Source organism: Diabrotica virgifera, chromosome 4 (assembly GCF_917563875.1).
Source record: "Diabrotica virgifera virgifera chromosome 4, PGI_DIABVI_V3a".
Lineage (NCBI taxonomy): Eukaryota > Metazoa > Arthropoda > Insecta > Coleoptera > Chrysomelidae > Diabrotica > Diabrotica virgifera.
Window position 1 is genome coordinate 6,999,970 of NC_065446.1, and position 72,089 is coordinate 7,072,058.

The 72,089-nt window shown below is 32.0% G+C and overlaps 2 protein-coding genes and 1 long non-coding RNA gene across 5 annotated transcripts in view; 1 reads left to right on the plus strand and 2 right to left on the minus strand.

The window, feature by feature from the left end:
- Positions 1-1,046, minus strand: part of LOC126882893 (activated Cdc42 kinase Ack) — an 88,374-nt gene extending 87,328 nt beyond the window's left edge. The window contains exons 1-2 of the mRNA XM_050647958.1: positions 730-1,046; positions 475-640 (exon numbers count right to left, since the gene is read on the minus strand). Of these exons, the coding sequence (XP_050503915.1) occupies positions 475-634 (160 nt within the window). The 5' untranslated portion in view covers positions 635-640; positions 730-1,046. The remainder of the gene's footprint in view (positions 1-474; positions 641-729) is intronic.
- A 10,394-nt stretch (positions 1,047-11,440) lies between these two features.
- LOC126882894 (arrestin domain-containing protein 3-like) lies at positions 11,441-53,705 on the minus strand. 3 transcript variants are annotated; one of them, XM_050647963.1, is made up of 10 exons: positions 53,586-53,688; positions 53,482-53,545; positions 53,274-53,404; positions 50,585-50,737; positions 44,604-44,824; positions 31,987-32,169; positions 26,144-26,332; positions 18,766-19,093; positions 15,663-15,731; positions 11,441-13,387 (listed from the first exon to the last, which is right to left on the minus strand). In XM_050647963.1, exons 3-10 carry the CDS (start codon positions 53,383-53,385, stop codon positions 13,350-13,352), a joined length of 1,293 nt encoding a protein of 430 aa, XP_050503920.1. In that variant the 5' UTR covers positions 53,386-53,404; positions 53,482-53,545; positions 53,586-53,688; the 3' UTR covers positions 11,441-13,349. The 3 variants fall into 3 exon arrangements, with proteins under 3 accessions (XP_050503920.1, XP_050503919.1, XP_050503921.1); XM_050647962.1 differs by having other exon boundaries at positions 53,482-53,705; XM_050647964.1 differs by having other exon boundaries at positions 53,502-53,681.
- On the plus strand, positions 36,083-38,113 carry LOC126882907 (uncharacterized). Its single transcript, XR_007697425.1, has 2 exons — positions 36,083-36,516; positions 37,511-38,113. It is a non-coding gene; the product is annotated as an uncharacterized LOC126882907 (long non-coding RNA).
- Positions 53,706-72,089: the final 18,384 nt, after the last annotated feature.

The following is a 72,089-nucleotide window of genomic DNA, read 5'->3' on the forward strand; positions in this document are numbered from 1 at the left end:
GCTGAGATAAAAAATAAAAACATAAAAAGCCTAATTAGGCTCTAGGGGGGTCACGTGACCACCTAGGGGGCTAAAAATTTCAGAAAGTGAGTTCCTCTATATGTGCTAAAAAGTGGCCTATATGGAATTTAGATTGGGTTGGGGGCACTTTTCACCATCTTACCCGGCTAGGCCCTTTAATCTTAAATGGTCTTGTATGCATAATTTTTTATCAATAAAATATATAAAGAACAATTTTATTAAAATTATTAGTTGTAAAATGATATTTCTCTTTGTTTTTGGGCATAATAGGAGCTCGCTCCTCTGCCCTTATTTGATTTATAATAATAATAATAATAATAATAAATAGATGGAAGAATGCTGATCCAAAATTAAGACCTATAAAGTAACAGCCGAAAATTATGATTTGGGGTCAAAACACACCCCGGCCAGTCCGATGAAGGTCAAGCTTGCAAATAATTTTGGACAAATTACCTGGCTTGCTAAGTCCAATATTTTCCAGATCATCAGCAGTTACAAAATCAAAATGTTCCAACCTTGATATCTGCAAATCATCTCTAATAGGAACCAAAAACTGGCTCAGTTGAACTTCAGATAATATATGCCCCAACCAGTCCAATCCTTCTTCAGACATTTTTCACTGTAATGTGAAAATTAAATAATGCATTAATAGACTGAAAATTACATCACATGAGTGAAAGTAATTTAAAACAATGTATAAAATAGTACCTGAGTTTTCTTGTTTCATGTGAGTTCAAATTCACACGGTATCAAGTTTTCATTTTCAAAAAGGTGTAAGTGGTAGATGAGAAACAGGATATCCACAGGAAATGCAGATTATTTTAATAGTATAATACCTTTTCTTCAAGGTGAAAATGACTAAAGCTACAGATGCACAATATCCTTGTACAAAACCATTTAATTTTATCTTAAGCTGTTATTTTTCTCATTTCACGTGTAATTGAATGATTGTTTATTAAAAATATCGAAAAATTATCAAGTTTTCGTCTTTAAACAAACACAACAAAGTTACTATTTGACACTACTGACAGCTGACAGTGACAGCGATTGGTACAGGTGGGGATAATATTAAATTAATTGAAATTTTAAATAATTAAATTGTTCATAAATATTACAAATATTTTCTGGGAGATATTGCTATATTTTTGAAACTTAATATGAGAAACAGCATAACAGGACAATCTGTAATAGATGCTTATTCAATTTTCAATATTTCTTTTTAACATGAATAAGAAATCTAAAAGCTGCTAGAAATAATTTAAAGAATAATAGATATTGATAAAATTGAATTGTAGATTTCAGTTTTACAATTAATTACTGTTTAATTCTGTGCAAGAGCGCACATTTTATTTTTATTTGCCACAAGTTAGGCGACTTACATAACACCACAAATTTATTTTTATTTGTAGTAGGGGAGATGGGGACAATGAGAGCCAGTGGGTATGGTGTATTCCACGAACATACGACTGTTTTGGATTATCGCGACAACGAATATTTTAGTGTGCAACATAAGAAGTACGAAAGTATTTTGCTCTAATAATTACTCCAATAAACAACAATATAATTTGCAATTTACTTGCGTTCTTCATATTTTGCACAGTGAAATATTCGTTGTTTCGATAATCCAAGAGGGTAGTACATTTGTGGAATGGACAGGGCCGGATTTACATGTTGAACCCGACTAGGCATTAATATTTCTGGCGCCCCACGCCTTGATCCCCTCCCCCCAATCTTCTCATAACCAACCAACTTTTGGTTTTTGCTGCTGATTATTTTAATAAAAACCTATACCCATACCCTAGTGTTCTTTGCATTATTAACAATATTCTATGGATATAAAACAGAAGTTTGCTAAGGATTGAAAATAATAAATGCAAAATTACCGTAATTAATGTTTTCTAAGGTTTTAATAATAATAGTTAACAGTGATCATATAACTTCAAATAATACACAGAGAGTCCATCGCCATAAACTTTCAAATTTAATGCTCTGCAAGAAAGTGGTCAAAGTCGGATAAAAATTGTATCAAGCCTAAAAAGTTGCCTTGATCAAACAGTCCTAAATGTTCATGGCTACCTCGAAAAGCTAATCCTTTTGTGGATAGAAATTTTACAGCGGCAACAACCAGAGATATGTCTAGAATAGATCTGGCTAGGGATATGCTAAACAATGCATCGGGATGTAACGTCGATATCAAGTACGGTAGTCTAGCTATCTTTGTCTGTCGTGCGAGTGTGAGCGTATCTACCAAGAGGTGGGAGTAATCGAACGACAGTTACACAGAGGCGGCAGCCATCACATGCTAGAGAGAGAAAGCTAAGCGCCAGTAGAGAGAGATAGATAGACCACCGACCCGAACTGCTCCGCGTTAGGGCGACGTCCCATGTATCCGATTTCCGACGATACGTTGATCCGAATGTATTCTCATTGGTCAGAATCGAATCAGAATATTTTCGCGCCGAATTTCATCCGAAAGTTTTAACTACGCATCCGACATCGGATAAAGTTTTGTAATTGTAACGTAACCTCATTTTATTTCTGTGCATTCAATTTATTGAAACATGGATTTGAATCGAAGACGTTATGTTCGTAAAGTTAATAAAACCCAATATAGAAGATATTGGGTTCGTGAAATATTTAAACAAAGAAAGTCAGGGGCTTTTAATAATTTATTGCAGGAAATGGAGCTAAATGATGTTGATAAATATTTCAACTCTTCCATAGTTTCTTGCATCTCCTCCATTGTTTCTTCAACGTTATCCATAATAACATGATACTATAAATAATATAATAAATAATATTTACAGTATCATGCATAATAACAATTACAAATTAGAACAATATTGCAATACTAACCAAACCAAACAAATAACAAATGTCAAACAATAAACAAAAAATTGACATTTGACCATGGGCAGTTGACAGTTTATACGGATTTTCGTATCCGATAATCGTAACCATGTGACAGCTGCTAAACTAGCTACTACGAAAAGAGACGATTTTCGTATGTCGGATATCGGATACATGGGACTTCGCCCTTACGCTATTTTTCGGAGTTGGCCAAATCTATGTGTATAAGATCTTTGGCAACAACACGCTTAAGAACATTCCTCCAGTATTCAGTTTCCTTATTTAACTGATCAGCAAGACTTGAACTAACATGTCCTTTTATTTGACCTCTCAATTTTAATGTTCTCTGGTGTGACTTATGATAAGGAGAATTTTCGTAGTCTACCTACCACTCTTTGTGAAGCATTTTTCCAATCATTAAAACCGGTTGTAAATGCATTTGCGTTAGCAGGGCAACTGAACAATATGCACGGTACACAAAACACAGACCCTTTTCTCTGAAAAAATGACATCCAATTTCAATTTATTATTTCTACATTATTTTTAAGTTTACGAGAAAATAGCTTATCAGTTACATACCTGTCTTTTTTATCTGATGGATAGTGCCACTTTGATCTTTGATGATGTGTAAGTTGGTTGCCGGTTTTGTGATGCACCGTTTTGAGCCACATAATCACGGAACCCTTCAGGTATACTCCCGTTTGCAAGGTCACATTCAAATTTAAATGCCGCCAAAGAATAGTCGTTGTTATCAGAACCGACATTATCACCAACATCATAATCATCAACTACGTTACACTTCGCATCATCATCTAAATACATACAGTGTTTTCGTTTTCGTAGCTTGCTCGTTTTTGTCCTCTTCACTTACTGCTATTGCTCTATCTACATTTTCAACCACTAGTTTAGCTGATAAAACACTCGGCCGGCCTCGTCCTTCTCTTTTGCTCTCTTTTTTACTTTAGAAAAAAAATTTGTTAGTTTAGGAAGTTTTTCTTTATTCAATTGCCCGCTCTACCCTGCGAACAAAATCCGCCCGTTCCGCGCCCTAGGCCAGTGCCTTGTCGGCCTAGTGGTAAATCCGGCCGTGGGAATGGGGTATAACCATGGAGCCACCATATTGTTATGGATTTAAACGCCTTAACACGTTCGCTGCGTATATTTTTTCAAGTGCTAAAATAAGAGTTGGAAATTATGTGTGTTTTTCAATGTGTTTAGGTAGGTATATGGGAATGACATATTATGTCTACATAAAACAACGAAAAACTATTAAAAAGCGATTGTTTTTCATCGCTAAAAAAGCGATGAAAGTTTAGTGTTAAATTCATAGCCAATTAGGTAGAATAATGTATATTTTTACACACCATATATTTTACATACCAACAATCTTAACTACTAGGTATTTTTATATCTCATCCAATATTAATTTCAGTACGACCCTGTTTAGCTTCCATGTGCGTTTGTTTACGGTTGGGAATCTGTAAAATGAATTTAGAGTGGAATCCCCAGGGGAAAAGAAAAAGAAGTCATCCAGCACAAACTTGGAGAAGATCCATCATGGATGAGATAAGAGGTCAAGGGTCCTGCAATGAGGTGAAGGCCTTAGCGCAAAATAAATCTCGATGGCGCCTTTTCATTGAAAAGTTTCGACTAACCCTGTATACCAAAAATAAATATTTCGATATGTTAATAATTTTGGGCAATAGTGGACTATATTGTTCGTCCGCTATAACTTTTCCCATGCGCCACGATTCATTTTCAAACAAATTAAGTCAAAACATAAAGTGAAACGTACGCCGATGTGTGTAGTATACAGGGTGCTTCATTAATAATTGTCCATACAGTAACTGGAGAAACCTTAGCACAAAATACGAAGATTTAACCTAAAACACTTAAATAAAATGTGGTTTTTTACTGAGTTACAGGGTGTTTTATCTAAAAATTAAAAAAAAAATTTTGCTCAGCATTTTAAAACTACTCGACGTATCTTTTTCATACTTGGCAGAAAGTATAGGTATTGTACAAACTACTAAATTACGTTAAACAAACGTTTCTGGCTATTACCAGAGGCGTACGACGGGGGAAAGTGAATGGTTGAACCTTTCCAAATTCTACGCCACTGGCGGAATTGCTATTTTAGTTCAATTTTTGGATTCTCCAATACTTTCTATGAAAATAATATACTCTTCATTCGTATCGATAGTCATTAGTTTTCGAGATCTTTAAAGCTAAAAATGAAACGACACGGTTATTTTGATTAATGTATTGTGTCGTTTCATTTTTGATTTCAAATATCTCGAAAACTAATCATTTTATCGTTACGAATGAAGAGTATATTATTTACATAAAAAGTATTGGAAAATCAAAAAATTACACTAAAATAGCAATTTCATCAGTTGCGTAGAATTTGGGAAGGGTCAACCAGCCACTATCCCCTGTCGTACGCCTCTGGTAGTAGCTAGAAACGTTTATTTATCTTAATTTAGTAGGGTGTACAGTGCCTACACTTTCTGTCAAGTATGATAAGGACACGCCAAGTAGTTTTAAAGTACTGGGTACAAATAATTTTTAAATTTTAATCATATGAATCATATCATAAATTAATTAAAATAACTGTGCCGTTTCATATTTAACTTCAAATATCTCGAAAACTAATAACTTTATCGTTACCAATGAAGAGTATATTAGTTACGTACAAAGTATTGGAGAATCTAAAAATGGAACTAAAATAGTAATTCCTCCAGTGGCGTAGAATTTGAGAAGGGTCAACCATTCACTATCCCCTGTCGTACGCCTCTGGTAGTAGCTAGAAACGTTTGTTTATCACAATTTAGTAGATTGTACAGTATCTATACTTCCTGCCAAATATGAAAACGATACGTCGAATAGTTTTAAAATGCTGAGCAAAAATAATTTTTAAATTTTTAGATAAAACACCCTCTAACTCAGTAAGGAACCACATTTTATTTAAGTGTTTTAGGTTAAATCTTCGTATTTTGTGCTAAGATTTCTCCAGTTACTATATGGACAATTATTAATGAAACACCCTGTATAGTATACAGTATACAAAATGTATATACACATCGACGTTCGTTTCACTTTATGTTTTGACTTAATTTGTTTGAAAATGAATCGTGGCGCATGGGAAAAGTTATAGCGGACGAACAATATTAAAAATCGTTTGAATATGAATACATTTGCTGATAAATCTCTACAATTAAATAATTGTTCTAATATAAGTTTGTTCCACCTTGTTAAAATAGGTGGCCTGTGCATTCAAAAACATTTTTAGAGTACGGTCCTATCTATTCCCCAACTTTCACCTTACTAACAGCGTAGGCGCAAAATTTGCGACCAGTGCTTTTTAAATGCATTCATTTTTTTCGAATCCTGAGAAAACTAATACATATTTTTAAAAAATTTAAACGATAGTGAAACATTACATTATTACCGTGGGCCGAAAATCTCTTAGAATAAACAAAATGTTTCTTTTGAATAAAATACTTGAAATTAAAAATCCCACTAAATTTTTTCCTTTTTTTTCACCCCTGTAACTTATTAAAATAAACAAAAAAATTAGTGCATTTAAAAAGCATTACCGTAGCTCTTACGACAAATGAATACTTTAACTTCCTCACACTAATACCGCACCCTGTACGTAGTGTACGTGTTGTAGAAAATTGCCAAATTTTTTATAGGACAGCTTTCAAATCTACTTCGACAATAAAACAAAATATTCACAACAACAACACACTTAGAAGTTAATGTCGTTCGTTAGTTTGACAGACATGTTCCATCATCATGAGTGAATGAATCAACCTAGTTAATACTATTAAAAGCATTCGAAAATTTTAAATGCTAATCATACAAATAAAATAGTCGAATGCAAATCGGTGACAAAAAGGCTTTTATCCGACAATTTGCATACTGCAAATAGTTTTTGTTCGTTTCCGTTTGCCAATAAGTATATAATCCAGTTGCTAGTTGCAAAACTGTCGAGAGGTAATCAGTCGACTACCACGTTGAATACATGGATGTCCTGAAACGAGACAAATTGACGAAGGAGGGTTTAAATACAACCCTACATTAAATCCCTTGTTCAACAATATGCACGGCCGAAAATTAATCAATAGGGAATTTTAATGCAGTGAAATTCTTCATATACAGGGTGTCCAGAAACTCTACCGACAAACGAAGACAGGAGATTCCTCAGATAATTTTAAGACAATTTAACGAAATTCATCTAGTCCGAAAATGCTTCCTAAAGGAGCATAGAGCTATTTGAAGAAGGCGTCTGGAAATTAATGTTGTTCTGAAGCTATTTTTTCTATTTATTTATCTCTGGTAATTAGTTTTTCTTAAATATCTCCAGAACGCTTCTATATAGAAAAACGAAAATTGGTACACATATTTATCTTCCAGAGATTAATCGATTCCGTCGATTGCAAATTTCTAGTCCCGGTCATAGGCGTCCGTTTTGGGCAGGGCAACAGTTATATTATCGCATAACTTTTTTATTTTTGATTTTTAAGCATTTTTGATTTTTATTAAAATTATTAAGTTTAAGTCTGGATTATTAAAATGTAAGGTATTATAGTACCTACTAAGGTAACTGAATACAATATGCCCATGTTAAGGGAATTTTGTATTTATTGCTACAAAAATATATTTTTCATATATTTTTAACTATACCAATGTTTAGGTGTTTGAATATCGCTAGTTTTTTTTATTGTTTTGCAATTATTTTTTTTCATATCGAACTTTTTTTTTACACCCCTCAATCTGGGCATATTGCCAACCCTTGAAAGTAATATGCCCAGTCGAGTGAAGCTAATATGCGCATACCTAAAACACTAAAAGATGTGGAAATAAATATTAAATTACATCATATACTTACAAAATCTTATATTTATTGACATTATAAAAAACATTTAACCAAAAAAGATATTAAACAACCCTTTTTGTAAAAACTAAAATGTCAAAATAAAGAATTTTTAACTAAAATAACTTAAAATTAAGGAACATTATTGTGGGGTCCAGTACAATCAGGACAGGTAAAGGATTCCTTATCGAATTTTGTCAGCCCTACACATTCTTCATGAACGTACTGTACACATATAAAGCATAGTCGCATGTCTTTTATTTCAGCTTTGTCGCAAATTTTGCAAAACCATTTCGCTACGTCTTCTGATTTTTTGTTTTTCTTTACCAAAGAACCCGGTAGAGTTTGTTTCGTGCCTTTATTATTTATATCTATTCGTGAACCTGTGCTAGTGGTAGAAAATACATTTTTTTCACTATAGCTCTGCTATTTATTGCCTTCTTTCTATTTTGTGTACTTTTTTCTCAATTTTTGCCGGAGTCTCGAGCATATCCGTAAACGATGTGTCCAAAGTTTTGCCCTGGCAAGTTTTTATTTCTTCAATATTACTTTTTTCTTCTCGAAGATTGTTATTCTCTTTGTTATGAACCATTAAAATCATTTTTTTCAGAATTCATAAGGAAAGTTTCCTTTTTTTATGAAACTGATTTATTGCCAATTCAACTTCTTAGCCGCTGTCTTCTGATTCCGAAGTATAAGTGCCAGAACTCTCACTTGATGAAGTTTGTGTTTTAGACTTCTTTTTCATGTGAATTTGCGTCTTTTGGTATTCTCTATGGAGATCACTTCCGATGTCATATTCGTCGTCAGAGACCCCAAAAACCCATGAGTAGTGAATTTTGACTAATGTTTTAATGAATTTGCCAAAAACTCCACAAGATGTGGTACACAGTAGGTACCCTAGGTACCAAGTACTCCGTAGAGTACTTCCAATGTCATATTCGTCGTCAGCGACCTAAAAACCCCCCGAGTAATGATTTTTGGCTAATTTTTTAATGAATTTGCCGAAAACTCCCGAAAACGAGATAAATAGTAGGTACCCTGGGTACCTGGTACTCTGTAGATCACTTCCGATGTCATATTCGTCGTGAGCGACCCAAAAACCCCCGAGTAACTATTTTTGACTAATTTTTTTGCCGAAACTCCACAAGACGAGGTAAACAGTAGGTACTCTGGGCACCAGGTACAGCGGAGATCACTTCCGATGTCATATTCGTCGTCAGAGACCCCAAAAAATCCGAGTAATGATTTTTGATAAGACGAGGTACCCTGGAGATCACTTTTGACGTCATATTCGTTTTCAGCGACCCTAAAAACCCCCGAGTAATAAAATTGAACTCATTTCCGCCGATAATTGACGAGTTCTGAATTTTTTTGTATGCAGTTTTTCAATATTATATCATGCCTCCGGGTCACGAAGCTTCCTAGTGCATTCACAAATCGAATGCAAAAAGAATTATTAAGATCCGTCTTGTCCTTTTTTTTCAGAGGTTCAGTGCTTTATTGCTTCGACTATTAGTGGATTTGCATCTGAAGAATATTACCATAGTCCAGGGCGCATCTGTTTTGAGATAGATGTTGAGAGGTGACTCAAATTTTTTTGAAGAAATTGCTTGAAAATAACTCAAATAATAATATTTGAGTTATCCTCCCACTCAAAATGGTCCGGAACATTGTTTAAATAATCAAAATGCCAAAATATGAAGGAAAAATTCTAATTTTTTATTGGTTTTTTGATTATAACTTTAAAACTATTAATTTCTGAGAAAAGTTGTACTGACATAAAAGTTGATTAATTAAATTTCCTACAATATAGAATTGGTTAAAAATTTAAAAAATAGTCACCCTTGTTGCAAAATAGCAATCATTGCGAAAAAAACCAAATAAAATCAAGTAATTGCCTTTTACGTTTTTCAACCATTTATGCTACACTTAGGACCTTCATATTTTACCCAGAAAAACTATGATATAGTAAAACAACACTGTAAATTTCATTAAGATCGGTTTAATAGATTTTGCAATCCAGCTTTAGCAAAAAAAATTCATTTTTTTAAAATGTTGCAGGACTGAAAATAAAGCAGACAGCAAGTTGCATTTTTTTTTGCTTATAGAAGTGTACTGTACCTTTCATTTGCAATTTGCAAAATTAAAATCGATTAATTACCACGGCGTCAGGAAATTTTTTAAATAAACATTAATTTTTGGTGCTACGCGCAGGACAGCGGTGTTCGATTCACACAAGTTGATTTCCACCAAAATTTCTTCCAATCTTTATCTAATATATTATTTTGTTACTCTATATTTTGTTGTATTTTAATATTTTAATTCCACAAAATTCAAACTAATTTTATTATTGTTTGTGAAATATTGTTTAAACAATTGCATATGTTTAAAAATAATAAACTTTTATTCTCTAAGTTAAAATATAACGTGTGATCCAAAATTATTGTCACCATAGGTGGCTCTGAACGACAGAGATAGCTATACAGTGCATGTCTATTCTTAATTCAGGTATACTTTCCTATTTACGTCAACTTTGCAGTGTACGTCAACTTAACAAGAAAAGTTAGGTTATGTAGAGATATTGGTGGTGAACATACACAGCATCTTGCTTGATTTTATTTATTATTGTTATTTATAATTTTGTTAATTCTTTTTATTTTTGATTAAAGTTCTGTGTTAAAGGTTTTGACTGATTTTTTATGTTTTATAATGTTAATCAAAATTAATTGATAAACCAATGATATAAATTCAGCTTAAAACAAGACATACGTAATTTTTTGCACGGCTAGCTTTGATCCCAATAATTGTGGATCGCTCGTTATAAACAAAGAAAGTTTTTGCTAAAAAAAGAGTCTTATTTTAAAGGATAGAGTATGTGTTTTTATTTTGCAATAAACAAATTTATTTATTTATATCGAAATGTAATAAAAATTAAAATGTATCAATCATTATCTGAGGTCATTGGAAAGCCCAAACAGAGCAAACTATCCGCTGTCCTGCGCGTAGCACCAATAATTAATGTTTATTAAAAAAAATTCCTGACGCCGTGGTAGTTAATCGATTTTAATTTTGCAAATTGCAGATGAAAGGTACAGTACACTTCTATACGCAAAAAAAATTCAACTTGCTATCTGCTTTATTTTCAGTCCTATATTTTAAAATAATTAATTTTTTTTGCGAAAGCTGGATTGCAAAATTTATTTTGCAAAATCTATTAAACCGATCTTAATGAAATTTACAGTATTGTTTTACTGTATCATAAAGTTTTTCTGGGTAAAATATGAAGGTCCTAAGTGTAGCATAAATGGTTGAAAAACGTAAAATGCGAATACTTGTTTTTGTATGGTTTTTCGCAATTATTACTATTTTGCAACAAGGGTGACTATTTTTAAAATTTTTAACTAATTCTATATTGTAAGAAATTTAATTACGCAACTTTATGTCAGTACAACTTTTCTCGGAAATGAATACTTTTAAAGTTATAATTAAAAAACGATTTGCTTATTTAAACAATGTTCCGGACCTTTTTGAGAGGGAGGATAACTCAAATATTATTATTTGAGTTATTTTCAAGCAATTTCTGCAAAAAAATTGAGTCACCTCTCACGTCCAAATGTACTAATATTTTTACAGATGCGCCCTCGTCTAATAGTATTTTAAACATAGGTTTAATAAAACACTACATTAGATTAAGTCTTTATTATTAAACAAACGTAATACTTTGAGGATAATACAAAAACACAATGTAAATATTTTACTACAGTATGTATATAATTTAAGATATATAAAAAATATTGAGCTGAAACTACAGTATTCCATAATTGCGCGAACACACAAGTTTAAAGAAACGTAAAGTGGTAATTTAAGATTATTTTTTTTAAATGCTTTTGTCAATACAATAACTAATATAAATAAACATTCGCTTAAAAATATTCGCAACATCAACAATTCTTTTTTACTTAAAATAAGGGACAAAACATTGAATCCTTTTTACAGATAACAGTTATCAAAAACTTACAACAATTCGAAAGTTACTTCAAGAAGACGCTATAAAATTTGATGTTTTTTCCAAACAAACAATTACGTATTTTCGTCAATAAACTTGCCCCATTTAGTGGACTGAGGCTGTCTGGATCCATTATGCAACTTATATATTATGCTCGAATGTGACTACAACAGTCTAAAACATCCTGGCTTCTATCTAGGGGCATATAATGAGAGGTAGCAGATACTGGATAATATAATAGTTAATACTCAACAGAAAGATCCAAGGGAAAAAAAAAGGAATTGGCAGGAAGAAATATTTATGGCTCCGAAAACTTTGCCAATGGACTGGCTTATCAGCAGATGAATAATTGTTACATGCCGCGTAAGATCGGGAACAATATTGGCAAATTGTCATGGGAGCTACACACTTTAAGTACCATACCATAAATTTGGTATGGTACTCAAAGAAGAAGAAGATAACTAGCTATTTATTAATAGCGTTAACTTAACCCAACAGAAAAATGGACATTTAGGCAAACAGCACAAGAAATAAACGCGTCAATATATGCATAAAAGAAAAAGGTACAAGAATTAAAACGAATAACAATATTTAAGACGAGAGTGTATTTAAGACGAGCGAGGAGAATCATAAAATCAGTTCTTCTTGGCGTACTGAACCAGGAAGAACTCAAACGGCAGAGATGCAATGGATTGAATTGGAACTTTGCCGAGGTGGACGCGCTCTGTATTCAAGAGGGGTTTCGCCGGAACTGTATCCGCAGTGAGCGTTAGTGGCCTTCTCCGATCTGGAGACGATGCATGAGCGACTGTGTGTCGCTGTTTGATTCCGTGTAGTGTGATCGCTATTGTATATATTGTGTTGTGTATTGTATCATTCTAATATTGTTATTATGTTTTGATGACAATAATAAGTATAATGTTATTTTTCCTTTGCAGAAGATAGAATTATATTTTATTTATTTTGAACTATATATAAATATCCTAAATATATTTACTTTGTTTGTAACCAGTGTTTTACTGAGTCTGTCGTCTTAAAAGAGCTACACGTCACACAATATTCTCGAAGAATGAGTTAAATGCGTATTTTACTGAATGATCTAAAACAATGAAGACAAGTATTGTCTAAAAGTTTAAAAAATATGCTGGTATTTCCAGGGGGAGATGGTTTTAACATCATTAAAATGAAGAAGGTCCCAGATTTTGCAAAAAGACGCGAAGTAAATTAAAATTTTAAAGATTAAAGACCAGATTCAATAACTAATTTGATTTTGGTTATCAAAGCGTAAATGCACCTTCGCGTAAGATAAATCTAACAAAGTGGTTGCAATGGTGTCGATTTTTTACATCTTAGCTGCTAAATACAACCAGAAATCTATCTTGTATTTAATTTGTTCGGTTATCTGTAAATAAGCATTCAGTTTTTTTAATAAAAACAATCTACAAACTAATATCGATTACAAAAATATTGAACAAATAATTTTACATCTTAAATCCTATGAGTAAGTCATCGAACATTTAAAATAACTTAAAATATAAGGCAATTTTGTGTACCTGAGTCTTCACAATAGTCTCGGCAGCTCAAATCTTACTTTTGTGGGTTGATGCTATCGTAGGAAGGAGGAACTGTAATAATTAAACAAATTAAAATTGAATTGCAACAGATACCTATACTAAATTGACAATCAAGATGCAGTAGAAATAAACAAACCAAGACACGTTAAATGCTACTAGAAGCACTCCTAAATCATCAAGTATATCAAAGAAAAAAAAGTTGTTTTTGTATTTCGTTTGGCCCCTAAAATCGAGAAAAAATTCAAATTATAGCAGCCAGTTCAAAACGCGCCATTAATTCATTACATTTGATAAAAAATCTATCCTTAGAAAAACTCGAAATTGTCAGATTAAGATAAGGTCAGTTAAGTACATGCAAAGTAGTGCATATTTAAAAAATCTGACGATTTAAGTAAATAAGTGAGTCACAAAGTTTCACAAGAAAAACGCGAATATTTCGAGAAATAAACGTCAGATCGAAAAACTAAAAAATACGTACTCAACATTTTTCAAAAATCTATCGAATGATACCAAACACGACCCCCCACAGAGACTTTAAAACTTTAAATACAAACCCCGCGATATTTCGCGAAATCAACATCAGATCGAAAAATTGAAAAATACACGTATTCAATATTTTTGAAAAATTTATCGAATGGCACCAAACACGACCCCCACGGAAGTGGGGTGGGGGGTTACTTTAAAATCTTAAATAGAAGCCCCCATTTTTTATTGCAGATTTGGATTCCTTACGTAAAAATAAGTAACTTTTATTCGAGACATTTTTTCGATTTATGGATAGATGGCGCTATAATCGGAAAAAACGATAGTTGGAAATGGAAAATTAAATTAAAAAATGGAAAGTCCCCACTAAAATGGAAAACTTAACTTTTTTTGGTTTTAGGACCTAATCTTGACAACCCAATAGGTCTCCATAACGCTCGAGTGACTGCACATTTAGCGTACTTTCCTCCCCTACTATTATAAGTGCATAAGTGGATGGAGAATGTGAAAGAAAGCAATAAAAGGGTGGAATGCAATATTGTAATAGGTGTTAAGAAAAAAATTGTCGGTGAAGTGGTTGAAAGTCCCGATAGAAAGAAACATGGCGGTTAACACAGTTAGGGCTTGTTTTTCTTTGATTATTTCTAGGCCCTCGTACAGGTCCAATTTTAAGAAGTCTTTCTGTGGGATATTGTGAAGCAGTGAGACATCATCTGGGATATTCAGAGTATGATTTTTTTGTTTCAAATGTTGGGAGAAAGTTCTCTCTTTTGGTGTGTTCAAGAGAGCGAGAAGCAAGTGATCTACAGGTACTTCCTATATACGTAGCATCACAATCAGAGCATTGTAATTTGTAGACACCACTACGATTCATGTAGTTGACAATATCTTTTGAGTTAGATAGAGATTGTCCTAAGTTATTATAATATTTACAATATCCCCAGGTAGCCTATCTTGGTGGAAAGGTAAAGATGCAAAGTTGGTTTGGTTGTCAAATCCCCAGGGAACGCATCTTGTCTTAAGACCCTAAGCTGTCTTGTGAATGAGCTTGTTTATGATGTTTATATCATAACCGTTATTGAAGGCTATTTGACGAAGGATATTTAATTCTTTCTTGTAGTTGGATTGTGATAACGGGGTGGTTTCAAGACGGTGTATGTAACTATGAAAGGGAGCAAATTTGTGTGACAGGGGGTGGTTGGATGATAGTGGTATGACATGATTATCGGTCTGTGTCGGTTTTCTATAGATACTGAAATCGACGTGGTTGTTTAATCTGGTGATAGTGGGGTCGAGAAAATTAATTTATTGGGATGACTCTAGTTCCATGGTGGACTTAATATTGGGGTGGTGAATTTGATTGATTTTAGAAAGTAATAAATCAGCTGAGTTCGAGTTACCTGAAATGAAGATCAAACAATCGTCAACATATCGATACCAATCGAGAATTTCAGGATTTTTCATGATATGTACGGATTCTATATGATCCATGAAGATGTCAGCTAGGAGAAGAGATAGATAGAGATTGTTCCAGAGCTAAGTTGAAGAGTTGTGGTGAAAGTGCATCTCCCTGTTTTAGTCCAATGTTTATTTCGAATGTCTCCGAGTATTGTTGTCCAACTCTCATATTACATCGTAACCGTTCCATACACACCCATATCAAACTGACTAATTTTTTTGGAAAGCCAAGTTCCTTCATCGCTGTCCACAGTCTAGCCCTGCATATTCATCTAGCAAAACTATCAAATGCTTGTTTTGCTGTATTTTAAATGTATTCCTAATATTAACTGAATAATACTAAACTATCAACGAAAAAAGGCAACTAAAATTAATATTTACTTACGTTGTTCCGTTGGTGGAGCTGCAGGTGCCGAAGGATACCCAGATGCTTCTTGTGCTTTTCCCGAGTATTCTAAAATATAATTATGATATCAAATTTAATACTTTTTGATTCATAAGTGTTACAAAATACATCGAGACAGAACAACGACATAGTTGGCATTTGTATACAATTAAAACAGTATTAAATATATTTTTATGAAATATAATTTTAAAAACTACATATAGGAAAAGTCAAACAATAAGGAATGCACGTAATTTTCCCCTTGTTTCCATATTCTAAATTTGAAAAAATATATAGGGACTAATCAGATTTTTTTGACATGCCATTGCTATTACAGCGAGCATTTCATTGGCTAGAATTAGTGACGAGGTTATATATGACGTCATTATTATATTTGGAGAGATTGTAAATGGTAACTGACGTCTGTCACAATATTGGAGATTAAATATAATGTGAAATTATTGTTTTCTAATTATATTTTATTTATTTACTTTATATTTTTATTTATCCAATTTTGCCGGGAAGAAGATTTTACTATTGCTAACACGTGGGTTAGACTTACCCCGAGACGACTTTACACATGGAAATCACCTGCAGATACAGCCAACAATATCATCAGAAACCAGATAGACTTTATTCTCATTAACAAAAGGTTCAAGAACAGCTTGACTTCGGTGAAGACCTACCCAGGAGCAGACGTCTCATCGGACCACAACCCATTAGTGGGTCAGGTAGAACTCAAACTAAAGAAACTCATCAAAAGTAAACCTAAACAAAACCCGGATTATGACACTCTAAAAGACCCCGTAGTTCGTCAGAACGTAAGAGATGTAATGAGAGAAAAACTAGAAACCGCTAAACAAGAACATAGTGTAGAACAAAAATGGAGTTATATCAAAGACGTCGTGCTGAATGCGGGAAAACAACATCTGGGAAAGAAAACAAGAGTAAAAAATAAAGAATGGATGACTGATAACATTCTGCAGATGATGGATCAAAGGAGATTAATGAAGAACAGGGACGCGAAGAAATACCAAGAAATCAACCAAACAATTAAAAAAGAAATACGAAGAGTCAAGGAGACATGGATGCAAGAAAAATGTAAATTAATCGAGGAGCTCCAAGTGAAACACGATCATATAAATATTCACCGAAAGATTCGAGAAGCCACTGGTCAATACAAGAGGAGAAACACACACACCTCCTCATAAACAAAGACGGGAACCTGGCGACGACAGTTAAGGAGAAGCTGGTGACCTGGAAAATGTACATCGAAGAACTCTTCTGGGACTACCGAGGCAATAAACTGCATGACAGGGCCGTCAATACTAGAAAGCTAGGTGAAAGCGGCTTTAAAACAGTCTAAGCATGGTAAAGCCACAGGTCCGGACGAAATACCCGTCGAACTTATTAAGGTGATGAGTGAAGTAAGCACGAAGGAGTTAACGTTTGTAACAATACAAAAACGATCTGCGAAAACGTGCGAAGATTTCCGGACTATCAGCCTTATGAGTCATGCACTTAATATTTTTCTTAAAATCATACATGCCAGAATTTACAAGAAATGCGAGGAAAATGTCGGTGAAATGCAATTTGGATTCCGCGATTCCATGGGTACACGGGCACTTTTCACCTTACAAGTTCTGCTTCAGAGATGCCGCGATATTAGTTGTGATGTCTATGCTTGTTTTATTGACTACGCCAAGGCATTTGACCGTTGCCAGCACCAGAAGATGGTCACCGCCCTACAAAGAGTAGGATTAGATGAGAAGGACATTCGGATCATCATGAATTTATACTGGAACCAGCGTGCTCAAGTCAAGGTCGAAGACCAGTTGACCGACCAAGTGAAGATCATGCGAGGAGTAAGGCAGGGCTGTGTGCTCTCGCCGACTCTTTTCAATATATACTCTGAGGAAATTTTACTGAAGCCCTCACAAACCTAGAGATGGGAATCCGAGTGAACGGTGAATACATCAATAATATCCGCTACGCCGATGACACTGTATTACTAGCAACCAGCCTAAATGATCTACAGGCCCTACTAGACCGTGTGAGAACTGTGAACTGTGAACCTTAATATTAAGAAAACTAAATTCATGGTTGTCAGCCGTGTAAATTTAGATCCCGGAACACTAATGGCAGATAGCGAAGAGATCCAGAGAGTCGACAGATTCACTTACCTCGGAACTACCCTCAACTCACAATGGGACCACGCTCAAGAGATTAGATCCAGAATTGAAATGGCACGGTCTACATTTATCAAGCTGAGATCCTTGCTGTGCTGCAGTGATCTCAGTTTCGGAACAAAGATGCGGATAGTGAGGTGCTACGTTCTTCTGGTGCTACTGTATGGAGTTGAAGCCTGGACACTGACGCAAGCCACTGAAAAGCGGATTGAAGCCTTCGAGATGTGGATCTACAGGAGGATACTAAAAATATCTTATGTGGACCATGTCACCAACATTGAGGTCCTACAGTGCATGACAAAAGAAAAAGAAGTGCTTAATTTAGTAAAACAACGTAAGCTTGAGTTCCTTGGCCACGTGATGCGGAACGAAGAAAAATATCGAGTTCTTCAACTCGTCATGCAGGGCAAAGTATTTGGCAGGAGAGGACCGGGACGCCGTCGTATCTCGTGGTTGAAAAACCTCCGACAATGGTTTGGGATAACCTCCGCGGAGCTGTTTCGCAGAGCAGTCAACAAAACAATGATAGCCTTGATGATCGCCAACATCCGGGCCGGATAAAGCACTGAAGAAAAAGAACTTTATATTTTAACGACAGTTTGTTTTTGAATCAACTTCAGTTTCCCTTCCCTATCCTTGATTGGGTCTTGTTGTATGGTAGATTTAGTTAGGCGTTAATTTTAAGAAATACTGCTGGCTAAATGGGCACATCTGCCCGGGTCGATTTTTTTTAATTCATAAAAAAAATGTCATTTTTTAATTATTAATTACTTATAGTTAGAACAAGATTAGATCGGGCAACCCTTATTTTTTGTAATTGTTAACATGCTAAATTACATATCCAATAATTTTTATCCATTAAACAGATCGGTGCAAATCGACCTTATATCGGATCCTCTGCCATTATATCTTACCTTTTGTAGAAGGGGCCCCATAGGCACCAGACGGATAACCTTGTGGTGGATAAGCCCCAGGAGGTTGTGGGAATGGTTGGGTTGGAGCTGGAGGATAAGCGCCAGGAGGATATTGACTCGCAGGAGGATACTGTGGACCGCCGTTCCAACCGGCGCCGTTCGTTGGTGGAGGTTGATTAATTGGATAAGAAGGACCGATTGGATATGAAGTAGGATTAGGACTACCAAAGCCTCCGATGGGTGCTTGCTGGTTTATGTCGATATTTCCTACTTCTATGGAAGTTTCGATGACTAGATTACTGTGAACGTTCGGAAGTTTGGCAATGATCTAAAAATTAACATTTTTTATTATACATATAGGTATCAAATAATTCACCAACACAATTATTTCAACAAACGGTAGTACATTTTTATAATATATATTTTTTAGATTAAAGAATAGTTTTATACCTTTTGCAATGTTACAAAACGGTTTTGGAACTTAACGATAGTTTGGAATAAAGTACTTATGCAAAACGATTAAAATGTCGCCTGTCAAAATTTTAAATGTGTTTTAAATGTATTCATTTTTTTTCGAATCCTGAGAAAACTAATAAGAACTTTTGAAAAATTTAAACGCAGAATGAAAGATTACGCTCTGAAAGTCCCTGAAAACTTCTATAGTGTTTATAAGGATAATATGTCAAATAATTTTACAGTATCGGGTACAAATAATAGTTCTTAAAGTTTTAAATAAAGAATAAATTATATAAAAAAATACTACTTTAAAACTATTTGACATATCCGTGTCATACTTGGCATAAATTGCAGGTACTGTAGACCCTACTAAATTATGTTAATAATCGTTTCTGTCTACTACCAGAGGCGTAAAGTGAACAGAGACAGGGTAAAGTGAATTGTTGACCCTTCCCAAATTCTACGTCACTGACGGAACTGCTATTTCAGCATAAGTTTTGGATTGTCCAATACTTTCTATGTAAATAATATACTCTTCATTCGTAACGATCAAGTCATTAGTTTTCGAGCTATTTGAAGTTAAAAATGAAACGGTACAGTTATGTTGATTAATGTATTATGCCCCTTCGTTTTGAACTTCAAACATCTCGAAAACCAATGACTTTATCGATACGAATGAAGAGTATATTATTTACATAGAAAGTATTGAAGAATCGAAAAATTTGTAGAATTTTGAAAAACCAATGATTTTATCGATACGAATGAAGAGTGTCCAATATCAAACATTCAGAATTCATATTCGATATTGAACAGTATATTTTTATCACCCCGTACATCATATTAACCAATTTGTTATCATATTTAAACATGTGCGGGATATTTCATTTGTTTATTTGTCGTAATTTATAAACTATATTTTGGCAATGAACATTAAAATTAGCTGACTAATTAACTTTGTTGTCGTGTGGCCCGTGACCCAATTCATGTTGCCAACAAGAAATAATACAATTTAGAATCATTCTCAAGAATCAATTCAAGCTGTCAAGATGTAACTTCAAATAGAGTCTTCAACTAAACGCGTACCAGTAACAAGTCAGTATTCAAAGTTCTCCCGGGGTAATTACCCTAGTGTCGGTTCTATAAATAAATTCATTTATCGCTATTGGTGTTTACCTTATCTGAATAACAGCCTCCACTGAGCCCTAGGATTATACAAAGAGTATATTATTTAGATAGAAAGTATTGAAGAATCGAAAAATTTGTAGAATTTGGGAACTGTCACAAATTCACTCTCCCCCGTCGCCGTTGTAGGCCACTGGTAGCAGCAATAAACGTTTGTTTAACATAATTTAGTAGGGTGTACTGTATAATGTATAATCCCTCTGGGGCTCAGTGGAGAACGTTGTTCAGATGGAAACACCAATAGCGATAAAGGAATTTATTTATAGAACCGACACTAGGGTATTTTTACCCCGGGAGAACTTTTGAACACTGACTGGTTACTGGTACGCGCTTAGTTGAAGACTGTTGAAGACTCTATTTGAAGTTACATCTTGACAGCTTGAGTTGATTCTTGAGAATGATTCTAAATGTGTATTCTTTCTCAGCGGTGGCACTTAGTATTGGTGTCAAGCCACGCGCTGAGTATATTTACAAATATTGAGAACAAAGAAATATATTTGATCATCAAATTAAATAATGTTGCCCGAATTATTGTTTACAGTTTACAATTCGTGAACTAAATTAGAGACCCGTACATGTAACTATATAATAACAAATTGGTTCATGTCATATACGGGGTGATAAAAGTATACTGTTCAATATCGTATATGAATAATTAATGTTTGATATTGGACAGTAAAGTACCTACACTTGCTGCCAAGTATGACAAGGATATGTCCAATGGTTTCTAGACACTACAATAAAATGCAAAAAATTGAATTTTGCATCGCAGATTTAAAATGGGATTATCTCGAAAACGGTTGAGTTTAGTGAGACGAATGTAGTATACCTTTTTTAAGTAAAAATAATAGGCAATAAAAGTTTTGATCCCAAAATTATGTAGAGTGAGGGATACAAAAATTGAACGTATTAAATGAGCGCTGAAAGACGTATGTGGCGCCCTCTGGGTAATATATAATTTTTGGTGGGGAATTTTTATTCCTCGTCCCAAAAAACTCCCACTTACCAAATTTTGTGTTATTATCCCATGTCTGTTAGGAAATATTCAAAAATAAATAAAATAAAAGTTTTAACTTTGACACCCTGTATTTCGGTTATTATCAACTTTCGTACTAAGGTAAGTTAGCTTAAATCGACCTATTATTTTAATTTCAGGAATTTATGGTTAAGATATGGCTCATTCGTTACCAAACACCCTGTATATAAGAAATAAATGTTTTATCCGTGCATCTCAATTATCCGTGGCACGTCCGGTCCTGAGGATGGATAATCGGGGTTCTACTGTATATAGAAGTAACTGTGAATTAAATAAAAAAAAGTGGCTAACTTTGACTGTAATTAACCTAGGCAAAAAGTTTTTTTTTTAATTCGTTTAAAAATATCCGCTTTTTAAATCCCAAAGTAGATTTAGTCCACAGTCAATATTAAAAAAGTTATTTAAATTATTGAATGACAACCGACCAGTCAAACAAGTATGGGAAGCAAGAATTCAACACAAAGTTGGAAGAGGCAGACCAAGGAAAACATGGGATGACGTGATTGGAGACACACTTAAGAAGAGAGGAAAAACGTGGACGGAAGCAAAAATTTAGCAAGAAACAAAAAAATTGGGGAAAATTTTTACACGAAATTTAATTGTAAACTCTTAGGGGTAACACTGGGAGTAATTCTCGTACACCTTAAGGTAAAACGAGTAACTGATTGTGTATGTCCCTGTAAGTTGTATCCATATGGAAAACGTTTTTATTATTAATTTTACGAAAAAAAGTTATTCTTCATAAAAAGGTCTGCATGGTCCAAAACCTAAGATTCAACCATCAAATATGAAATTTTTGGAATATTATACGAGGTAGGTATGTCAAAAATCTTGAATTTCACTCAAGAGTAAAGTAGCTTTATTTTTCACAATATTGAAAATTATTGCTATTATGAAAAGTTGTTTGGGATTAAAAACTATATTCTAATATGCAATTACACACTTCTAATTGAATTTTTTGAAGATATTCTTCTTTAGCGGCGATTCGATTGAGGGTAAAATTGTACATAAATCTGCGCGCCTGCGCACACAGACAGTATGTAGTTCCTTGCTAATCTTTCAAGATAGGTATGTATGTATCTGTATCCGTGCAGATAAGTCATTAAAAGAATATATTAGTGTTTTTAGTAAATGTATTATTTATTATAATTCTTGTGTTTTTGGATTTGTGTTTCTCTGTAGTAAAATAATAAAATATTATGTAGGGGTCATTCCATTTCAAATCACTCAATTTTGGAGCAAAAAAAATTTTGGACTTCCGATTTGTTTGAAAATTGGTATATAGGTTCTGCGGGCCGTAAAAATAAGATATTTAAGGTCAAAAATCTTCTTCTTCTTTTTTTCTCAAAATGTTATTTTATGCGATTTTACAGTGATTTGGTGTTTATTTATACAAATTTGCATTTTCTATCGTAAAGTATCAATGAAAAATATAATATTTTAATAGAAGGGACTCAAAAATGTCATTATACGGCATTATAACAAGTTACTTTGATTCAAAACAAGCTTTTTATTAAATTTTATTGTGTAGAAAACGTTAAAATACCGTTTTTTTTACATTTTACTCCATTCCCAAAATACATTATAATCGATTTGGCTGAAAATTTGTCCACATATAGACAAAATGACTTTAAGCGGTGGGAAGGATTTGAATTATATTACAATACCAAAAGAGTTACATGCAATATTATAGTCAAAAATATAGGCGTCTACTGTAAGTACAATTAACTCGAAAATATCGACCTTACGACAAAAATTGTTAAAAATAAATTGTAATAATTGTAAATACGATTTATTTGGAACAATTTCAGTTCCTACCATTTTTGTCGAAAAGTTAAAAATGGCGGAGATATTGAGCCAAACAGGTTCTCCTTTAAAATCAAGATAACGGCTAACATACCGGAGGAATTCATTCGTGATTTTAAATTTAGGCTACTATTGACTCCCCTAAAGATCAGAAAAATAAAATTTTGGGCAGCTCAGCATTCAAGGTCAAATGCTATCCCGACTGGAGTAATATATACTTTTGAGTCTGATATTACTGCATGTAACTTTTTTGATATTGTAATATAATTCAAATCCTTCTAACCAGTTAAAATCCTATCTTTTTGCTATCTGTTAGCAAATTTTCAGCCAAATCTATGATGATGTATTTTGGTAATGGAGGAAAATGTAAAAAACGGTATTTTAACGTTTTTTACACTATAAAATTTGATCAAAAACTTGTTTTGATTCAAAATAACTTGTTATAATGCCATATAATGACATTTTGGAGTCCTTTCTATTAAAATATTGTTTTTCATTGATACTTTACGACAGAAAATGCAAATTTGTTTAAATAAACACCAACTCAGTGTAAAATCGTATAAAATAACATTTTGAGAAAAAAAAAAGAAGAAGATTTTTTGACCTTAAATATCTTATTTTTACGTCCCGCAGAAGCTATATACCAATTTTCAGACAAATCGGAGATCCAAAATTTTTTGCCTGAGTGATCTGACATGGAATGTACCGTAGGCATAACATTTTTACACTATTCGTCGCCGTGTTGTGTAATTATATCCGAAACTTACATGTCAATTGCAACGACCTCACTAGAGTAGTTGGTAGGGCGTTAGCTCCGAGATTGGAACGACGCGGGTTCGAGTCCTGGGCGATTCATATTTTTTTTTTATTTTTGGTTGTTTTATTAAAATTTTTTTGAAAGTGGTAGATAAGAAAGTTAGTTTAACTTTTAAATAAAATACAAATAACCTGTTATATTTACTTCGTTGAAATTACCTATATAATAGAAGAATATCTTCTTACGTGCGTACAAAGTACACACAGATTCTTTTTTTTAATTATGGATAACTAACATTATTTTCAGTTATTTCAATTCTGATAACTCTTTTATTATTAATTTTGCGAAAAAAGTGATTCGTAATAAAAAGTTCTGGATGGTCTAAAACCTAAAATATAACCATCTTATATCAAATTTTATCAATTTATACGAGGTATTAAAAAAAGATAAATTTAGATCAAAAGTAAAGTACCTTTATAATTCAGAATATTTCAATCAGAAGGATGTAATTACATACTGAAACATAGTTTTTAATTCTAAATAACTTTTCATAATAACAATTTTATATATTGTGAAAAATAAACGTATTTTACTCTTGAGCAAAATTGGAATTAAAAACTATATTCTAGTATGCAATTACATTCTTCTAATTGAAAAATTTTTTTTTTGAAAAATTATGGATAACTAACATTATTTTCAGTTATTTCAATTCAGATAACTCTTTCATTAATTTTACGAAAAAAAGTGATTCCTAATAAAAAGTTCTACATGGTCTAAAACCTAAAATACAACCATCTTATGTCAAATTTTATCAATTTTATTGGAGGTATGTCAAAAAATATGAATTTTGCTCAAGAGTAAAATACGTTTATTTTTCACAATATCTAAAATTGTTGTTATGAAAAGTTATTTAGACTTAAAAACTATGTTTCAGTATGTAATTACATCCTTCTAATTGAAATATTCTGAACTATAAAGGTACTTTACTTTTGATCTAAATTTATCTTTTTTGACATACCTCGTATAAATTGATAAAATTTGATATAAGATGGTTGTATTTTAGGTTTTAGACCATCCAGAACTTTTTATTACGAATCACTTTTTTTCTCGCAAAATTAATAATAAAAGAGTTATCAGAATTGAAATAACTGAAAATAATGTTAGTTATCCATAATTAAAAAAAAAATTCAATTGAAGGGTGTAACTGCATATTAGAATATAGTTTTTAATTCCAAACAACTTTTCATCATAACAATTTTCAATATTGTGAAAAATAAAGCTACTTTACTCTTGAGTGAAATTCAAACTTTTTGACATACCTCGTGTAACATTCATAAAATTTGATATCTGATGGTTGAATCTTGGGTTTTGGACCATGCAGCACTTTTTATAAAGAATAACTTTTTTTCGTAAAATTAATAATAAAAAAGTTTTCCATATGGATACAACTTACAGGGACATACTGTATATTTTTAAATTATTTAGACAAAAATAACTCTCCTTTAGTAAAATGTTTTTGGAATGGTAAAAATGACTTTTTAATGATTTTTTTAAATACATATGTTGAAAATATAAGTATTCTTCTTTCATGTAATTTTCACAGAATTGCAGTCATTATTATTTTATGAGCAATAAGATTGCAAAAAACTCTTTGGGATAAACAAATTGAATAAAATTTAAACTAATTGACGAATCGTCTTGGAATTTTTTGTGTATTATACGAACTATTTGACTCCACTTTTCAAGCAATATGAACATTTTAAGTTCATTTTCGTAAAAGTTGCAAAAGCAGCAAATGATCGGACAAAAATTAAAAAACTGCCATTTTACACCTTTGCTTATCTACTAAAAGATAAATACTCTAAATAAGATATTTAATATCCCTATTTTTACCTGTAGCAATTTAAACGAAAAAACTGCCATGTTGGACCTATATTTGTTAGTAACTAAAATTCTCGTCCGAACAACTGTGACGGGCATTTTTGTATTTACAATGTATTAGGTATATAGTAGCCAAACAACCTATTTTCAACCTGGTCAAGTGTCCCGACAAAAACCTTATTTCTTTGGACTAAATATGCGTTCATCATCGCTACATTTCAAATGATGACGGTCTTGTATGTTAGCGAATGCCAACTTACCTTGTACGTATAGTTTACTTTAAACAATTTGCATTGCGTAAAGTTCGGAACCGAAAAACTACTTGGTAACTGCACTGGTAATGTGAACGTATGTTCTCCATGGGCTCCTACTCCAACTTCGTTTATGTCTGCGGCTAAGTTCTCAACTGTTTTCACTTCCGCAGATGCCGTCTGCCTACAGGTAATTAACTGGAAGCAAAATATCATAATACAGTTAAGGTATTGCCAAGATATTGAACAACAGAAACAAATAAAACAACAGAAATATCATAAATGTTTGAAATCACAAAACACATATGATAAAAATACCAGGTTTTTTTGTAAAAGGTATATTTTAAAATACCCTAAATAAGGGTCACAATCATACACAACGTTTTCGGATTAAGAAATCTATCATCAGTGTTCTAAAAGCCAAAAATTGCATACCTGTGCCACCAAAATGTATTGGGTAAAAACCCTTTAAATGTAAACGATTATGTTGTTTTACATACTTATATAAAATTCAAGTGATGTTAAAGATATGTCTGGATGTTACCCAGGGCAACACAGGACTCTTCCCACGTAATTGGAATTTTTTTGGAGAAAACCTCACATATTGGATTTCAATGGCCAACTGACCAGGTTGGTCAGTGAGGTCAGTTGGTCCGGGTAACATGACCGGGTAGTATGACCCGTATGCACGTCAATGGTGAATATAAAATTTTTAGTCGTACGTCAAAAATTTCGCAATAACTTTGTCTTAAAACCTACCAAATTTAATTTGCATACCTCAACCGGTTTTAGAGCAATTAGTGGAGTCACTGAAGGTGGATATGAGCTATTACCTCCGATTTCGTTGAACCTGCATCGATTTTCATGAAAATTGGTGAGTAGTTAGAGAATACCTCAAGAAACAAAGGTGACATGATGCTAACTTGCGCTTTTGTCCTGGGGGTGGATGCTACCCCTTCTCGGGGGTGAAACTTATTTTAATTAAAATAATACCATAATTCGATAGAGGAACAAATTATAATTAAAATTTGTTATATAAAGTTATTAAAATAAATCAAAACTTTTTGAGTTATTAAACATCAAAGATTTTAATTTTTCGTGATAAAAATCCATGTTTTTAACGATTTTTCATAAATAACTCAAAAACTGTAAGTTTTTAGAAAAAAGTTATTCTTACCAGAATTGAAGCTAATAAAAAATGAAATAAACTAGTTACTAAGAAAACATTTTAGTTTTAATTTAAAGTGAGTTATAGGTAATTGAATGTATATTTTTTTCGGCGAGTCCCCAAAACCAAATATTCAATCTTAAATAACGGGAAAATTATGCATTTTATTACATAAAGTATTAAACATTTGTTAAAGTACTTAAAAATATCTATCAAATGAGTTCCCGAACAAGTTGATAGCGTTAAAAGTTTATGCAACAAAAATTTTTCAAAATTATTTATCTTTTAAAATTTTTTCCAAAATGTGTTTTTTTTTTAATAACTCCGTCACTTTTTACGATATAAGGTTCACGTAAAAACCATTTGAAAGCTAATTTCAAGGGATAATAAACCAAGTTAAATTTATCCTTTTAGCCCTCTTACTTTTTTAAAAATAAAAGGTTAAATAGTCCCGATTGCATGGTTGTCGCAGCAAAATTTAAGTTTTAAACGTTTATATCTGTTATTTTTTACCTTAGGGAAATAGTAAAAACGGTATAATATTTGGTACAGAAAAAACTAAAATTTGGTTAAATATCTTGTCTTACGTATATTGAGTATTTTTGGAGTTATTATCAAAAGAAAATGAAAATTACAATAATTTTAAAAATTCTGATTTCCTTAAATTATATCTTTTTTCAAAAATATGCATTCTAAACCGGTCAAAATTATTGAAATCATTACTTATGCTAATATAAAGAAATTATAGTAAGGATTACTATAAATTTTAATTTTGGTGGAAATGGCGTATGTTTTATTTTTCACTTTTTCCTAAAAAATTCGAAAGGATTCTATTATTTTCATCATAACTTTCTTAACTTTGATGCTATTAACTTCTCCTGGAGCTTATTTGATAGGTATTTCGAACTACTTTGATAAGTTCATTGCACGTATATTTTATAAAATGGATCGTTTTCCCGTTATTTAAGCTTGAATACTTAGATTTGAGTACTCGTCTAAAAAAATATACATTCAATTACCCCTAACTCACTTTCAATTAACATTGGTTTAGTTTTTAAGCGAAGAGTTTATTGGTTTTTCATTAGCTTCAATTTTGGTAATTAGAACTTTTTTGTAAAAACTTATAGTTTTTGAGTTATTTATGAAAAATCGGTTAAAAACATGGATTTTTCTCACGAAAAATGAAAATGTTTGATGTTTAATAACCCAAAAAGTTTTGATTTATTTTAATAACTTTATATAACAAATTTTGCTTAGAATTTGACCCTCTATCGATTTATGGTATTATTTTTAATAAAATAATTTTTACCCCTGAGAAGGGGTGGAATCGACCCCCAGGATAAAAGCGCAAGTTGGCATTATGTCACCTTTGTTCCTTGAGGTAAGCTCTAACTACTCACCAATTTTCATGAAAATCAATGGAGGTTCAACGAAATCGGAGGCGAAAACCTTCAGTGACTGCACTAAATAAATAAATGGTCAATTTGTAAGAAAAATTCAACATTCCGTATCTCGGAAACGAAGCATTGGCGTACATATGTTTATAAAGCAAACGGTCATTATTTTTTCATGCAGAATTACCCCTTAAAGTTTGTCGCGCTTATTTAGAAACACCCTGTATTAATAAAGAACATTGCTAGTTGTTAAAAAGTCACTTAACTTTTTTATTATCCAACATAAGCGAATGAATAAAAAACAGAATGTTAAGAAACCCCGGGGCTATAGTTGGGAATTAATTTTAATATTTTATAAAGGCTAGAATATTCCAGAGGGTGTTGTAAAAATTGAGAAAAAACCCAGTTTGATTGGTACACTCGGTATACAATGAAAATTTAAATGTCTAGCAACAATTTTCCTATAGCGATATTATTACAGAATAAGGCTATAAAATATTAAAAAAATTACTTAAATCGGACAACAGGTTTAGGAGATACGATACATAAAAAATGACCCATTTTTTGAGGTACCCGTTTTTCGTGCCGGTGAGTGTATAAAAGCACATAAGTTGAGCCAAACATAGTACATGGCCAAACATTTTCATAATTGCAAAACACTATATTATTCTGAATTTATTTGCGGTCCGCACAAAACTAGCTTACGGTCCGCTGACCGCCAATTGGTGACCCCTACTATAGTATGCGGTCAACCGTCGCGTTTATAAACGCATAAATAAGAAGAATTATTGATGACATGACACAAGATTAAAACTTATGGAGAAATGCAATTTGGGAAGCGAACCCCGCATCAGGACAAAGAGAATGATGACTGTTACTAAAAAATCGTATATAAAATACTTAAAAATACGTACACACATAACACATTGTAAACATAGACCGGGCGCATCTGTAAAAATATTAGTACATTTGGACGCTGAGAGGCGACTCAAATTTTATTGCAGAAATTGCTTGAAAATAACTCAAATAATAATATTTGAGTTATCCTCTCTCTCAAAAAGGTCCGGAACATTATTTAAATAATCAAAATGTCAAAAAATGAAGGAAAAATTCGATTTTTTTCTTCGTTTTTTGATTATAACTTTAAAAGTATTTATTTCCGAGAAAAGTTGTACTAATATAAAAGTTGCGTAATTAAATTTCCTACAACATAGAATTGGTTAAAAATTTAGAAAATAGTCACTCTTGTTGCAAAATAGCACTAATTGCGAAAAAACCATACAAAAACAAGTATTCGCATTTTACGTTTTTCAACCATTTATGCTATATTTAGGACCTTCATATTTCACCCAGAAAAACTTTATGATACAGTTAAACAATACTGTAAATTTCATTAAGATCGGTTCAATAGATTTTGCAAAATAAATTTTGCAATCCAGCTTTCGCAAAAAAATTCATTTTTTTCAAAATGTTACAGGACTAAAAATAAAGCAAATAGCAAGTTGAAATTTTTTTTGCGTATAGAAATGTAATGTACCTTTCACTTGCAATTTGAAAAACTAAAATTGATTAACTACCACGGCGTCAGGAATTTTTTTAAATAAACATTAGTTATTGGTGCTACGCGCAGGACAACGGATAGTTTGCTCTGATTGGGCATTCCAATGACCTTTGATAATGATTAATACATTTTAATTTTTATTACATTTCGATATAAATAAATAAATTTGTTTATTGCAAAATAAAAACACATACTCTATCCCTTGAAATAACACTTTTTTTAGCAAAAACTTTCTTTGTTCATATATTTTAACTTAGAGAATAAAAGTTTATTATTTTTAAACATATGCAATTGTTTACACAATATTTCACAAACAATAATAAAATAAGTTTGATTTTTGTGGAATTAAAATATTAAAATACAACAAAATATAGAGTAAGAAAATAATATATTAGATAAAGATTGGAAGACATTTTGGTGGAAATCTAATTGTGTGAATCGAACACCGCTGTCCTGCGCGTAGCAACAAAAATTAATGTTTATTTAAAAAATTCCTGACGCCGTTATAATTAATCGATTTTAATTTTGCAAATTGCAAATAAAGGGTACAGTACACTTCTATAAGCAAAAAAATTCAACTTGCTATCTGCTTTATTTTCAGTTCTGCAACATTTAAAAAAAATGATTTTTTTTTGCGAAAGCTAGATTGCAAAATTTATTTTGCAAAATCTATTAAATCGATCTTAATGAAATTTACATAGGTCTGGATCCCGCGTATGAAAAAAAAGTTGATTAATAGCAAGCTGAAAATTTGTTAATAGCTTAAGGGTGTCTAGTCCGATAAACTTTGATATATGGGAATACTGAAACAGGGGCAGTTTTAATTGTGGAACAGGTTAAAAATTTGGAACGGTCACACCACGAAAACGGTACATTTATTTTGTCCGACAGAATAGACTTAAACTCTCCTACCAGAGATTAAACTCTCATGCAAAAATCAGACTGTTATTTATCACCTGTCATAATTCCTGTCATTTGACATATTCTACATGTTCCACTCATTAAAACGACCATTTGGATATAAATAGCAGTCTGATTTTTGCATGAGAGTTTAATCTCTGTTCGGAGAGTTTAAGACTGTTCTCTCGGACAAAATAAATGTGCCGTTTTCGTGGTCTGACCGTTCCAAATTTTTAACTTGTTCCACAATTAAAACTGCCCCTGTTCCAGTGTTCCCATATATCAAAGTTTATCCGACTAGACACCCTTAAGCTATTAACAAATTTTCAGCTTGCTATTAATCAACTTTTTTTTCATACGCGGGATCCAGACCTAACAGTGTTGTTTTACTATATCATAAAGTTTTTCTGGGTAAAATATGAAGGTCCTAAGTGTAGCATAAATGGTTGAAAAACGTAAAATGCGAATACTTGTTTTTGTATGGTTTTTTTTCGCACTTATTGCTATTTTGCAACAAGTGTGACTATTTTTTAAATTTTTGACCAATTCTATATTGTAGGAAATTTAATTACGCAACTTTTATGTCGGTACAACCTTTCTCAGAAATTAATAGTTTTAAAGTTATAATCAAAAAACCAATAAAAAATTGAATTTTTCCTTCATATTTTGACATTTTGATTATTTAAACAATGTTCCGGACCATTTTGAGTGGGAGGATAACTTAAATATTATTATTTGATTTATTTGCAAGCAATTTCTGCAAAAAATTTGAGTCACCTCTCAACGTCCATCTCAAAACAGATGCGCCCTGGACTAACAACGTAATTACCTGTTTTAGTTTCAATTCCAGTCCTTCTACATTAGTATTGGACATATTAGAAAGTCTAACTGCAATATTCAAAACTTCTCCTAGTACAAGTGTCCTTTTTGGAATAGAAACGTCCATGCTGATTGGACCCTCCGCACAACAAAAGCAGCATATTGTTTTCTCATCTGAATAGTTTGTGGGTTGCTAAAAACATTTAAATTTTTAAAATAATAATTTCGCTGTAAAACAAAATCAAGAGAATCTTATATTTCAGTTCGTAAAAATTATTATTTAACCATGAAAAACAGAAGAAAAAACGGCGATTTTTTCACAAACTTCTTTCAAATTTCCGTCACTTTTCTTTTTTGAGGAATTTTTACTAACGGTGGTAAACTGTCACGTGAGAAACTTTCCTTTTTTTGCTTTTAAAGATCCCAATCCTGAGATTAACTGTACGCGATTGAAATAACTTTTTCCACCTACCTCTACCGAAAGTATACTTTTCCGGACCTGATTGTAGGGAGCAAAGTTGTACTTTTCCTCCCTAGGGAGGAAAAGTAAAAGTGACGTCATGGTATTTCATTCATGAAATATAACTTATTGGCGCCCTGTACAATATCTATTTTCTATTACGTAAGTATTTATACATTTCAACGTTTATTTAAAAACACTCTGTATTTTGCAGAATGGTAAAAAACAGTAAATTGTTATTCTGATTTAACAATGTTTACATTAATAATTTGACTTATATTTGACAGTTGACAGTTATATTATACCTACTTGTTAATTTTAGTTCTAATGAATTTTGTTGGTTAGTTACATAAATAAATGAAGGAAAAATGAAAAAATGACTTGTTATTTGAGGAAGGTGGAAAAACCATATGTATAACATGGGAGTAAAGCGCCTTTTCCTCCCTTGAATGATTACTGCCCTCCGCTACGCGTCGGGCAGTAAACTTCATTCTCGGGAGGAAAAGTAGCACTTTCCTCCCTTGTTATACAAATAGCTATTTTCGAGGCCTCGACTTTGGCGCCCTCTACAGTATGAATATAAACAAACATATAAATTTAAAAAAATTGTACTCTTTAAGACTTAAATATTAATATCTAAAAAGTTTCACGTTCATAAATAAACGGACTGAGAAAGACTTTCTTAAAAAATGCTTATTTTTGGCCTTCTAACGTGTACTAGTACCTTAAGTGAGTAGGCGCAAAATTTGCTTGCAATTCTTTTTAAATGGATTCATTTTTTCGAATCCTAAGAAAACTAATTAGTATTTTTGAAAAATTTAAACGCATAATAAAAGATTACATTATTAAAGTAGAAGTCAAACAATAAGCAATGCACGTAATCTTCCCCTTGTTGCCATATTCTAAATTTGAAAAAATATATAGGGAATAATCAGATTTTTTTGACATGCCATTCCTATTCCAGCGGGCATTTTATTGGCTAGAAGTAGTGACGATTATACAGGGTGTCCCGAAAATAATGGTCATAAATTATACCACACATTCTGGGGTCAAAAATAGTTCGGTTGAACCTAACTTACCTTAGTACAAATGTGCTCATAAAAAAAGTTACAGCTCTTTGAAGTTACAAAATGAAAATCGATTTTTTTCAATATATCGAAAACTCTCAGAGATTTTTTATTGAAAACGGACATGTATCATTCTTATGGCAGGACCACCTTAAAAGAAAATTATAGTGAAATTTGTCCACCCCATAAAAAATTTATGGGGATTTTGTTCCCTTAAACCCCCCCAAACTTTTGTGTACGTTCCAATTAATTAATTATTGTGGTACCATTAGTTGAACAAAACGTTTTTAAAACTTTTTTGCCTCTTATTATTTTTTCGATAAGCCAGTTTTTATCGAGATGCGGCGTCTTTTTTACTATATTTACATAAAAAAATTATGGCAGTTTTGTTCCTTTAAACCCCCCAAATGTTTGTGTACGTTCCAATTAAACTATTATTGTGGTACTATTAGTTACACACAGTGTTTTTAAAACTTTTTTGCCTCTTAGTCTTTTTTTGATAAGTCAACTTTTATCGAGATGTGGCTTCTTTTTCAAAATATACCAAAAAATTTAAGTTATAAATAAATTTTCAGATTATTAACAGGTGTCTATAATCATACTTAACCATATACAAATATGTGGTGGATTCGACAAATATTCAAAATATCTCGATAAACACTGGCTTATCAAAAAAGTACTAAGAGGCAAAAAAGTTTTAAAAATATTGTGTTTAACTAATGGTGCCACAATAATAATTTAATTGGAACGTACATAAAAGCTTGGGGGGTTTAAGGGAACAAAACCCCCATAAAATTTTTATGGGGTGCACAAATTTCACTATAATTTTTTTTTAAGATGTTACTGCGAAAAAAATTCCTCATGTCCATTATCAATAAAAAACCTCTAGGAGTTTTCGATATATGAAAAAAAAATCGATTTTCATTTTGTAACTTCAAAGGGCTGTAACTCTTTTTGTGTGCACTATTGTATATAGGTAAGTGAGGTTCAATCATCATATTTTTTACCCCAGAATCTGTGGTATAATTTATGACCAATCTTTTCGGGACACCCTGTATATAACGTCACTATTATATTTGGTCAGATGGTAAATGGTAACTGACGTCTGTCATAATATTGGAGGTTAACTATAATGTCAACTTATTGTTTTCAAATTATATTTTATTTATTTAGTCTATATTTTAACAACAGTTTATTTTTTTACCAACTTCACTTTCCCTGCCCTATCCTTGATTGGTCTTGTTGTATGGTAAGTTTAATTTTAAGAAATGTTGCTGGATAAATGGGCACAGCTCACAAAGGCCATAAAAGAAGAAGAAAAAAAATAAACAAACATCTTACATAACCTTATATCGGACAATGTCAGTTTGACACTTATAGTAAAGATAGTTTCACACTCTTAAAGACAAAGAGAAATAGTGTATACTGTGGCAGCTTTGGTAAATAAATATGTGTTTATATTTGGCAACAGCGCTGTCCTGCCAAACTTGACGTTAGCGAAAAAACTAATATATGAGGAAAAATTTGTTGAATTTGTTCGCCGTTAAGTTTGTATCAGTGGGTTATAATGACATTAAATTCATACCAAGTTCAAATCCCAAGGCTAAGATGGTTCCATAACCAAAACAACAGGAATTTTATTATTACTATTAACAGAATAAGAACAAATCATGCAATGTCACCAAGCTATAAATGTAAAATTGGTTTAGCTGATAATTCCTCATGCTTATGTGGTGAACTGGGAGACGTAACACACATTATACTTGATTGTCCATTAAATAGTGAAAGCACAGATAAATTTTATAGTGAAGTAATTAATAACAAAATTTGCTTGCCGATTAATTTAAACTGTATAATTTTCAATAAAAATTTTAATATACTGTATTGTTTATATAATCACACCAAGAGGTGCAAAATGAAATTGTAAATTGCTAACAATAGGTTTGTTCGTAGTACGATCCAAACGATCAGCAACCGTTGCCAACCATCAGACGCATGCGCAGTTAACCGTTGGCGCTGCGCAGTTAACAGTTAGAGTTCGCAGATTACGAACGCGCATGCCTCTGATGGTTGGCAACGGTTGCTGATCGTTCTACGAACAAACCTATTGCCTTCGTTAACAATTCTGCAAATCATTCCATTTTATAACACAAAACAAAACATTGCACACATTACCTTTTACCAAATTAATAATTTATCCACTATATAATCGTGAAGAAGGACGATTTTTTTTAATTAGAAAAATATGTATGTGTGTTTATATATGTGTATGTATGTATGTGTTTATACAGGGTGAGACACCAATAACGCGACGGAGGATTACAGCGAAATGGTAAAAGATTTGAAAAAAAATTTTAATTAGTGGTTTGTAAGTTAATAAAATCTACATTTTAAAATTATTTTGAAATATACAGGGTGTCCCAATAAATGGCGGCGTATCAAAGTTATATTTTTTCTTATGGAACACCCTGTATTTTATTGCATTTTTAATTGTTCGCAAAAAATAAGGTATAGTTTCATAAGACTTCCCTACACCTATTTACAGAGTGTTCTGAGTTATGTTGACTTCTCTTAGGCCCGTATTCATAGTCGGTACTCAAGTCAGCGTCGATGCTTAAGGTCGACCTTGAACAAATTTGTGTTTCATAAACCGTACTCAACGTGAAATGCGGTCTTAGGCCCGATTGTACATTGGCGGCTTAAGCTATGGCTTAGTTGAACCGGGTTCAATTTTGAGCGTCGGTTTAACTTCATTCGGGTTGTTCAATGCCGAGTTCAGTTAAGCCGAGGTTCATACAAATTTTGGTAAGGTTGGCAACGTAAGGCATGCGTATTCAAAGCAATTCCCGTCAATTCTCGACATAAATTTTCCCGCCATTTATGTATTATTATTTGGTTTTTGTCAATATAATTCTTTTATTACTGTTATTAGTTTAATCGGTATTTTCTATCGTTTAGTTTATCAGTTTAATCAATTTCCTACGTTAAATTTGTGAACAGACCATTTGAATAGGTATTATAAGTATTAGGATATTGCAATGTGTTTATTTTCTTTTTGTAAAAAACTGTTTTTATATAAGTGTTTTTTTCTACACTGGACGCAAAAAAGCCTTCCAATTTCACCTCTCAAAAAGAAATATTGGTATCTTTGGCCAAATAATAAAGCAGAATTGTACAAAATAGAATGAAACAAATAACCCCCAAAATTTTAAAGAATTTTATCAAAGCCATTGATTGTAGCAGATAGTAAGAAATTTTTATAAATATCTAATAGTTGTTGTATGTATTAGTTTAAATTTCTAAATTAACAAAGTATTCATGCATAAGATTTTCAACCTCCTCCTACGTTTGACAAATTGTACTTCTCATGATTCTCTAGACTATAGACAGTTAGATTTACTACATTTTGGCTAATGTTATTGCTACTTCTTCTTCTTTATGTAGTATGGGCAAAGGGTTATTAAAAAGCATTGCAATATTGTGTATCATTGATGTTCCAATTACAATTGAATGGGCCTTCCGAATAAAAGTGCCATGTGATTCGTTTTTAAGAAATCGAACAAAAACTGTTAAAATTATAATAATGGTAAATTTATACATTTTAAGGATTAGTAATTAATTACTTCAGCTTAGTACCATCTGTTTAATTTCAGTACTTAAATTACATCTCAACTGAACTAACTTTTCTTCGTCATTGATATTTTATGGACTTTACGGTCTTTAAATGTACCTATATTCTTCTTAATATATTCGTCATGCTTTGACTGGCTGATTGACATATAGTCCATGCCATTAAAAAGGATTAGTAATACAGTACAGTTATTTACAAACTGTATTAATAACTAACCCTTAAATGTGTAAATTTACCAATATTCCAATTTTAACAGTTTTTGTTCGATTTCTTAAAAACGAATCACATGGCACTTAACAATTGTTATTCGGTAGACCCATTCAACTGTGTCTATGCATTCTGCATTCTCATTGTGCCTCATTAAATAAAATTTCAGCTTGTGATGAAGGATTGCGTAAGGGTGTTATCAGGTTTTCTTGACTCCGTAACCACTATCACCAAAGAAGATACTAATTCAATCTTCACATTCTCTTCTCATAAATATTTAACTGTTTACAGCTATGATTTCAAATTCACTCAAAAATGTTAATATTTGCCTTATTCTAGGGAAGTAGGTAGGTAATTTAAATAATTTTAGAAGGTAAATTAGTTTGTAATTATTATTAAATAAAGTGATAATATGTACCTACATAAGCATGGTACAAATATAATTAATTTAAGATTTATTAATAAATTATGTACATCTAATTTAATAAATTAACAAAATCGTTTTCTACATTTGCTTCAAAATCATTCACAAGTTGCAAAAAGGAGCCTGTTGCTTAAAACCAGTGATATGGGCCCACTTCACTGCACAAAACCTTAATTTAAGGCAATAAAAACAATGTTCTTAGAAGATACAGCTTGGTTCTTGAAATGTCAATAACAAATTTGCCACTTGTTTTCGTTCTCGTTCTTACCTATCTGTTCGATTTTTTATTCTATGAGCAATACTAGTTTCATACAAATAGTGAACAGTGAACAGATATCCAAAATCTTTGCAACAATGCATAATGCATTATCCTTCCATTTTCAAAATGATTTTCTCTAGACCTACACTGTTTCTGTGTTCTCCTTCCTTCTAGAATATTTACCATTTCCAGAAAATCTTCATTATTAGTTAAATTTTCAATGAGGTTCATTTTTAAGGTGTAAATATTATGATTTCCGTTGACAAATGACAAAAATGTGAGGTTAAAAATGCTTGAACCAGCGCTAAACCGCCGAACATCGACCGCTCAGCTGAACCCGGGCTTAAACCGAGCTCAAGCTTAAACTTTGTATGTACAACGCACTTCTTGCCCTGAACTCGGTAATGGCGCTGAGCCGGAGTTGAACCTCGATTGTACAACCGGGCCTTAAAGAGCCAAAAAATGACACTAATGACAGCTGAGTCTCAAGTCGTCGATAGACCTACCTTAAGTATGCGTTTCTAACCTAACTTTGTTTGTTTATGTTTGAATCTCGATTGAATATTAATTTTTTCCAATTCAGTTCGACTTCCAATCCATATTTTTCGTTTTTCTAATTACAATAAAAAATGTATGAAGAAGTTGAAGAATTTTTAGAGTTTATTGATTGTGTTGAAGAAGAAAATCGCCCGGACAAATTCGTGATAAAATTATATCTAAAATCCAATGGAGTTTTAATATTGAATTTCATCAGAGCATTAACTTAACAACAAATATTGTATGCTACTTAGAGGAATATAACCAGTTTTATGAGGTTGCCCATTTTCCTAATGTACAGGTTCTCGAAGGGAGATTATGTATATTGTTTTTCAAGAACACTTATCAAGACATCTTAATATTTGATCCAAGTTCATTAGCAGATCCAAGAGCTAAACTGGAAAGTAATTTTGTGTCTTTCTCTTGTTCTACATTCAACTGGAATTTGTTTATTTATTCTGAGAATATATTATTGAATCCTTGTATTATGTTAGATACTTACATTCTTTTTATTTTATTTCTCAATATGTATTTTTATATTTTATTTTAAAATAAATGAGTATGAGTTTCCCTCCTTTTAAATAAGTGTTAAACCTTTCCTTACCAATTATAAAGTTAATTATGCATGTAAACAGCAATATATACCCTATTCCACGAACATACGCCTGTTTTGGATTACTTCGACAACGAATATTTTACTGTACAAAATAAGAAGAACGAAAGTAAATTGTAAATTGCAAATTACATTGTTGTTTATTGGAATAATTATTAGCGCCATTTACTTTCGTACTTCTTATGTTGCACAGTAAAATATTTGTTGTCGAAGTAATCCAAAACAGGTGTATGTTCGTGGAATGGCCCATACTATTTATGCAGATGACATTGTTGTCTTAATAAGAAAAAACTGAAGTTTGTTAGGAACTTGAAAGGTGAAGAAAGAAAATGCATGTCTACAAACGAAACCAGAACAAAATATATTGAAATGTGTGGAGAGATAAAATAGAATAAATTTGTCACACTAAAAACAGGAACAAAGGGATACACAATTCTGGACCTCTGAGGTAAACTACACTATGTCATTTCGAGCAACTGTGTTGCAACAAAGTTTAGAGCACTTAGAATGTTAATAAAGATCTGATATATCCCATAATTGGTTGAAAGTCAATATGACCATATTTTAATGATAATACATTACCAATTTGTATAATCCAACTAATAAAATAAGTGGATTAAAGGAACTTGTTTAAAATAACACCATGTCAACATAGTGTAGTTTACCTCCGAGGTGCAGAATTGAAAATTCCAGTATTTGGCATTTCAATTCAAGTGTTTGGGAGTGACAATAATTGATAAATATAGAAGAAGGAAGAAGAAATATAAAACATACTTCTAAAAGGAAGCATAGCTGAGGAATATCAGAGATTGCACTAACCTCAGCGTTGAACAGATATTTCATATTGCAAAAGATAGAGAACTGTTTAAAGAAGTGATTGCCAACCTTCGTTAGAAGACAGCACAATAAGAAGAACAGGAAGCAGAACAATGGTATAAGATTGAAGTCAAAAATGTATGTAGGGCAGCTATAATTCAAATATGTAGGTATATGAAACAGGCATTTGACCAGTGGCTTCGTATGATTGTGACAATTGGACAATAAATAAGAAAGATGAAAAGAAAGTAGACATCTAGAAAAGAAAAGTATTGTAAGAAATTTTTAGTGGATTTAGGCACCAGAGTTTTATTTGCTCAGTAAGAAATAAAGGAGATTTCCCAGTGTTTTCTCTATGTACATACTTTGAATAATATTTCATTAGTACCCATTACTCCCCACCAAGAATAAAGTAATATCACAGTATTTTGATATACTGGGGTAATATTCAAATATATACTTTTGTGCTGTTATTTGGGTAAGATTGTTAATATTTTATATAAATATTATTTTTGGTGCTTGGTACAAAATCCTTCTAATAATTTAAATTTATCTGACTCATTCATATTGACAAGGGACGATTTTATTGAAAGATAGTTCATTCGATTACATAAAATCAAATTTAACTTAAGAATATCCATCAGAAAAATCATAGCATGTGATTTGTCTTTAAAAATTTAAACATCAAATAAATTTAATTTCAAACTTAAATTGTGACTTATTCCCACGGAAATTGTAAATTGCATTTTATATTATGTTCCAATGTCATGGTTTGTTCGTTAGTTCTTTGTTTTGTAGTGTTAAGTCTGATGAAGTATATAAACAGAAGAAAGCTGACACCATTATAGGTTTGTTCTAGCAAACAGTCAAACTAGTCAGAAACCACCAGCAAACAGTTGGCCAGTGAGAAAACATAATAGTCACCAGTGCTATCCCCTCTACTCACGCTGGTCCACTATTCGCTGATGGTTTCAAACCGTTTGAAACTTATGCTAGAACAAACCTAATAAAACGGTAGGTACATACTATGAAACACCAAAGTTTTTCCTTCCTTTCAGTGAGAAATAAAGGGTATCTCCTAGTGTTTTCTCTATGTTCTTTGAATATTTGATTAGTACCCATTACTCCCCAACAAAAATAAAGTAATATCACACTATTTTGTCATTTTTAGTGGGGTAATATCAATATCCACAAATAGCATTGACATTTGGAATTTAAAACAGATTCATGTTTTCAATATCATACATTTAACTTGAATACCTACATTAATTCCAAAATAAAAATAGATACATAGGTATATTTATATTAACATAAGTATAAACAGAACATTATTTACATGTAGGTTAGGGCTTTTATTTACATAAAACCATTGTTTTAAAGATCCAAATTTACAATGCAATCATTTATCACAAACACAAATAATAATGAAAACTATAAGAGATTACGGATATACGATATACCGATTACCAATAACCTCTGAAATAATAGCACATTATTGAATTAGAAAAAATAAAAATGTTATCTTCCCACCCATATAATAAATTTTCTTTAACTTAAGCATTTAAATAATTTATTTTCAAAAAACAAATTATGTAAATAAAAATATTGCAAAGTCAAAGATAATTGACATGACAGATTCTGCATTTTATTTGGTGTCCTATGTCAATTTCAATGCTTGAGCACAACCTTACCCGAGAAAACCCGAAGTATCGTTTATGAAACAGAACGAAAACTTGAGTACGACGCTACCGTAAGTTCGACTTGGCTGAGCACGACCTCAAGTACGGGTTGAGTACCGACTATGAATACGGGGCTTAAAATGTAAAGTTTTAAAAGAAGGCTTATTCTCAAGTTATTTAAGAAATTATAAAAAAAAATACTTTTACATCTAAATAGTTGGATATTGGTTGAATGTATTCTATGATTCATTATTACACATTTATTTACAGGGTGTTCAATATTTACAGTTTCATTATTGGATTATTCAATGTGTCATATGATGCTTATTTTAAAAGGAACAACATGTATATTAATCATTAATTATATTAAACGAAGTCATCTCTTTCGAATGGTATATGGATGTCCTATACCTAGGTCTAATAGTTTTTGCGTAATTTACAATTATTTAAATTCTTAATCTGTAAATCGATTTTAAAAAAAAATGTATCTCATTGTATGACACCGTCATTTTATGACAGTACGGTCTGGTAATTATCAAAAATATAAACATACATGTATGATATTCAAATTTAATTGTTCCTAAAAATAAATAATCACGTTATCAACGAAAGAGTAGACATGGTACTTTGCATTGGGGAGTGTTTGCAAAATTGTATCTTACTTTCTAAAGTTTACGCTCAAAAGTAGGTATCCTGATAGAAGACACCCAAAAAAGGACGTTATTGAGAAATTTCGGAAAGTTAAATAAAAATAAACCAGTTATTTGTGATCACGTCAAGGAACTTGATGTCCTGCTTTCTGTTACGGAAAACCCAAATACTAGTAAAGAAAAAATTTCGAGTAAATCAGTCAAACGACTGTTAGAATACTTAAGAGAAACCACTATTATCCGTATAAAACTCAACTACACCAATATTAGACCGAACAGGACTATGATAAATATTTAACTTATCGTTTATGGACTTTAGACTTTGGAGCAGATTCTGATTTTTTTTTAAATGTATTGTATACAGACCAATCTACATACTTTTCATAATAATGGTCTAGTAAATATACATAATTTTCATTTCATTATGATACAGTAAACAAACATTTATTTAGTACAGTTTAAAAATCGAGAGTGCATAAATATTATTCTTAAAATCAATTTACCGTTTAAGAAAATTGTAAATTACGCAAAAACTATGACTCCTAGTCATGGAACATCCCTATACAATTCGAAAGAGGAACTTGTGTTTAGTATAATAATTTATTAACATACATGGTGTTTTATTTAAAATAAGCATCATATGACACATTAAATAATCCAATAATAAAACTGTAAATTTTGAGCATCCTGTAAATAAATGTGTAATAATCAATCATGGAATACATTAATTAAGTATAAAATAATTACCAGACCGTACTGTCATAAAATGGCAATGTCATACAATGCCATTAATTAACTACATCTTTTGTTTTAAAACCGATATACAGATTAAGAATTTTAATAATTGTCAATTACGCAAAAACTATGACACCTAGGTATAGCACATCCATATACCATTCGAAAGAGGTACATTTGTTTAGTATAATTATTTATTAATATACATGGTGTTCCATTTAAAATAAGAATCATATGACACATTGAATAATCCAATAATAAAACTGTAAATTTTGAACACCCTGTAAATAAATGTGTAACAATTAATCATGAAATACATTCAACCAATATCCAAATATTTAGATATAAAAAAGTATTTTTTTTATAATTTCTTAAATAACTTGAGAATAAGCCTTCTTTTAAAACATTTTAAGAAAAGTCACCATAACTCAGAACACTCTGTACGTAAGTATAGGGAAGCCTTATGAAACTATACCTTATTTTTGGGGACAATTCAAAAATGCAATAAAATATAGGGTGTTCCATAAGAAAAAATATAACTTTGATACGCCGCCATTTATTGGAACACCCTGTATATTTCAAAATAATTTTAAAATGTAGATATTATCAAGTTACAAACCACTAATTAAAAATTTTGTTCAAATCTTTTACCATTTCGCTGTAATCTTCCGTCGCGTTAGTGGTGACTCACCCTGTATATGTATATGTATGTGTGTGTATATACAGTGATGAGCGCGCTAACAACCGGCAAAATAACACAAAAGATGGAAAACATAATACATTGCGAAACAAAAAGAGATGAAACTAGTGGAGGTGGAAAGGATCGTTATAAACATATAAAGTAACATTATATTACATAGTTTCCCATCTTTAGACGTATCATGACAACTGTCACTGTGACAGTAGAATTTTATAAAATACTGCTGTCACAGACATCTAAAGGTGGGAAACTATGTAATTTAATTTTAATTATGTATACCTTTATAACGATAATTTCCACCTCCACTAGTTTCATTTCTTTCTGTTTCGCAATGTATTATGTTTTCCATCTTTTGCGCTATTTTGCCGGTTATTAGCTTGCTCATCACTGTATATCTAGGTATAATATATTTTTATTATGTTAGTTAAATATACGTATTCTAGTTATTTAATATTATACTTAGATGTAAAAATTGTCTGGCTAATTGGTCTTTACCAAAGCCATCAAATTAAATAAATAAATAAAAAAAATGACAATAAATCTATGACGTCCATTCATAATTGTTTGACTTCTAGTACCGAGGGCCAAAAGTCCCTGAAAACTCCTATAATGTTTATTTGAATAAGTTACAGGGGTGAAAAAAAAAAGAGAAAATTGAGTGTAAACATTTCAAATATCTTATTCAAAAGAAACATTTTGTTTATTCTAAGGGACTTTCTGCCCTCGGTAGTAAAATGTATTCTTTCAATCTGCGTTTAAATTTTTCAAACGTATTGCGTATAAAAATGCATTGCAAGCAAATTTTGCGCCTATGCTCTTAAATAAAAATATTTAAAAATACACATTTACCAGCAAGTCAGGTTTTTGAAGGTAATTCAGATCTACTAATGAGACAACAATGAAAATGAATGTATCCTCATAGTCAAAAGCCATTGGTCGGTCAACAATAGCAATAACTTTGTAGGTGATGCTTCCATATGGACAATTGTATGTAGAAGGAATATTATTGGGTAGTATCAAACTAAATGGATACATGTGTTGACCAGTAGGCAGTTTAGTTGTTCCAGAATCTGCAAATATTTTAACATTTAAAACAAAATTAGACCGTGACACTTGCGGACTGCCAACAGAAGTGAATACTTCTTATAGATTCGATTATATTCGCTTCAATTCAATTCGATTCCATTCGTATGGTTTAATTTTATTTAATATATATTATGTCTATAATTTAATATACAGGGTGTTTCATTAGGAAACGGAAATACTTTAATGGTGAATAGAGGTCACCGAGCCGGTTCTAGATATAGTACATTTTTTGCCCTACCGACTTTTATAACCGAGTTACAGGGTGTTTTATCGATTTTGCCCATTTCTTTCCTAAGCCATAACTTTAGAACCACCCTGTATATTTTTTTGATATTTGGTAGGTACACATATGTCTCATTCAAAACCCAAACGACCGACATACTAACCATAAGAAAAATCCAGGTCCGGATTAACAAAAAATTATAAAGTAATTGTGACCTTAAAACAACACCCTGTATATTGAAATTTTGAAAATCTGTTTGCATATTTGAAAAGAGCACAAAAAAGTAAGTTTAATGGTTCGCTTCAATTTTTCGGCCAGACAATTTTATGACTTTAATTTTGAAATTATATTGAATTTTTTAAGAACTTTGACGTTAAAAAGCAGATATTATTAACTTTTATTTATAAATTATTAAAGTTAATGAATAAATACTCATTTTAAAAATAATCAATACTTATTTACCACATTGGAACGACCCAATTACTAATGACAAGAAAAATCCAGGTCCGGATTAAGAAAAAAATACAAAGTAATTGTGACCTTGAAGCAACACCCTGTATATTGAAATTTTAAAAATTTGTCTGCGCATTTTAAAAGAGCATGAAAAACTGTGATTAAAGGCTTCTTTTAATTTTTTCGCCGTTGATTTATTTACATCAATTTTGAAATTATATTGAAATATTAAAGAACACTGAGATTAAAAACCAAGTATTGTTAACTTTTAACAATAATTTAATGTTAATGAATCAAAACTTATTTTAAAAATACTTAATACTTATTTACTACGCTGGCTTCATAGATTATCTGGATTTGTAGCTATATGCACATCATTAAAAATTAGAATTGCGAGAATTGGGATATTTTAATGATTTAGTAAAGAATTAAAAAAACTGCTATATCTAATAAAACAAAAATTCGTTACAATTCAACAATTTAACATAAATTAAAAATATTTGAACTATAACAGTTGCTCAAAATGTCCGCCATTTTGTTCGATGCATTTTTAAATATTTAAAAATATTTAAAATATTTCTAATCGATTTTCTAAGTACATTTTCTAAGAATTAATCAATATGATTTCAAAATTGCCGTAATTAAATTATCTGCGCAAAAATTTGACATGCACCTTTTAACGCAGTTTTTATGCTCTTTTAAAATTTTGACAAAATTTTAACAAACAAATTTTTAAAATTTCAGAATACAGGGTGTTGTTTCAAGGTCACAATTACTTTATATTTTTTTCTTAATCCGGACCTGGATTTTTCTTGTCATTAGTAATTCAGTCGTTCCAATGTGGTAAATATGTATTGATTATTTTTAAAATTAGTATTTATTCATTAACTTTAATAATTTATAACTAAAAGATAATAATATCTGCTTTTTAATGTCAAAATTCTTAAAAAATTCAATATAATTTCAAAATGAAAGTCATAAAATTGTCTGGCCGAAAAATTGAAGCGAACCATTAAACTTCCTTTTTTGTGCTCTTTCCAAATATGCAAACAGATTTTCAATATTTCAATATACAGGGTGTTGTTTTAAGGTCACAATTACTTTATAATTTTTTGTTAATCCGGACCTGGATTTTTCTTATGGTTAGTATGTCGGTCGTTTGGGTTTTGAATGAGACATATGTGTACCAGATGTAAAAAAAATATACAGGGTGGTTCTAAAGTTATGGCTTAGGAAAGAAATGGGCAAAATCGATAAAACACCCTGTAACTCGGTTATAAAAGTCGGTAGGGCAAAAAATGTACTATATCTAGAACCGGCTCGGTGACCTCTATTCACTATTAAAGTATTTCCGTTTCCCAATGAAACACCCTGTATAATACATATACAGGGTGTTAGTAAATAAGTATGACAAACTTTAAGGGGTAATTCTACATGAAAAAATAATGACAGTTTGTTCTATAAACGTATGTCAGCAAATGCTTCGTTTCCGAGATACGGGGTGTTGAAATTTTTATTTCAAACTGCCAATTTATTTATTGCTCTAACACCGGTTGAGCTATGAAAATGAAATTTGGTGGGTTCTATTGCGTATTTTTTGACCTACAACTAAGAATTTTATATCCATCATTTTATTACTTATTTATTACATTTATTTAGTACCTACCGGTAATGGTCTGAATATTGTTAAAGAAAAAAATAGTACGCCACTGAGATATTTCAAATTAAAAATTATTTTTAGATTCCATGTTTAATTTACAATAAAAAACCTTTCTTGCATTTTTTTTCATATAGTGCGCCGTTTTTATGCCAGAAATTAAATATCTGGTCGCGTATTTTCATTTCTCAATACATTATCAAGAACTATCCAATATAATATTACTAAACTAGAACAATAACAGAAAATATTACTAATAAGATTTTAACTAGGTGTAAAGCTACAACAAATGTTCAAAATGACCTCCTTTAGAGGTGACAGAAGAATTTTATATTCATCATTGGCGCGCGTAAGGGTAATGGTCTGAATTTTTTTAAAGAAAATATAGTACGCTACTGAGATATGTGAAATAAAAAATTATTTTTGAATTCCTCGTTCAATTTACGACAAAAAATCTTTCTTGCCTTTTTTCATATGAGATGCCGTTTTATGCAAAAAAATAAAACATCTTAACGTTTACAAAGTATTTGAAATAAATATCTGTGCATATGGAAACTACCTCGAATACTTTGTAGGCGGTAAGATGTTTTATTTTTTTGCATAAAAACGACGCCTCATATAAAACAAGACAAGAAAGATTTTTTGTCGTAAAGTGAACGAGGAATTCAATAAAAATTATTGTTTATTTGACATATCTCACTGGCGTACTATGTTTTTCTTAAAAAAATTCAGACCATTACCCGCACGCGCCCCAATGATTAATACACTAAGCGTCAAAATTAACGCACCACCTTAAAAATGGGACATTTTTAATGTCTCGTATTTCCTAAACCTGTTGGCCGATTTGAGCGATTTTTTTTAGCATATTATAGCTTTATTCTTCAAGAATATTGATGTAATAATATTATTGCCAAACAGGTAAGTGTCATTGTATACCGGGTGTAACAATGATAGTGTGTTTTTTCCTCAAAGTTTGGAACACCCTGTGGAATATTCTAGCGTATATAAAATATTGAAATTAAAACTTAACTGTAGCCTTAGGCTTTTTTAACGTTTTGCTTTTTGATTCATTTGCTTATGTTGGCTAATCAAAAAGTTAGTTACTTTAACAACTAGCAATGTTATTCATCATCGTGTTTCTAAATAAGTGCGACACGCATTAAGGGATAATTCTGCATAAAAAAATATGACCGTTTGCTTTATAAACATATATCCGCAAGTGCTTTGTTTCCGAGATACAGGATGTTGAATTTTTTCTTACAAACTGACGATTTATTTATTGCTCTAAAACTGGTTGAGATATGCAAATGGAATTTGGTAGGTTTTAAGAAGCAGCTATTGCGCATTTTTTGGCATACAATTAAGTATTTTATATTCACCATTGGCGTGCATACGGGTATAAACATTTTATATACATCCCGTATGCACGCCAATGGTGAATATAAAATTCTTAGTTGTATCTAAAAAATGCGCAATAACTACCTCTTAAAACCTACCAAATTTCATTTGCATATCTCAACCGGTTTTAGAGCAATAAATAAATCGTCAGTTTGTAAGAAAAAATTCAACATCCTGTATCTCGGAAACAAAGCACTTGCGGACATATGTTTATAAAGCAAACGGTCATATTTTTTCATGCAGAATTATCCCTTAATGCTTGTCGCACTTATTTAGAAACACCATGATGAATAACATTGCTAGTTGTTAAAGTAACTAACTTTTTTATTATCCCACATAAGCGAATAAATCAAAAAGTAAAATGTTAAGAAAGCCTAAGGCTACAGTTAAGTTTAATTTTCAATATTTTATATACTCTAGAATATTCCACACGGTGTTCCAAACTTTGAGGAAAAAACACACTATCATTGTTACACCCGGTATACAATGACACTTACCTGTTTAGCAATAATATTATTACGTCGATATTCTTGAAGAACAAAGCTAACATATACCTACTAAAAAAATCACTAAAATCGGACAAGAGGTTTAGGAAATACAAGACATCAAAAATGTCCCATTTTTAAGGTGGTGCGTTAATTTTAATGCTTAGTGTATAAAATTCTTCTGTCACCTCTAAAGTAGGTCATTTTGAACATTTGTTGTAGCTTTGCACCTAGTTAAAATCTTATTAGTAATATTTTCTGTTATTGTTCTAGTTTAGTATTATTATATTGAATATTTGTTGATAGTGTATTAAGAAATGAAAAATATGCGATCAGACGTATTATTTTTCGCATAAAAACGGTGCACTATATGAAAAACAGGCAAGAAATGTTTTTTTATTATAAATTAAACGTGGAATCTAAAAATAATTTTTAATTTGAAATATCTCAGTGGCGTACCTACTATTTTTTTCTTTAAAAATATTCAGACCATTACCGGTGGGCGCGCCAATGATGAATATAAAATTCTTAGTTCTATGTCAAAAAATGCGCAATAGCTACCTCTTAAAACCCACCAAATTTCATTTTCATATCTCAACCGGTCTTAGAGCAATAAATAAATTGGCAGTTTGAAATAAAAATTTCAACACCCCGTATTTCAGAAACGAAGCATTTGCGAACATATGTTATACAGCAAACTGTAATTATTTTTTCATGTAGAATACCCATTAAAGTTTGTCATACTTATTTACTAACACTATATACTGATGAAGTATAGTAAACATTTCGTGTAAATTTTAATCGTCAACAGTACATGGAAGAGTCCATTTATTCCTGTTAAAGAGGAGGCTGTTATACAAAAGTGTACAAACCTTTTTAAAGTTGTTAATAAATTATTCCTTTTAAATTACACTCAAATTGTATTTTTAAACGTCTTATTTATTTTAGATAATAATTAAATTCACTACCAAATGCCATTTACATTTTATTAATACCTAATTTAAAATTTAGTTCTGTATCTCTCAAACTCAAACGTAAATATCGTATGGTTTGCTGATATAAATACAAACATAATTATTTGAATATAACATAATTTGTTTAAACAATATAATTCATAAATCAATTTAAACAATACATAAGTTTAAGTAAAGGTACGATTCCGACAACTACTGCAGACGGCAGTTACAGTTGTCACCATGAGAGACGTCATTACTTTGCACTATTAATTTGTATATTTATTAGCAACTGACCTTCTGCCGAACAGTAGTTGCTAATAAATATACAAATTAATAGTGCAAAGTAATGACGTCTGTCATGGTGACAACTGTAACTGCTGTCTGCAGTCGTTGTCAGAATCGTACCTTAGCAGAACCTATACGGGGGGGGGGGGAGGGGTAACCGCAAGGTAACCTCTCGCGTCACGGTTTTAGAGGTACGCTTAATACGATTTTACAGCCGCCTAAATTCCATACCTAACGATAAGAAGTATTCACTTCAATAAATATACACGCATAAAGTTTCAACTTACGTCCTCCATGCAAAATTACTTCAGTAGACACAACATAATTGTCTGATTGTACTGTTACATCTCTGGTTTTTGATTCATTACTGCCAAGTTCTGTATAGCTTTCTGTAGTTGTCCACTCTGTGTGTTCATGGCCAATCATGCGCACTTTGACATCTAATAACAAATAAGCCTCATAAACTTCTGTTTTTACAAGAGTGTTGTATTAGTGGCATAAACATGCTTAAAAAATACATTTTTTCAATAATTATTCTAACTTATTTAGTCAGAGTTTTTTAAAATAATTTACTAATATACTACATATATTGATACTCGTACAGTCATGTACATAAAATGAATCCTACAAAACCATATCAGTCAACCATACACACATCAGACACATCCATTTTCTTCTAGGGGCGCGGGGGGGTTGGCTTGGGCACCGAAATTTGTTTGTATTGTTTGTGAAAGACACTGACAAGGAGGGTTTGGGGCAATACCCTCCAGCTAACCGAGGGGCCTACGTCAAGGCATAATTATTGAAACATGGTCTTTTAGCTAATTTGGGACCTATAAATCTTTTTCAATTTATGTAGGTAAATTACATGAAAATGTTAATTAAAAAACTCCGTAAGAATGACATGGATCAACAATCCGTCAGAACGAAACAGGGAAGAATGCAAAATAGCAAAAAGCAAGGGCAACGGAACAAAGAAAAATGATTGGTTTCATTGGATGATATTGAAATAGACAGAAAAACATAAAATAAAACAGAGAGAGAGAGAATTATATTTTGTTGATACAATGTACCAAAAGGCCATCGAAAATAAAACAATTTTACAAAAAAGTCAGAGCAACCAAAAATACGCCCAGCATTAAAACGAGAGGACTAAAAACCAAAAAGAAGAAATTGTATTTGAAGACAAACAGATCAGCAGCATATGGGAAGAATATTACGAAAAAATGCTATTCACTACGAAAGAAACACACTGTGCTGAAGAAGTAAGGCCATACAAGATAACAACAAAGTAGAAATTCCCACAGAAGAAAAAGTACAAAAACAAATTAAAACCTAAGAAACGGAAAAGCAGCAGGACAAGATGAAATACCAGTGGAATTAATAAAATACAGAGAAAGAGAATTACATAAACAAATAAACCAGCTAATACAACACATATGAACACAAAACAGACTATGAGACGATTGGAACACAGGTATTATAGTATAGTCTGTTCGCTAAAATCAGACGCAGCTTTCTAGATATTTCAGTCGGTAATTTTGCCAATTTTAGCAAAATTGGCAAAAAATAATTTTTAAATAGTTAATAATCACTAAATATTTAATAATTTTGCCAATCTTTGCAAAATTGGCAAAAAACAAAAAAATTATCGACTAAAATATCTAGCCAGTTGCGTCTGAGTTTAGCGAACTGACTATACCTATTTATAAAAAAGGAGATTGGGAGGAGTGCGAGAATCACAGAGCAATAACTTATTAAACACCACATATAACATTCTAGCAAACATACAAAACATGAGACTTAAATCATGTGCTGAACTAATATTAGGAGAATACCAGAACGGGTTCAGACCGGGGGGGTTGACGATTAATTCCATACATACATACAGTGGAGCAAATAATTCAAAAATCGAGAAAATACAACAGACAAATGCAAATAATATTCATAGACTTAAAAAACACTTTTGACACAATTCATCGGACGATAATGATAGAGAGCTAGAGCTAGAGAATGTTGGAGTCCCAGAAAAATGAAGACATAATATGCTAACAGTTAGCCTAAAGAATACCACAGCAAGGATCAGTTTCAACGGAACAACTTCTAAGGAGATCTCTATCTCCTTAGAAACAAGATGACTCTATCTCCCTGACACTATTTAACCTGATTAATCATAAGGAGGACAAATTTTGCAAACAAAAACATTATTAGAGATCAACTTCAACTAGTAGCATATTATGCAGATGATCTAGTCATTATAGTGAAGTCAAAGATGACATAAAAGCAGTTGGAAAATTAGATAAGGAAGCGAGAGAATAGGACTAGAGACAAACCAGTACCAAACAAAATACATGACGATAGGGAAGGACGACACAATTCAGAAATATCTAATAACACAGAACCATAAATTTGAAACTGTATCCACCTTTAGCTACTTGGGAGCGACAATAGAGAAAACCGGAAAAGAGAGAACAGAGGAAAGAATTCTGAAAGGCAAAAAACATGGAATGAATAGAAATCTGCTGAGAAGCAAGATTCTAAGTAAGAGAACCAAGATGAACCTACATAAGACCTGTTGTTACATATGGGATGGAAACAACGACAATTAACAAGAAAGAAGATAGCCTTCTGAAATTTGAAAGAAAAATAATGAGAACAATACTGGGCCATAATGTAACAAGAGAGGGAGAAATAAGAATGAAAACAAATGCCAAAAAATATAGTCATATACATAAAATCAACAGAACATAAATATACAGGACATTTAGGCGACCAAGGAACAAATCATTAAAAAACGGGACAATCCCTGATTTTACACAAAAATATTTGAGTCCATCCTCCCAACAAAGATGGACCAAAGATGAACTTATTGAGAGAAGTTTAAATCGAATTCCGGCGACTTCTTGTCTATTTTGCACAACAAAATTGTAATTAATGTTATAAGGATTAATTCATTATGTCAAGTAGGTATCTTACTTCTTAATGTAGTTTCACTACTGAAATTCAAAACAACTTTCCCTTGAATTTGGCTGCCAGGATAATATTGACCAGTGTGGTAGTTATCTAACCATATCTTGCAGTGAGCCATTTTTACCGAGACTGATCAGCTAAAAGAATAAAGAATTAAAAACATAACTAATCAGAAATTAGAAAATATGAACTTCTATGAATGAATCTTTCTTACTTTAAACTTCAAGTACACACCCTATTCGGTTTGTTTGTAAAAAAAGTGGAATTTGTTGGTAACAGAAACAGATCACAGTAAAGGACAGGAAGTCATGTACTGTGGAAACAGATAACTAATTGATGATACCTCTGACCTTGATAGTAAAATTAATATTAGTAATAAAATTATTCTTAAATTGTTGACCTCCTATCTACATGACATAACCTTATATTATTTTGACTTTGACTTTTGACTTTCTATGAATTTTTTTTAATCGATTCGATTCTCACCTAACACGTAACATCGAGATTATAGAATCGAGATATCGAAATGTGTTTGACATACTCGTTCTAGAGAGTATAGTTCTTCTACTGTAGCTTTGGACATGCATGAAATTATACACAAATTACATTTTATACTAGGTTTCTTTTTTACTCACAGAAACTACTATCGCAAAATTAAGCCGCAGGTTGATAGAAACTACAATAGGGAACTTGCACATTTTTTTTTATTACATAATAATGTTCAGGTTTGTTTAAATATGAGATTTCCAAAATTTCACGCTTCAGAAACTCATAATAACTTAGAAATACAAATTTAAAATCTTCTGTGCTTTAAAATAGTTCATACGACCCGTGACGTCACATAGTTTTACTAGATTGTTATGTTTATAGTATATAACCCAATAAAGGAAGAAGAAGAAGATGTTTATGGTTATATTTAGGTATATTCCTCTTCTCCTTCTTTAGTTTATTGGCCTCCATCTACTTGGGCATTTGGCCAGCTCATCGTCGCGGAATAAGGGAAAGATATTTATATTTTAATGACATTTATCGTATGTCATTGTAATAATATATACCAGTTTGTTGAGATTGGAGTTTGATACAGTTTTTGAAGGAAAAGAAAGAAGGTTTAATATGGAAAATAAAACCATTTTGTAAAAGTACAAGTTTTCTATGAATAGTTCAAACGATCAAAAACACTTGTGACGTCACGTAACTGTATTTTCTACTGATGTTTATAATGTCGAATTTAAAATTATATACAATTTTGTTTACTTTGTTGTTGCAGAATGTAAGCATGAACCATATGACGTATGACGTCACGACGCGTTTTGGGCTAATAGCTGCTTTAATTTGAATTTAGAATCGTTTTTAGGGGCCAAACGGAACACAAAAACAGCTTTTTTTTATTTTTGATACATGTTTGAAATTATGTTCTGTTGTGATTTATAACATTTTTTTTTAATTTAAAATTTTATGCAAGTTCCCTATTAAACAAACTAGTGGACTTGTCTAAAAGTAATGGCAGCTTATACTTCTATAGAATCTCTTGTTGTCAAATATCGTCTGTACTTTTCACATAAACGTTCTTTTTTTTCTTTTAGCTTGTTGGCCTCCACCTCTTAGGTACTTGGCCAGTTCTCTGTCTAGCCAGTCTGGATTTTTCCATATTCCTTTCGTTAAAAATTCATTGTATTGTGATTGTCAAATAACTATTTTATATTTTAATTTGAAATGTTGTTATAAATTGATTGATCTTTGTTAAGGTTTGGTCATTAATATTATGTAGGAGATTTTGTATTGAATGGGGGTTGGACATATTAACAACTTCCTGATACAGGTCAAATTGATTTGTTTTGTTAATTGGGCATTCAAGTAACATATGAGTTACACTTCCTATATTTGTTCACATTCACGCAAAGGAGTATCACTACAATTGATTATAAACAAATGGTCTGGTGTGACGCAATAATCCGTTCGCATCCTAATAATTGATGTCGAGTGCCTTCGATCTACAAATGTGAATTTGTGGAATCAAGTGTTTGCAGAAAAATCACTTTGGCATTGTCGATACTATTTCCCTTTAGTTTTGAACTGTTTTGTCCAATCAACTTTAAATTCATTTACAATTTTTTGTTTAATAAAAGGTAAAAAGTCAAGTTTATCTCTTTTGATGTCTGCAGGAACATTTAAAGTCTTGCCTATATTTGCCATTTTGATCTAGTTGACCCATTCTATTTCTATGAATTTTTTTAATCGATTCGATTCTCACGGTACATCGAGTTTATATTATAGAATCGAGATATCGAAATGTGTTTGACATCCTCGTTATAGAGAGTATAGTTCTTCTACTGTACCTTTGCACATGCATGAAATTATTCACGAATTACTTTTTATACTAGGTCTCTTTTTTTACTCACAGAAACTACTATCGTAAAATTAAGCCGCTTGTTTATACAAACCACAATTAAACAAACTAGTGGGACTTGTCAAAAACTAATGGCAGCCTATTCGCGATGTTAAGTCCAGTGATATGGGAGAGAGGGGATAGGACATAAGGGATGATTTTGTATTTAGTAAATGGGACCACTTGATTTGACACTTTTGTGCTACATCCAATATGGCGACGGGCAGGTTTTTATACGTTATATATGGAATATGTTATTAATTAGTTATTAAAATTATTAATTATTTATATACACACACCGGCAAAATTAGCCGAACACGTTAAAAATGGGACATGTTTGATGTCTCGTATTTCATAAACCAGTGGTCCGATTTAAGTAATTCTTTTAGTATGGTATAGCCTTATTATTTAAGAATATCGTTATAATAATATTGTTGCTAGACAGGTAAATACCATTTTATACCAAGTGTACCAATCATACTGTGATTTTTTCTTAAAGTTTGGAACACCCTGTGGAATATTCTAGCATATGTAAATATTAGAATTAATACTCGATTGTAGACTTAGACTTGCTTAACATTTTCCTTTTCGATTCATTTACTTATGTGAGATAATAAAAAAGTTATGTGCGTTAACAACTATCCATGTTTTTCATCAATAAATCCTCATAGTAGGGGAGGAAAGTATACTAAATTTGCAGTTACTCGAGCGTTATGGGGACCTATTGGATTGTGAAGAGTATGTGCTAAAATCAGAAAAAGGTTAAGTTAAGTTTTCCATAAAGTGGGGGACTTTTCATTTTTTAATTTAATTTTCCATTTGAAACCATCATTTTTCTCCGATTATAGCGCTATCTATTAATAATTCGAAAAAATATGTCGAATAAAAGTTGCTAATTTTTACGTAAAGAATCCAAATCTGCAATAAAAATTGGGGGCTCCTATTTAAGATTTTAAATTAAATCCCCCCCACCTCCGTGGGGGTTCGTGACACCCCACGGAGAGGGGTGGGGGTAAATTAAAAATTATAAATACGAGCCCTGCGATATTTTGCGAAGTGAACATCAGATCTTAAAACTGCAAAATACACCTATTCAATATTTTTCAAAAATCTACCGAATGGCACCAAACACGACCCCCCACGGAGGTGGAGTGGGGAGTTACATTAAAATATTTAATAGGAGCCCCCAATTTTTATTGCAGATTTGGATCGTTGACGTAAAAATAAGCAACTTTTATTTGCAACATTTTTTCCTATTATGGATAAATGGCGCTATAATCGGAAAAAACGATTTAGTCCTGTCGCCAGGGGGGTACAACGGCCTCCTTAATTCAGATGGACTTACCCAAGTTTTTTTTAAGTATTTTGACCCGTAGAACACGAATTTTTTGGGTAACAGTTGATCCCGATGTCGATAAGATTGTTATAAACAAAGAACTTGAGGAATTACACAACAGTGATTTTTCGCAAAACAAAACATTTTTTTATATTTCTTGGGCGATTCTCAGCAAAAAATGGTCTTACAAGTTTTTTCGTAGGATGCATAGTTTTCGAGATAAACGCGGTTTAACTTTCAAAAAATCGAAAAAGTGCAATTTTTGAACCCGAATAACTTTTGATTAAAAAATAAAATAGCAATTCTGCTTACTGCATTTGAAAAGTCAAATTCTATCGGTTTTGATGATTTGCATTGCTAAAAATTAAGTTTTTATTTGTTAAACAAAGCCATAAACACATAGAGTTTCCCGTGCCCAATGCATGCGTTTTAATGTACGTAATCTAGTAGAAATTGTCTGTATGCGCGACTACTCGTTGGATTTCAAATGAGAAATGCATTGAAAACATCATTCAATCACTATGTGTTTATAGCTTTGTTTAACAATAAAAAAATTAATTTTTAGCAATGAAGGTAATCAAAACCGATGGAATTTGACTTAAACTTTCAAATGCGGTAAGCAGAATTGCTATTTTATTTTTCAATCAAAAGTTATTCGGGTTCAAAAATTGCAATTTTTCGATTTTTTGAAAGTTCAACCGCGTTTATGTCGAAATCTATGCATCATACGAAAAAACTTGTAAAAACATTTTTTCCTTAGAATGACCTAAAAAATACAAAAAAATGTTTTGTTTTGCGAAAAATCGAGGCTATGTGATTCCTCAAGTTCTTTGTTTATAACAATCTTATCGACATCCGGATCGACTGTTACCCAAAAAATTCGTGTTCTACGGGTCAAAATACATAAAAAAACTTGGGTAAGTCCATCTGAATTAAGGAGGCCGTTGTACCCCCACTGGCGACAGGACTAATTGGTGGAAATGGAAAATTAAATTGAAAAATGGAGAGTCCCACACTTTATGGAAAACTTAACTTTTTTTTGGTTGTAGCACACACTCTTCACAATCCACTCCAGGTCCCAAGAACGCTCGAGGAATTGCAAATTTAGCATACTTTTCTCCCCTACTATGAGGATTTATTGATAAAAAACATGGTTAGTTGTTAAAGCACATAACTTTTTTATTTTCCAACATAAGCAAATGAATAAAAAAAAAATGTTAAGAAAGCATAATTCTACAGTCGAGTTTTAATTTTAATATTTTATATATGCTGGAATATCCACAGGGTGTTCCGAACTTTAAGAAAAAAACACAGTATGATTGTTACACCCGGTATAAAATGACCTTTACCTGTCTAGCAACAATATTATTACACCGATATTCTTAAATAATAAGGCTATAACATACTAAAAGAATTACTCAAATCGGACCACTGGTTTATGAAATACGAGACATCAAACATGTCCCATTTTTAACGTGTTCGGCTAATTTTGCCGGTGTGTGTATTTATATAATATAATTTTATAGTTATATATTTTATATAGAGCAAAATATACTACCAAAGGGTTGTTCCGCCATATTGGATGGAGCGTTTTTGCGAGTGAAACCCTGCCCACTTACTTCACCGTATGCCGCATCCCCTCCCTCCCACATCACTGGTTAAGTCACAATGACGACCTCTCGTGGATGTCGGTTGAACTAATGTTGGATGTTTTTCTTCTTTTTATTGGCCTGCTATAATAGGGGTTTTTAATGTCAAATTGTTGTCAAATTTTGAAATTTCAAACGCGCAAAAATTAATTGTTTATTTTTACAAATTGGTGGTTAATATAAAATTATTAACATGGAATCTTCACGTTTCAACAAAGGTTATTTAATGTTGTTCTGAAGCTATTTTCTTCTGGCATTTTTATAATTAAAAAAAAATGAAAACCTTATTTTATAAAAGGTATATGTATTTAAAATCCCTAAAAAGGGCTGTATCACAAAACGTTTTCGGAATCAATATTCCATCATCAGTGTTATCACAGGTTTACATGCTTTAAGCCACCAAAATGTACAGGTAAAAACCTTTAAATTGATTTTAAACAGTTGGGGTTACATTATGTTATCTGATTTTGAAGGATGTTAAAAATATTTCCGGATTAACCCCTGGCATCACATGACATCAACCATATTGGTTGGAAAATTGTAGGTAGAACCTTACATGGCAGAGTTTAGGTGACAACTCAGGAATTTTTCCTTGTGATATTTTTATAATTATTTATTTAATTTGGACGTCGAAACGCTAATAAAATAATTTTTTTAGTAAAATTGTGGCTTATTTCCCATCAAAACTAGTTAATCAATAAAGGTTGGCGTCGATGTTGTATAGAAACTTGTAAAAGAAAATCTGATGGAGTACAACTGCATTGTCCAAATTTGTTTGAACATAAATAGAAATTTTGATGTTAAATCACTACAATTCTACAGGGTGTGAATGTTGCTACGAAATTAACAAAAAAAAAAACGTAATTATCTTTTAAACTACCTCATATAATATTACAAAACCTAATATTTTATGAAAAAAGACATCGACGAGAATCCAAAAATATAAAAATATACAAGTTCTTCCATTTAAAAAAATATAAATTTGTGTCACCCTATCAATACGGGTGGCCCTGTATATTTGAAAATATTTTTAAATTATGGTGTATGATACAGAGTTAAGTGACATTCATATTATTCATGTTGGTAACAAGATGACTTGACAGCGCGGTGACAGGAGTTAGGTGCAGGGTTGTTAGGTTAGCGTTACCGGCATGTAAAAATGTGAACTAAGATACTTGTTAAACATACAATAATTATTTAATATAGTATTGTATTTGTTTTATTTATTACACCTTCCATCAGGCTTATACATGGTGTCAGGTGTGATAATCTTAGCATGGTGAAACCATTTCTTGTTTGGACAGATACTCAACTGTAAGCTTGTAAAACGTGAGTATTATTTCTTGGTATCATCATGGAATCCACGTTTAAGCCACCTGAATCTCTAATATTAGACGAGAATATATCTGAAAACTGGCGAAAATTTAGCCAAAAGTTTGATCTATTTATGATAGCTACGGACCTAACCTCCAAACCAGAAAGTAAAAAGCTGGCAGTTCTCTTAAGTCTGGTGGGTGATGAGGCATTAGAGCTGTACAACACCTTCACATTTGTCGAAGATGAAGACCGAACAGTAACTTGTGTTAAAAAGAAGTTTGAAGAATATTGTTCACCAAAGAAAAATGTTATTTTTGAAAGATTTAAATTTAACAGTATTAGCCAACAAGAAGGGCAACCCTTTGACTTATTTGTTACAGAACTACGGAAAGCTATTAAAACAACAGAGTATGACCAACAAGACCAGATGATCAGAGATAGAATAGTAATGGGCATACACAACAAAGCAACACAAGAAAAACTGCTTAGAGAGTCAGACTTAACGCTAATGAAAGCAGTTGATATATGTCGAGCGATAGAAATAAGTAAAGACCAGTCTAAAATGTTACAAAATGAGTCATTAATAAACGCAGTTCAACGAAGAGAACCAAGACATGTTCGTGTGTGTACCAGATGTGGATACAATCATGTGAGAGATGATCGATGCCCAGCTTGGGGTAAAACATGTGCCAAGTGTCAAGGGCATAACCATTTTGCAAAAGTTTGCAGAGAACACCATAAACCTAGTGGGAGCAGTGTGACAAGGAAACCAGAAAGTCCAAAAAATAGATGAAAGAAAGCATGCAGACCTTCAGTCAGCGTTAATAAATTATAGAAATTATCCATTAAAAGGCATGGGCTACTCCCCATCACAACTTCTTAGTAGTAGGAGATGTAAGACAAAGGTTCCAATTTCAGTTGAATTATTACATCCATGTTTGTGTGAAAACGTTAAAATGAAAATGAAAGCTAAAAAAGAATTAAATGAGACAACTTTTAATAAAAATGCAACAATATTGAAGCCGTTGGACAGCGACATGAATCACCTAGATCATACATCCTGGAAGATGACACTGGAAACTCTATCAGAAGGAACAGATGTCACATAAGATCATCAGCAAATAAACATGTTGTAGACCTTAGAGATGATCAAATAAAGAGTAACCACCATCATTTGGGTGGTGATGTTAATGTGGGTCATGAATTGCCAGACAATGAGGGTATTGAAAGTAGGGACCCTCAATCAAGGGAAGTATTAATCCCTGACAATCATACACCTGAAATGTCAAATCCTACTAATAGTTACTGTACAAGGTCAGGGAGACAAATTAAAAAACCTTGTAAGCTTAACCTATAAAGAAAAAGAAAAGAGGATGTATGATACAGAGTTAAGTGACATTCATATTATTCATGTTGGTAACAAGATGACTTGACAGCGCGGTGACGGTGACAGGAGTTAGGTGCAGGGTTGTTAGGTTAGCGTTACCGGCATGTAAAAATGTGAACTAAGATACTTGTTAAACATACAATAATTATTTAATATAGTATTGTATTTGTTTTATTTATTACACCTTCCATCAGGCTTATAAATTATGGTACTATCTGTGCCCTAACTTTTATCTAAATATTCTTTTTCGTATCTCTTACGACAAACGGGTAATTGGACTTTGTCACACTAATGCTACACCCTGTATCAATAAGTTCAGAGGGTGATTCTTGTTTATCGAACATCTGCATTACAAAGTCTGCCTCAATATTACGAGATATATTTCTTTAACTTCCTTATCTAGCGGTAATACATCAGTACTTGATTTTAATTTATTTTTAATTAGAAGAAACCGGACGTTTTCCATGTAATAAATTTAAATTTGTACCGAATAAGGAAATAAACTGAAAGCAAGAAGTCTACTAGCTACTCAGTAAAACGCTTAATTAAGACTAGTGAAGATTATATCGGGATGGAAGAAAAGAAAATTCCTCGCAATAACTATAGGCCAGCGGTGGCGTCAATATGATTTTTTTTAGACCTATTGAGCAAATGTTAGGCCTAAAATTACTGAATATTATTTATTTATATTGAAAATAGGGCATAATTCAATAGCTTAGTAACTCTCTCTTCTTTGTCTTTTTGTGTAGACATAAGTTGGCGTTCCATCTGTTCAATTTTTCATATGTAAAAAATAATGTGGTATTTTTTACTGTATTAAATCTATAATAATTACAATAATTACTAAGACAACCCTGTTCTGTCCAGTAGTACCTAATTCATCCCTACTTAATTTTATCCCTTCCAATATAGACAATTATTATCCTTGGACATACCCTCTCTCTTCTAGTACTGCCCGTTGAAGGGCGAAGTTGTATATCGAGTGCCACTCACCTCGCGTTGAGGGTACATTCGCTCTATTTGGTGCTATTACCCATAGCTTACGGACCGGTTGTGCTACCTAGTACGTCACACCAATCTTATCGTTTTGGATCTCTCTATCATGTGTTAGCTTTCGTTTGGCAACACATCTCCGCAAAATAAGACAGTAATTAGATATTAAATAACCGTTAAACGATAAGAACAATTACAATTCGTGCACACACAGTTTAATCCGCGAGTGTTACGGCATATACAGGGTGTCCCAAAAGTAGTGGAACGGTCGAATATTTCGCGAACTAAACATCGGATCGAAAAACTGAAAAATACGTGTTCAATCATTTTCAAAAATCTATCCAATGACACCAAACACCAACCCCCACTACACCCCCTGGAGGTGGGGTGGAGCGTAACTTTAAAATCTCAAATGGAAACCCCTAATTTTTCTTGCAGATTTGGATTCGTTACGTAAAAGTAAGCAACTTTTATTCAAGACATTTTTTCGAACTGTGGATAGATGGCGCTATAATTGAGAAAAACCATTTATCCTAATACCATAGGTAAATTATAGAAACGGTCTAATATCTCAAGAAATGCACTTCCAAATGAGAAACCAAAAAAAAGGTTTTTAATACTTTTCGAAAACCTATCGAATAACACTAAACATGACCCTCCAACCCACCCCCTGGAGGTGGGGTGAGGGGTAACTTTAAAATTTTAAATAGCAACCCCCACTTTTTATTACAGATTCGGATTTGTCATGAAAAATTAAGCAACATTTATTCGAAACATTTTTTAGAATTGTTGATAGATGGCGCTTTAATTGGAAAAATACGATTTATTAGCGCCATCTATCAGCAATTTTAAAAAATGTTTCGAATAAATGTTGCTTAATTTTTCATGACGAATTCGAATCTGCAATAAAAAGTGGGGGTTGCTATTTAAGATTTTAAAGTTACCCCCACCCCACCTCCAGGGGGTGGGTTGGAGGGTCATTTTTGGTGTTTGTCGATAGGTTCTCGAAAAATATTAAAAACCTGTTTTTTGGTTTCTCATTTGGAAGTGTATTTCTCGAGATATTAGACCGTTTCTATAATTTACCTATGGTATCAGGATAAATCGTTTTTCCCAATTATAGCGCCATCTATCCACAGTTCGAAAAAATGTCTTGAATAAAAGTTGCTTACTTTTACGTAACGAATCCAAATCTGCAAGAAAAACTAGGGGTTTCTATTTGAGATTTTAAAGTTACCCCCCACCCCACCTCCAGGGGGTGTAGTGGGGGTTGGTGTTTGGTGTCATTGGATAGAATTTTGAAAATGATTGAAAACGTATTTTTCAGTTTTTCGATCCGATGTTTAGTTCGCGAAATATTCGACCGTTCCACTACTTTTGGGACACCCTATATGAGTTCGCGGTAGTCAAAACGCGAAACAGTCAGACTGAAATGGCCTATAGAGGATTTTTTGCACAATCTTACTCAAAAAGGACCCCTTATAACAAATTTGCATGTTGCCAGGACCAAAAGTGGGTCAAAATTTTTTTAATCGTTTTTTTTCTAAAATTATTTTTTTTGCATGGAACAAATTTTTTTTGAGGTTTTTTGGATCATTCCAAACAGAAAAGGTCTTTAGTGACTTTTCTCTAAAGTTGATAGTTTTTGACATATAAGCGATTAAAAATTGAAAAATTGCGAAATCGACCATTTTTGACCTTCAAAAACTATGTGAAAAACTTAAAATTGAGAATGTTGCCAATGTAGTTAGATATTCTTTAAACATCGATTGATAAAATCCCGAAGAGGTTTTTGCAATACAGTATTCAAAACTCCTTTGTTTTTTAATTTCTAATCACGCGTGCGCGACAGTATTTTTCACCGTTGCATGTGTATATAGTATGGTGCAAATGAAAAGAATACATTCGGTATTTCGTAAACCGCCGACTTTAAGGAAAAAACCCGAAACAGGTCGATTTTTATTTTTAAGTTACGATATTGTGGCATATATGGTATACTAGTGACGTCATCCGTCTGGGCGTGATGACGTAATCGATGATTTTTTTAATGATAATATGGGTCGTGTGGTAACTCATTTGAAAGGTTCTTCAATTCACTATTCAGTAATGTAAACATTTACATAATTATTTATACAGGGTGTCCAAAAAATTTTTATTAAATTAAATTATTTGACAAAAAAAGAAGTAGAAGGACACCCTGTATAAATAATTATATAAATGTTTATATTACTGAATAGAGAATTGAAGAACCTTTCAAATGAGCTATCACACGACCCCTATTCTTATTTAAAAAAATCATCGATTACGTCATCACTCCCAGATGGATGACGTCACTTGTATACCACATATGTCACAATATTATAAATTAAAAATAAAAATCGACCTCTTTCGGGATTTTTCCTTAAAGTCGCTGGTTTATGAAATAACGAATTTATTCCTTTCATTTGCACCATACTGTCGGTGGAAAATAGTGTCGCACACGCTTGATTAGCAATTAAAAAACAAAGGAGTTTTGAATATTGTATTGCAAAAAACTCTTCGGTATTTCATCAATAGATGTTTAAATAATATCTAACTACGTTGGCAATATTCAAATTTCCAGTTTTTGACATAGTTTTTGAGGGTTAAAAATGGCCAATTTCGCAATTTTTCAATTTTTAATCGCTTATATATCAAAAATTATCAACTTTAGAGAAATGTCACTAAAAAACTTTTCTGTTTGGAATGATAAAAAAAAACCTAAAAAATTTTGTTCCATGCAAAAAATATAATTTTAGGAAAAAAAAACAAAAAAATACGTTTAAAAAATTTTTGACCCACTTTTGGTCCTGGCAACATGCAAATTTGTTAAAAGGGGTCCTTTTTGAGTAAGATTGTGCAAAAAATCCTAATCGGAATATTTTTCCTAGCGGATGCGCAGGGGCTTTCTGGACTAGAAGCATATTATCGATTATTCCAGTAAAAATGTTAAATTAATCCTTAAAACAAAATTACAAATAAATGCAACTAAAATGATCTAAAACACATTAAGGTGATACAGTAGCGATCAACAGGTAGCCAAAACGCGTTCCAAGATTGCGGCTATAATTTTGAATATTTTTTCGAGATATTTGGCACACGTATTCGTAATATAATAAAGAATGGCGGTATAGAGCCCAATTTGAAAAATATATTAATATGTGGAAATTACTCTGTAATTAAATACAATATTAAACAAGCTGAAAATGCGAGCATTGTCATAACGAAAACTTTGTATATTTACGTATTTTAATTCATAATATGGAAAATTTCTATTATGAAAAGTATGTAGTTTAAAATTAATAATTATGTTTTAATGTGCCATTATATCATTCTAATTTAAATGTTATGAACTATAAAGGTAGTTTACTCTTGATCGAAATTCATATTTTTTATATACCTCGTATAAAATTAATAAAATTTTATACAAGGTGTCCCAAAAGTAGTGGAACGGTCGAATATTTCGCGAACTAAACATTGGATCGAAAAACTGAAAAATACTTGTTCAATCATTTTCAAAAATCTATCCAATGACACCAAACACCAACCTCCACTACACCCCCTGGAGGTGGGGTGGGGGGTAACTTTAAAATCTCAAATGGAAACCCCTAGATTTTCTTGCAGATTTGGATTCGTTACGTAGAAGTAAGCAACTTCTATTCAAGACATTTTTTCGAACTGTGGATAGATGGCGCTATAATTGGGAAAAACGATTTATCCTGATAACATGGGTAAATTATAGAAACGGTGTAATATCTCGAGAAATACACTTCTAAATAAGAAACCAAACAAATTTTTTTAATACTTTTCGAAAACCTATCGAATAACACTAAACATGACCCTCCAACCCACCCCCTGGAGGTGGGGTGGGGGGTAACTTTAAAATATTAAATAGCAATCCCCACTTTTTATTACAGACTTGGATTTGTCATGAAAACTAAGCAACATTTATTCGAAACATTTTTTAGAATTGTTGATAGTTGGCGCTTTAATTGGAAAAATACGGTTTATTAGCGCCATCTATCAGCATTTTTAAAAAATATTTCGAATAAATGTTGCTTAATTTTTCATGACAAATTCGAATCTGCAATAAAAAGTGGTGGTTGCTATTTAAGATTTTAAAGTTACCCCCCACCCCACCTCCAGGGGGTGGGTTGGAGGGTCATGTTTAGTGTTTATCGATAGGTTTTCGAAAAATATTAAAAACCTGTTTTTTGGTTTCTTATTTGGAAGTGTATTTCTCGAGATATTAGACCGTTTCTATAATTTACCTATGGTATCAGGATAAATCGTTTTTCCCAATTATAGCGCCATCTATCCACAGTTCGAAAAAATGTCTTGGATAAAAGTTGCTTACTTTTACGTAACGAATCCACATCTGCAAGAAAAACTAGGGGTTTCCATTTAAGATTTTAAAGTTACCCCCCACCCCACCTCCAGGGGGTGTAGTGGGAGTTGGTGTTTGGTGTCATTGGATAGATTTTTGAAAATGATTGAAACACGTATTTTTCAGTTTTTCCATCCGATGTTTAGTTCGCGAAATATTCGACCGTTCCACTACTTTTGGGACACCCTATATATGATGGTTGCATCATAAATCTTAGAACATGAAGAGCTTTTTATAAAGAATAACTTTTATTTGTCAAATTAAAAATAAAAGAGTTATAAATGAAAATGTTCTTGGTATCCATAATTTGAGAAAAATCTTCAAATATTTTTTTTCCATTAGAAGGATGTACACAGATACAATACTGACTAGTGACTTTAGTCAATAATTTTGCCAATTCGACAAAAAAATAATTTTCTAAATAGTTAATAATTATTACTAAATAATTAGTAATTTTGCCAATTTCTACAATCACTAGCCAGTTGTGTCGAGTTTAGCGAACGACTAGAAATGGAACAGTCCATTTATCATAAAGGGGAGGCTGTATTTATACTGGTATAAACCTTTTTAAAACTGTTAATAAATTATTGCTTTTAAAATATTTATACTAAAATTGTATTTTTGAACATATTATTTATTTTATATAATAATTAAATTCACTATCAAATGTCATTGATGCTTTATTAATACTTTTTTTAAAATTTAGTTTGACATTCACGAAGTGTCAAACTCAAATGTAAATAACCTATGCTTGGCAAATCGAGATTTAAAAAAAGTAGCCTACTTCCTAATCAACCATTTGAGCTGACATTTAGTGCGTCGGTAGGAGAGAACCGGATTGTGACGTCACATTTTAGAGTTTGAGGTCGATTATCTCGAAGATGGTTAGAGATATCGAAATGCCGTTTTCAGATTTGGATTCAGAAGGCAAAACTACATAAGAATCCATCGATACACCTGCTCTAAGTATTGCAGAAGCGGCAACGCAATAACACACAAACTTTTGCAAATTTATAAACGAAAAGTTTTCGTTGAAAAAAACGAGCCTGTACCGCCATTATGAAGAATAAAAAAATTCACTTTCTTCAAATAAACTTTTTTATCCGATGCCTACATTTTGTGTCATTTTGGAACTACTAATGAAATAAAAAATTTTAGTAGTTCCAAAATGACACAAAATCTAGGCATCGGATAAAAAAGTTTATTTGAAGAAAGTGTATTTTTTTGTTCTTCTTAATGGCGGTACAGACTCGTTTTTTAATATTGTATTTAATTACAGAGTAATTTCCACATATTAATATATTTTTCAAATTGGGCTCTGTACCGCCATTCTTTATTATATTACGAATACGTGTGCCAAATATCTCGAAAAAATATTCAAAATTACAGCCGCAATCTTGGAACGCGTTTTCACTACCTGTTGATCGCTACTGTTTCATCTTAAGAACTGATAGAATAACATTTATGTTTGCCTCCCGCTGCCTGTCAGATTGATTTTAAAATTGACAGCATGTTGGAATGGCCTAAAATGAATGATTTAGTGACGGGTGACGATAAAAATATCTATTCTACTCCTTACTATGTATCATTTTCCATAATAGTATTGGAGTAACTAGGTATACACAGCAAAAATATTATATGTATTTAATAAGAAAAGCCAACCAATTTTTATCTTTAAAGTTAATTATTTTTTTAAAGTAAAAATAGAACAATCCTCTCAAGAACTAAGACCCAGTCTTTTTCTCCTTTAATCTATCTAAATCTACCTATAATGCTCAAGCTTATCGACAGAGTGCAGATACTTTTAACAAAAGTGTCTCTCTAGCAGCAGAAAACGTATTTCTTTTGGACTATTTTCTTATTTTTATTTTTCGGCTAAATTTTATCTTAATACCAGACTTAGATTTTCAATTATGATTCTTTGTACTATGGCTGATCGTCGAAAGCCGTGATTGGTACGAGAGTTTGAGTTTATTGTTCCAAAGTTGAATGTTTGGGGATCATTGTCATCGTTGCTTGGTTATACAGGGTGTCCAGAAACTCTCCCGACAAACGAAGACCGGAATTTCCTCAGATAAACGAAAATGCTTCCTAAGGGAGCTAGAGCTCTTTGAAGATGGCGTCTTGTAATTAGTTTTTCTTAAATATCTCCAGAACGTTTTATTTAGAAAAACGAAAACTGGTGTGTCTATTTATCTTCCAGAGATAAATCGATTCCATCGCTTGCGAATTTCTAGTACTGGTCGTAGGCGTCCGTATTCTAGTACTCTTACTCTTACTCTCAAAAGTTACTCTTACTTTAAGTCGGTAGAATAGGTACCAGGGCCTATTTTACCACTAGGCCCGTGAGGCACATGCCTCGGGCCCGCATTTTAATGGGGTCCGGAAAGATTATCGAAAAAATTTGTTATTGCAATAACAAAATAAATTTTCAAAATTCTTTATCTGTAACAACAGTGCTTCACGCATCGTGAAGCGACTTCACCTGTCACAAGTACATCTCCGTCAACACATTTAAATCTGGAATTTCAACAATATCTTATAAATAATTGAATGAATCAATATGTTTACTGATAAAATTCGCGAATGTGTTGCACAACTGGAAAATAATAAAACCAGATATTTGCAAAGTGCAATTTTTTATAAAATGAAAGCTATGGGGAAACTTCTTCGCGAGTGGTTAGTGTACCTACAGTCCTAAATGTAGCCGTGTTTATTGTTACGCTTGTAAAGTGATTTCTACGAAAATTATTGTTTTTTCTAACTTTTGATGCGTATAATGACTGGAAAAATAACAATAGGACAGTTATTCAACATGAACGATCTCCTGAACATACTTCATCAATTGGTATTGTACCCTCGGAGATCGGTGGAAAAAATTTACACCCAAAATAACAAAATTCAGTTTGGCAACACTGTGTGAATGTTGATAGTAACATATCCTTATTAAGATAAACAGAACTGTAATTTAGTCCAGACAAATTAATATATTTTTGTGCCAACAAAATGAGATTTTTCAACCAAATAATGTTTCAAATATGATGTGCAAAATAATTTTAAATTGGGTTCTGCTAATGGGCTTGCTTTTTTGTCATTAAAGTAGAAAAAACTTTAATGTATTCTCTATAATCATTATCGTCCAGTTCTCGTCTTATTATTTTCACTGTACTAATATCCGTCGACTAATTTTTAACCCCCCCCCCCCCACGTAACGCACTTTTATGGGAGTTTAACTATTGCGTAACGCAATTTTTAAAGATTTTTGACCCACCCCCCAACCTGCGTTACGTAATACTTGAACGGTCCCTTAGCGGCTTCTGGAGTGTCTGAGACATATCTAATTTTATTGATAAAATGCGCAGTCCCTCCGATTTCCACTTGAACCATACGTAGTCAAGAGAAGTAGTACAGCGGTATAAATTATAACATTAATGAAAAAAAGTTATTTACAAGAAAAGAAACATTGGAGAAACGTTCATCAACGAATAATAGCAGCCATTAAATTTTTGTCCAAGAACGGTCTATGCTTTCATGGTTCAACAACCAAATTATTTACAAAAGGAAATGACATACATACAGTGTGTCGCATTTAAGATGAAAACATTTTAGCTATCAAAATAAATACAGATTTGAAGTTTTGCACAGCCATACAGGTTGAATGTTTACATTTTTTAAGATACTCGGCTGAAATTTAAATTTTAAACACAGCCTCCTGCGACTCCACAAACAGGCGGGTAAATTTTCGATATTTTGCTTGGTGTTAGAGATATCGGAAAAAGTTGTTTGAAAATATGTTAAAAATATTATTCTAACCCCACATACCAAATTTCATGACAGCATTTACAATTTTAGTTTTTTCATCATTTGTAGTCAGGATCCTAAAACTTAAAATTGGCTAGCCCGAGATGCATCTTGGGACAGACGAACTTTAGGGTCCTAACTACAAACACTGAAAAAACTAAAAGTGCAAATTGTGTCATGCAATTTGCTATGTGGGGTTAGAATAAGATTTGGAGGTACTTTTTCAAATAACTTTTTCCGATATCTCTAACGCGAAGCAAAATATAGAAATTTTACCCTGTCTGGGGGTTCGCAGTAGACCGCGATTAAAATTTAACTTGACTTCAAATCTGTATTTATTTTAATAGCCGAAATATAGAGTTGTCTTCATCTTAAATGCGACACACTGTATTTAAACAATGTTTAATTGTTTAAATATTAATTTTATTTATTGTTAATAAAAATTTTAATTTCGGGTGCAATTATTATATTTCTATTAAATAATTAATTCATTTAAAAAAAGTTATTATTAGATATTATTATTAATTCATATTTAGGGGCCCGAAAATTGTGTAGTGCCTCGGGCCTGATTTGAAGTAAAATAGGCTCTGATAGGTACACCGTTTTCTAGAAAAATCGATTTGAAAATTTTTCATTTCTTGAATTTAAAAAAAATTCACAAAAAAACTATTTAGAATAATGAAAACTGTTATGTTTATTTATCTTCCAGATATGAATCGATTTCATCAATTGCGAATTTCTAGTACCGATCATAGGTGTCCGTTTTGGATAGGGCAACGGTTATTGTATCGCATAATTTTTTTGTCTTTAATTTTTAAGCAATTTTGACACTAGATTATTAAATTATGAGGTATTCTAGCACTAAAAGTTATTCTTGCTTAAAGTCGCTAAAATAACCCGTTTTATTTTGAAAATCTTTTTCAATTTTTTTTCAATTTCAAAAAACGAAAAATTTTCAAATCGATTTTTCTAGAAAACGGTGCATCTCAGCGACTTACATCAAGAGTACCTTTTAGTACTACAATACCTTACAATTTAATAATCCAGTATCAGAAATGCTAAAAGTTAAACACAAAAAAGTTATACGATAAAATAACCATTGCCATACCCAAAACGGACGCCTATGACCGGTTTTAGAAATTCACAACTGACGAAATCGATTTATCTCTGGAAGATAAATAAGTGTACCAGTTTTAGTTTTTCTAAATAGAACCGTTCTGGAGGTATTTTAGAAAAACTAATTACAGGACCCCATCTGTAAAGAGCTCTAGCTCTCTCAGGAAGCATTTTCGTACTAGGTGAATTTTGTTAAATTATCTTCAAATTATCTGATGAATCACCGGTCTTCGTTTGTCGGGAGAGTTTCTGGACACCCTGTATAAACATCAAAGCTTGTAAAAATATGATCGGGTAATATGACCCGTATGCACGCCAATGGTGAATATAAAATTCTTAATTGTATGTCAAAATATGCGCAATGACTACTTCTTAAAACCTACCAAATTTCATTTGAATATCTCAACCGGTTTTAGAGCAATAAATAAATAG

Bases quoted from the DNA above. Each gene is read 5' to 3' on its own strand.
- LOC126882894 (XM_050647962.1), bottom strand. From the start codon at position 53,385: ATGGCTCACTGCAAGATATGGTTAGATAACTACCACACTGGTCAATAT. The intron at 44,825-50,584 runs GTAAGTTGAAAC...AAATATTTGCAG, and splicing joins AGTAATTTTGCATGGAGGAC to ATTCTGGAACAACTAAACTG. The intron at 26,333-31,986 runs GTAATTACGTTG...TTTTGCTTCCAG, and splicing joins TGGAATTGAAACTAAAACAG to TTAATTACCTGTAGGCAGAC.